General features: G+C 40.0%; 2 protein-coding genes across 3 annotated transcripts; both read right to left on the minus strand.

Annotated features, from left to right (window-relative positions):
- Positions 1-7,120: 7,120 nt before the first annotated feature.
- Positions 7,121-25,717, minus strand: RBM43 (RNA binding motif protein 43). The gene is made up of 4 exons (XM_005601484.4): positions 25,170-25,717; positions 13,897-14,107; positions 11,269-11,357; positions 7,121-10,258 (listed from the first exon to the last, which is right to left on the minus strand). The coding sequence occupies exons 1-4, from the start codon at positions 25,170-25,172 to the stop codon at positions 9,500-9,502; spliced, it is 1,062 nt and encodes a 353-aa protein (XP_005601541.1). The 5' UTR covers positions 25,173-25,717; the 3' UTR covers positions 7,121-9,499.
- Positions 25,718-27,432: 1,715 nt separating this feature from the next.
- Positions 27,433-50,171, minus strand: NMI (N-myc and STAT interactor). 2 transcript variants are annotated; one of them, XM_005601393.4, is made up of 8 exons: positions 49,900-50,171; positions 44,246-44,335; positions 43,361-43,456; positions 40,891-41,053; positions 37,868-37,974; positions 37,594-37,780; positions 35,207-35,313; positions 27,433-34,451 (listed from the first exon to the last, which is right to left on the minus strand). In XM_005601393.4, exons 2-8 carry the CDS (start codon positions 44,327-44,329, stop codon positions 34,266-34,268), a joined length of 930 nt encoding a protein of 309 aa, XP_005601450.2. In that variant the 5' UTR covers positions 44,330-44,335; positions 49,900-50,171; the 3' UTR covers positions 27,433-34,265.
- Positions 50,172-72,089: the final 21,918 nt, after the last annotated feature.

The following is a 72,089-nucleotide window of genomic DNA, read 5'->3' on the forward strand; positions in this document are numbered from 1 at the left end:
AAAAGTTAAGGTCCAGTGACAAAAATCTAATATAGTTTGGATTCAGCATGAACTCAGCCTGCAGCCCAGCTCGAACCTGACTTGACCGTGGACTGTGCTGTTCTACACTTCGCTCTCCAGCGAAGCCTCAGCTTTTATTCTAGCAACGATAGAAACAGGACCGACAGATAACTGTTTTTAGTGTTTACATCACTCTCCATCAGGGTGACCTTGGCTACAACTGGACAGCTCGAATCTTGGGAAATGCACCAGTGTCAGATTGTTTTATTTTTGCAATTATACTTAGGGAGGATGAGAGCAGGAAAGTAGATATTCCCGCTATAAATCATTCAGAGGCCAGAAGGAGGAGTTTTCTCCGTATCTGGGTCCAAGGGAAAGACCACAGGAGAAGGGTCTGGTGGAAGGCTGCCTGGAAGAGGCGAGGGTGAGTTGCCCCGTGCCATCTCTGGATTACCCTCCCACCCTGTGCCACACCCCCCACCACCCTACCCCAGCTAGTGGCAGTGACAAGGAAGACAGAGCCCCCTTGTGGGTACCAGCACACTGGAGAACAGCAAGAAGGGCAGGGCCGACCTTTTGGAAACTAAGAGAGTCTGGTAACTTCCACAAGGTCTTACAGAAGGACAATTTCTGACTACTCTTCCTTAGCATCAGGGGCACATCTTAAAGAAATGGCTGCATACATAGTCGATTTTCATTATCGTTTTTGTTCCATCCTATAAAGTTGCCATGAACACTGAATTAGCTAATAATACTGAGCCATCACTCCTAGGGGAAATACAAGGTTAGTTTCCTACAAGCCTCTGGTCACAACATTTTTGCCAACCCATCACTACATAACCTTGTTTTATGTGTGTGTCTGCTTAAAGATGCCTTATTTAATATCAACTGTGGATTCATTAACATTGAAGTCACGTCCAACCACGCTGTAACTTACGCCTGAATGAAGATTACCACCACATGTACGCTCTCTGTAAAGCTCATCATAGCCTTCTCACACTCAGGAACACTAGACAGCACTTCAGCACTATGCTTGGGAGCCATTTTAAATGGGCGTATCACCCAAAAAAAGCACAGAAATGTGAAAAACATGGCACTAAATATCGCAAAAAGGACACGTTTACAGTGAGAGAGCTGAAGTAAGAAAGAGCGTCACCTTGTTCTACCTCAGCTGGGAACATGCCTGTCAGGCAACTCCAATTTTTTGACCTTTTGTCTGGGAACAGGGGTTACAAATAAGTTTTATCAAGTAGGTGAATTCGCAAACAGAATCCATGCCTAACAATAATGCCTGTTTAGGTAGAAGGAGAGAGCTCTGTCCCTAAAGATGCATATCCCTGGGAGCTGGCCTACCTTGGCATGTAACAATACCGCTGAGTTTAACACCAGGCCAAGTCTTCTGACTTCACCTGCAGAAACTACCACCAGGTCAGTGATGGGTACAGGTCTTGATGACCTTGACGACAAGGATCGCACTTGTGAAAGAATTTCAATCTAAAATGGAACCAGAGGATATGAAACGGCGAATCTCACCCATGCACCCTCAGAAGGACGGAACTTAAGAACTGAGAGACTAATATCCCTAAATGCCTAATCGACAGAAGACAGAGACTTATCTCTTGACTAACGAACATCTTCAAAGAATCTCTCCCCATCCTCAAGCCGGTGAACTTAACAGCTTATACTCTGGCTGGACTTCCCCCTCTTTGTGCCCCTTGCTCAAAACACAACCCATCCCAAACCCTCAAGCGACTCCCCTGTAGCTTGCTACAGTATGCATTTCCCTAATTGCCATTCCTCTGCCATTCCTGAATAAACTCAATTTCTGGTCATTTGAGCTTGCCACAGTTTCCCTCTTTATTTAGGTTCACACACTGAAATGACAGGCCACTGGAGATAACTTGTTAACCAGGATGAGTTCCCATGGCAAATTAGGAAGGCTTACCAGGTCTCTTTCCTTCAAGCCTGACCCTTCTGCTGAGTAAGCATCCCTGCGATTTTTAGAGTTAGAGAGAGGACCCCAGAGAAGGAAGAAAGGCCTTCTCACAATGGAGAAAAAATAAGGATTGGAGCATTCATTTAAATATTTGAAAAGAAGGTAATCTCATCTGATACTCCAATGTGATAAAACAGAATAGATCATGTGGCTGACCCCACACCATAGTGGTTAAGTTTGGTGCGTCCTGCTTTGGCAACTGGGTTCACAGGCTTGGATCCCAAGCATGGATCTACACCACTAGTCAGCCAGGCTGTGATGGCAACCTACATAGGAAGTGGAGGAAGACTGGCACAGATGTTAGCTTAGGGCTAATCTTCCTCAGCGGGAAAAAAAAAAAACCAGAATAGATCAGTTAAAAGGGTTTAAAGCAATTTCTTGACTGTATGGCATGGTTTATGACATACTACTAACTGCAGAGGTACACACCACCAACCCCCTGCCCCTGCAAAAAAAATAAAGGGGGAATTTGAAAACTATGAGAATCTACTCTAAACTGGCCCAAGGTATGCTGGAGGCAGAAAGCTAGTAGAGTCAAGTGTCCATTAACATCATAAAGCCAGAGATCAGCCCCTGTAGGGGATCAAGAGGTGGCATCACCTATTGTCATCAGCCTGGACAGAAATCACTCCCTCTTCTCCCAGGCACAAAAAACATCAAGACATCATTCTGACATTCCCTCCCAGAATTATGCTGTGAAACAATGAAGCCTGCTGCAGGGAGACCTCTGTACAAATGAGGAGACCGCTTTGGAGGGTATTCTTTTTTGTAAGTTACGCTTTGTAACATCAAGCAGTGTCTTCCTTACCACGTTCCTCCTATTATAGATAAAGGCCTGAGGCAAAAGCAAATATAAGGAATACTTTTTAAACCATCTTTCTCTATTTACTCTAATCTATGGCACGGTCCCTCCCACGACTGACAAGAATGATAAGAATGGCTACCATTTGCCATAAGGAGCCAAGCCCCAGATGAGGACTTCATCTTATTATCACAAAACCTTAAGGCGTCTTAGTTACTATTCCCATTTTATAGATGTGGAACCTGGAGGTCCAAAGTCACAAGTCGGTAAGTAGCGTTGCTAAAATTCAGTCTTAGATCTATCAAGCTACAAAACCCATGCTCTCAATCTCTACGCTGTATGACTGCCACATAGGCAGTGTTCTTCTGACACACAGTGCTGCCTATAAGTGAATGATGCTTACTAGCTTTAGGAAAAAAAAAAAAAAGGAAAAGAAACTAATTCATATCTGAAAATTACACATAAAAAAACAGAAAATATTCGTTAATATATGCTGGAATACTAATCTTTGATGAGCATGAATAGGCTATCAGAAAACACATGCTGTACATGGATAAAAATGAGAACGCAAGATTAAATGTTGCAATGAAATTTCAGGGTAGGACAATTACCACCAGCCAGACAGTTTAAGCCTCCCAAATACCGCTAATCGTTCTAGACATATTAATCTGTTAGTGGCACATCTCCTGAATTGAGGGCATGGGGGTGGGTAGAGCCAAGCCAGTTGGGAGAATATTGCAACAACTCAGGTACGAGCTAATTACACTAGTGGCACAGAGAATGGGAAAGAGGAACAAATACAAGGGTTGGTATGGAGACAGAATCCAAAATGCTTGGTGATTTATAGAATGAGGCAAGGAAATTGTGGGGTTTTCAGTCTAGGAGGCATCTTGCCAAGGAGAAAGAAGGGGGTAAACTGTTTACTTTGGTTAATATTTTTTATAAATGTTAAACTGTTAACCCTAAACATCAATCTTCATCAGGAGCAAGTTGTTCCTCCCAACTCACATACGCATCCCACGAAACTGCTACGCTTTCTACATTTTATCCTTTTATGCCCCTCATGAAATCACTTATTCATTTAAAAAAATTTCTCCCATAACCAAAAAGCCTTTTTTATATTCTGTACCCCTCTTCCCACCCACTCCTAAAAGTCCCTCTTCTTTAAGTTAGTACTCTTACAATATCTGAATCAGTAAAACATTTGTTGGGTTAATTTTCTCCAATATTAAATTTCATAAAAAATCAAAAAGAGGCTTATTCTACTTCTATTGTTTTTCTCAGAATTGCTAGAAATATGTTAACTGCAGGACAGTCTTAACACACTAACACATGCTATGTAGTATTTTCTACTGATTAAACATTTTAATATCTCAAGCATTAATGGGTAGACAGCTAATAGACATTGAGAAGTCCCCAGTGACCTCCTATAGCTGACAATACCCAGACACCAGAAGAGACAGACCCAGCAAATCTTCATAATTATGAAATTAAGTCACAAGGGACATTTTGTTTACTGGTGAAACCTAGTCAGGAGAGAGGCAAATGGAGAGAACCACCCAGGCACTGCCAGGTGCCACGCCTTCCTGCCAGGAGCAATTATTGGCCAACCTGCTTGAGAAGAATATAAAAGCGTGGGATACCTTGCTGCTTGAGTTTGTCCTGAATTTCCTACCTTGGAGGAAATAATACAAGTAAGAAATGAGGACACATTCTAAACAGGGGGTAAGAGATGAATGTTAGTCTAATGATGTTGGCAGGTGGGAAGACTGTACAAAAAGACAGAAAATTCCTGGACCGATGAACACACATTTATAAGATGCTTATTTCAGTACAAAACCCTGTATTAAATTCTGTGGGGTGTACAACAATTGTTCCTACCTTTCATAAGTATTTGTGGAATGCCTAGTATGTGCCAGGCACTCCTTTATAAACAAGGGATAAATAAGTAGAAAGAGACAAATTCTTGCCCTCAAGGAAACCACACAGTAGGAAAGGGAGAAAGAAACCAACAAACAAATTCTACCGTGAAATGCTGTCACAAGAGAGGGTAGAGAGAACACAGCAAGGGCCACACACAGAACCAGCTGCGAGGATCAGAGGCTCCAAGGATTTTTTTGAAAGAAAGCCATGTGTATTGGTTGTCTAGAGCCGCCATAACAAATTACACAAAGTTGATGGCTTAAAACAGCAGAAATTAATCTCTCGCAGTTCTGGAGCCTAGAAGTCTAAAGTCAAGGTCTTGGCAGAATCCTGCTCCACCTGAAGGCTCTGGGGAAGAATTCTTCCTTGCCTCTTCCAGTCCCTGGTGGTCCCCCGCCACCCTTGGCATTCCTTGTCTTGCAGCTGCGTCACCCCACCCTCTGCCTCTGTTGTCACGTGACCTTTTCCCCTGCCTCCTCTGAGTCTCTGTGTCCTCTTCCTTTCTTATCAGGATGCTAGTCATTGGGTTAAGGCCTTACTCCAATCCAGTATGACCTCACCTTAATTAATCACATCTGCAAAGACCATATTTTCAAATAAGGTCACATTCTGAGGTTCCAGGTAGATGTGAATTTTGAGGGGATACTATTTAACCCACTAAGCCAGGCAAGAAATGATATAGGCCTGACGGAAGGTCATGGCCACACAAACAGAGAAAAGAGGAAAGAGAAGTCCTGAATGACCCCTTGTCTTCTAGCTTGAGTAACACGTTGATGCCAGTGCTGAGATGAGGCATTCCAAGCAGAGGGAGCTTTTCTTGGGGTGTTGGTATTGCCAAGTTCTTAGAATAATAACTACTGTTTTTCAACATCTATTACTTAACATGATTTCCAAAACTCACAATAACACTATGAAATACTATTTTCAGGTTACAGCTGAGAACACTGAGGCCAGAAGGGTGAGGAACCCTTCCAGAATCATTCAGTTTTGAAGAGGAGTCAGTGGAGAATATGGAAGAGAGCCCATTCAAGTTGAAAGGGTTTTTATTTTCCTCGCCCGGTATTTACACCAGGAAATGGTACTGGAGTAATGAAATCCAGTCGGGATAGCTCAGTTCCTTAAATTATATACTGTGTTTTGGAAATGTCATGCATTGTCACTAAGATGGTTTACATGGAGAAGTTCACAGAGCAAATTACACGTTCCCTTCCCTGTACCTTTGCATGTGTGAGTCTCCGATTGAAGAATCAAGGAATCTCACCCATGAAATAGGAGTTGTAAACACTAAGCTGTCAAAATTCAGCCATCCCTGAACTTGGTGTTCATCTACCAAACCAACTGCTGTCTTCTCTCCCTCCTTATCCCTTCCCAGGGCAAACACCATCCATCGGCTCTCAGCCTCTGGGCAGCTGCTTCTGACCCTTGTCAAAGAAAAGTTCTCAAAACACAGAAATAAGGCAAAAAATAAATATCTGCCTTCTTAATACCATGCTAGACATGCTCCATAAGCCCACTCGTGGGCCATCTCTTTTGGGGAATAGAACTTGGTTTTACTTAATATCACAATTAATTAGGGGAATGACATTTTACAACTCTGTAAAGTTAGAAGTTTAACTTCCAAAAAAAACTGGAAGTGTGGATTATTTTCTTTTCTGTCTAGCAGAGAAAATAACCCCCCAAATCACTGTTTCATAGTACTACAGGGCATAGATCAGTTTTGTTCCTAGTTTAACAATGTTTATTAATATACTTTTCCCTACTGACTTTTTAATTCCAATTCTTATGTTCTTTTTGAACAGTTTTCTCATTCTGCTAGTTTACTTGTCAATAATAAGGTAAATAAAACTTTGACGCATGCTTTCTTTTTCTGTGAGAATTATGCCAATAATTTTAGAAATGACTAACATACCCTAGGGAAGAATTGACCCCCGCCCCCAACTCTACCCCAAGTATTTCTTTAGCGGCACTATAGTGATGGCCTGTTTGCCTACCTTCTCTGCCAGACTAGGCAGTGGCTTCAAAGTAGTCAGTGAACATTTCTATCTTACGTCCCAATGTTGCCTCTACAACCCAGCAAAATGGCCATCCCAGAAGATGAGCTGTACAAAAGTTCCTGAATGAGTGTCATACCCAAATGCCTAGGAGCCCTTCCTCCCACTCTTCTCCTTTGTCATGACCTTAAACTCCTACATCTTCTTTTTCAACTTGATAATGGCTCTCTTCACCACCTGCAGCCTCTTTGAAAAGTATCACCTCATTATCTAATTAAATGATAGGTTTTCCTCCTTATGGCAGACACACACCAGGGTTTAGGCCTGACAGCAGGATGGAATTCACACCACCTGCCTGGGCAGCAGTAACCTTCAAAAATAAATTTTAATAAAAATCACTACTACCACTTTGAAAAAAAGTCAGTTTTTATTAAGGATAGAAATTGGTTACACAACTAGCATATTGTAAGAAAAGTGCCATTAAACAAACTCTACAATGGACAGCAATATGTAAAAACACCTGAAGTACATAATCTTCTCAAGCAGAAGATGCTGTAACCACACCTGTAAATCAATTAGTAATCAATGTTTATCAGATCATGGAATGAGCCTCACTATTCTGCCTCAGCTCCTTGTTCAAAGACTATCCTATTGGTATTAAATTTGTGAGAATAATGAAAACTTTGGCAGATATCAAATATAACTCTACCAGTTATCAATTTATTGACTCAGCTTTAAACTCATCCTGTGCGTCTACTCTTTAAGAATGGATCTAGGCTCTTTAAATATTTTTCCTTAGTAGCTGACAGGCTGTTGAGCTTTCTCAGTAGAGGGCGCTGGAGAGACACTAAAAGAGGAAAGAGTCTTGTTCCTGCTTCAGTGTTCAAGTGGCAGGCTACTGGGAAGCCAGCTCCACAGCACAGGAAGCTCCCCCCAGTACCCAGTTTCTGCAGCATGAGCAGCTTCTCCAATGTCCAGCCCCCAGCACACAAGGCCTCCCCAGCACTGAGCACCCGGAGCACATGGTGGCAGCAGCACCCAGCCACCTGCAGCTCCTCCCAGCTACCCCCTCAGGTATTTTGAAATGGAGTGCCCCGGTGAGATGCCCCTGGGCTGGGATTCCTCCAGTACCCTAGGGGATGGATTTCCAGCAAGATCCCCTGGCACACGCCCTCCAGCAAGGTCTGGATCTCAGCCCTGGGGAAGAGGAGAGGGCAGACTCTTCCTTGAGTGCTCTATCTGAACTGCTTCTTATATCTGTTACTCCCAAATTTTTTAGGGTTCTCTTTATTTCTTACTAGTCAATCCCTCATTATTCCCTATCCCCGTTACAGTTAACAATTCTTTGTATTAAACTTTTCCCGTTTAAATTACTATGCACCTTCTCTCTCCTGATTAAACCCAGACTGAGACAAACTCCTAGAAGCAAAACAAAAATGAGCACCTTTTTAACTTAAAGGTACCTTATTAGGTGCTTGATAGAAACAGCAGCTTCCCATGACAAAAAGTGTTACTCGTACAGAAATGAAACGTCATATTTAAAGAAATGGAAATTATTTATTTTTGGAATGGAAATATTTGAGATTTAGATGACTAAGAAAAATGAAAGCACAGAGAGATTTTCCTTATGCTTTTCTATTGATATATACAGTTCTAATCATCATAATCACATTTGTTTACTTCGACCTGAGCAAGATGTATACACTAAGTGGGGGTGGGGGAGGTCTCTACAGTGCCCCAGATACCCAAAATTGGCTTAATCCAAAGTTAAATTCAGGGGAGTCATAGACAACTAAATGGCTTACAAGCTGTGGCTTCCCTTCTTCAGTAAAGAATTTTCAAATCCTCTGTCATCTTTAAGGAAACATTGCTCAATTGTTTAAACAGAACTGGGGAGACTAATTCTATAAAAGGGAGCACAGTGCAGAAACTACGAGCATGGGCAAGTTAATTACATCTCTGGGCTCAGCTTCCTCATCTGTGAAAAGGGGATAAAGACAGCACCCACCTCATAGAGTTCACATCAGGACTGAATGAGTAAAGATACATACGGCACTGAAAATCATCCCTGGCGAATAAGGGTTTGCTAGTATTCTTGTCATCCGTGATCTTCCTCCTCCAATGCTGTTACTCTAACAATACAATTATCAAATAAAAAGGGAATAAAAAAAGATGCTACACTTTCTTCATAATTAAAACAGAAGAATCAACATTTTATGTAAGCCCTTACTTAGGCTAAATATCCTGAAGTAAAAATGTCCTGTGTATCCAGAACCAATGGAATTTACTCAAGTAATGATTGCCCGCATCAGAAATATTCTCCATCTGGTGGCTTCTCAGGTGAATTTTACCAGCATGCTTATTCTATTTGGAGTAAGTGCAAACTTTGTGAATGTTAAGAAATTGCCAATGGCCTAATAATCATCTGAACTTCTCATATGCTAGAATTAAGGCCACTTCTTTTTCTAAGAATCTGGGGTTGCAGAGAAAGTGAGATTTCTTCACAGTTTAGTGAGACTTTTTTCAAAGTTTTATACCTTAGATATTATCTTTGTAGTCAGATAGACTGGGTTTTACCCCAGTCCCATTCCTTGCCAGCTGGATAACCTCAAACAACCTCTCCAAATCCTAGTTTCTTCCCCGTATAACATAAGGATAGCAATGCCTACGATGAAGGATGGTTGTAAGGATTAAACAAGATAAGGCGTACAAAGCTAGTGTCATACATGGCATTGTCATGGCTAAGTCAAGGAAAACAGCAGCCATAATCATACTATTGCTGAGATTTCATTTCCTAACCCTTTGCCTTAGTAATTTCATGACCTCTTTTTTAAACGAGTAAGTGTCAGAAGAAGATCCTATAATGTCAATGTGTGTCTTACAAGAATTAATCAGAACCTGAGGGTACTTCGAACTCAGTTGTTCACATGCCACGTTAATATTTCTTTTCTCTCTAGCTTCCTTTCCTTCCAAATTAATTGTCTCTTTTCTAAGCTCAAAGTGAAGAACATGTGAAAGTTCCTCAATGAGCTTTTTCACATTTGTTTCATTGTTTGGAAGAGAAACAGCATAAGCATTTTGTATACAGATTGTGGTAAGTTCACCATCCACTCTTTCCTGACATAAAACATGAAAACTTTTCAGGATGCTTTCATAGCTTTTGCATTTCTTTTTCAGATAAAGGAAAACATCTGTGTCGAGAATGAGCGTTTCTCCACTTCTGCTAGTCTTAGGTACTGAGGGCCTGAGTGGCTCCACAGAATTACTTCTCTGGAGACTCCTTCTGGGGCTCTGTCTATCCCACTTTCTCCCCTCAGTGATAAAATTCCTGTTTTTTTCCAAAAGAGAACTTGCTTTTGATAGCAAAGATTCTCTGAGCCTCTTCATAGCCAGAAATGATCCTCGCACGGAGATTGTTCCACTGGGTCCCAAACAACTGAAGCATAAAGTTGGGATTTTCCTCTTCAGGTCCATGACCAGACTTTCTAGAACGATTTGACTTCGAAAAACAGAAAGATCAAGGATAGCATTTACAGAGCTGAAGACCTAAAATCAAACAGAGACAAATTAAAACAGCACTGCTTGGTGGAGGAGATGACATAAACACATTCTTTTTCTGGCACTTTCTCTGTCTCCTCAGCAGTGGCCCTAAACTTGGCCCCAACCGACCAACCAGACTGTCTTCTTGCACCAGAGCAGCTCATCAAAGGGACCCCACAAGCCCATCAAGGCCACAGTGTTCAATTTGAGATTCACAGTCCTTCACTGTGTTTCCCAAAACAGCGGTGGCCAAATATTTCGTAGAGGCAGAATGCTTTTTTGAAACAAAGTCTTAAGCAGCACCGGCAGATAAACACTGCCCTGGTTCTGCTCTGTGGAGAGGGGCCCCCTAGAGAGCCCTCCAAGTTTGAAGTTCATCAGATGGCTGCACAGAACCTGGGTTTATTACCAAATAAAGTATTAAACCAAAGTTTTGAATTTAAACCTTTGCCTCTTATTTCCACTTTTCCTGCCTCTTCAAAGTTCCTTTTTTTCTCTTTTTTTCTTTTTTTTTGAGGAAGATTAGCCCTGAGCTAACATCTGCTGCCAATCCTCCTCTTTTTGCTGAGGAAGACTGGCCCTGAGCTAACATCTGTGCACATCTTCCTCTACTTTATATGTAGGACGCCTACCACAGCCCTGGGCCGCCAAAGCAGAATGTGCGAACTTAACCACTGCGCCACTGGGCCGGCCCCCAAAGTTCCCTTTTAATGTTCACCCTAATTGGATTTTTTTTCCCCAAAAATAAGTCTTTATGTAGATACATCATCCATGACAGCATAAAAGCTCACTGTCACTTTAAAAGCATAGAGTAGGACATGCAGAAACATGAAACATAGGCCAGGCAATAACCAAAAGATGTTAAGCGCAGCTTTGGCCTCTAACACTGACTCAGGTTAGGGAGTTTGCCTTTTCTGTCCTAGAAGTCATGGTACTTTGTGTCTCCTATGCAGGGAACACTTTGCAGAAGAAATGGGATCCAGGACCATCCGCACCCGTTCAGCATCACATCTTACCTTTTCACTAAGATGAGAGACTTTGAGTGGAGTGGGTATAACCTTCTTTTCTAGATAGTGGTTCTTTTTTCTGATGACATTCTCTGCAACTAAGTGGAAACACTGCCATCAGAAATGTTTGTGGCATGACACACTAATAATCATTTTAATTAATAATAATAGAGATGTTCAACTCTCTATATAGGAATTCTCTATTTATTTTCTACACATAGAATTCTATATATATTCTAGATGATTTCTATAGATATATATATGAATAGAAAACAAGAACCTAAAGGTAAATCCCCCACTCTGTTACCTATGGCCCTGAGGAGACTTCACCTTCTTGAATCCAGAATACCACAGTGTCTTGGTTGCCCTCTAATTACTGGCTGACTGCTCCGTCTCTTTTGCTAATTCTCCTTCTCTTCCCATTCTCTAGATGATGCCAGGCCCCAGGCCTCAGGCCTTATACCTCTTTGCCAACCTACACTCACCCAGTGGGTGATCTCAACAATTTCCACGGTTTTAGGTACCATCTCCGCACGTATCACTTCCCAATTCTATCTTCAGCTTCAACCTTTCTCCCTTCTGCCTGTGGAAATTTCTACTTCATTATCGTAACAGGCGTCTCCGTGACCTCTGGGAAAATTCAATTTTTAATAACTGTCCCCCTCGCAAAAGTACTCTTCCTCCAGTGTTCCCCATCTCAGAAAATGACACCTAATTCATCAGCAAATCCTGAGTACCCACCGGTTCTCAATCACCTGCCCTGCTGCCACCCTAGTCAAAACCAGCCACAACTAGTGGCTCCTCTTCTCCCCACGGCTGCTGGTCTGGCCATCTAAGAAAAGGTGGTCACATTTTGCCAGTCCTCTGCTCGAAAGCCTTCAATGGCTTCCCATCTCACCCAGAAAAAAACCCACACACCTTGCCTTGACCTATGAGCTAATTACATAAGCTGGCCCCAGCTACCCGTCTAGCCGCACCTCCTAATTCTCTCCCCCTTGTTCCTTCCAGCCTCACAGGCCTCCTTGCTGTTCTTTAAAACATTCAGCGTGCTACCTCCTCAGAGAATTTTTCCCCATCCTTCCCTTGGCCTAGAATGTTCTTCCTCCTTATCTGCATGAATCACTCCCTCACTTCATTCAGATCTCTGCTCAAATGTCCCTAAACAGAGTATTTCACTACCCACTCTATCTAAAGTAGCGCCCTCTATCACATTCTATCCCTTTATTCTTCTTTATATTTTTTCATAGCATTCATATATTAACATACAAATAAATATAAATACACATAAATAAGTTTATAAATAATATATGAATATGCAAGTAAATGAAGCACCCAACATATTATATTACCATTTATTTGCTTGTTTATTATCTGTCCACCTCCACAGATATATGCTTCATGAAAGAAAACATTTTATCTATTTCATTCCTTGCTATATCCTCAAGGCCTAGAATGGTGCCTGGCAAATAATAGGTGCTCAATAAATATTTGTGAATAAATGAATGAATGAGTCCTCTTTTTCTCTGAGTTACCACTTCAATGTATAATATATTAACTTCCAAAAACACTAGGATCCCCTTAAAGAAATAATAAGGAACCTTTCCCGCCATCCCTTACCTGAACATTCCCATTGAGAAGAAATGACTTAACTAACGGTGATAAATAAAGGTACTGATAATCCATGTCTTGGATCTCTCTCTGGACCCTGCCTTCCTTCAAGCAGAGCAATGTTTCTTCTCTTACTCCCAAGTGGTACTTTCACCTCCAAGATGCTGGCATGGAGACTCATCTTTCTCTGGCTATTTATTCTGCCAGCCACTAAGCTGTAAAGAAGGCTGCCCCCTTCCAGGAAGCTGGAGGAGTGATTATGCTCTGCAGACCCAACTTCCTCACCTATGTCAGGGATGGGGATGGGGAACAGAATGGCTCAATCTGATCTCAGATCCAAACCACATTTCTCCAGTCCAATTTTACCAGTAATAAAGCAGATACTGTATTAGAATATCCATTTGTTTGTTTGAACAAAGAGAAGCAACTGGTATAATTATACGGTCATATGTCATTTAACGACAGGGATACGTTCTGAGAAACTCGTTGTTAGGTAATTTCATCGCTGTGCGAACATCATAGAGTGTACTTACAGAAACCTAGATGGTATAGCCTACTACACACCCAGGCTAGATGGAACTAACCTTATGGGACCACCGTTGGATATGGGGTCTGTTGTTGACCGAAATATCATTATGCAGTGTCATGTGCATGACCATATTGCTGGAAGCCACCTCAAAATTCCCAAAGTAGTTATCTTGTTTGTGAGATTATAGATCATTTTTGTGGGCTTTTTTTTTCTAGGTTTTCTACAGTAAAATGTATCACTTTTATCCCAAGATGTAAACAAACTCCAAATACAAAAAGAAAGTCTTCAAGAATTTGTCATCACTAGCAACTCTATCATGAGCCATTTTCACATATACTCTTGCTAATGCAATACTGTGCCACTTTTACATTCAGAATAGAATAACTTCCTTTAACGCTATTTTAAACTTTACCAATCCCATGAATCATTTTAATGAAATTTGATTTTTAATTTCATTGCAGAAGTATTTCTAAGATTACAAAAATCTGATTTAGAAATACCTTTTTTCTCTCTGAATGTTACATATGCCACGCCCTTGGTTCTTGTTGGATATATCACACCTTCAACAACTCCACCCTCATTCTTAACATCTTGGAAGTGACTCTTCACTAATATGGCCAGTAATTCATCACTAAAAAGGGCAACTGGAAGACCAGCAACTACAACCGTTCTTTCAGAAGCTTTGGATTCCTTGACATTCAAAACTGATGCCTGCAAGAGAAATAGTAGGTTACTCTTTAAATATATAAGATTCTACTTAATATAGGCAACATCACACACCAGTGAGAGAGGTTATTTTATTCAATAAAGGTGCCAGTACAGCTGACTAGATATTTGAAAAAAAATACTAAGGATAGATCCTTGCCTCACACCATATTCCAATATAAACTCTACATGAGTTTGAGAATTAAATATAGAAAAGTGAACCCTTCATTTTTTTAATAAATGGAAAACATTGGTTAACATTTGTCTGATTTTAGAAATGCCTAAAAGTAATGGAAGTCACCAAGGAAAAGATCAAGAGATAAATTTCTTCAATTAAAATTTTTTAAAAAGTCAAGCTAACCAAGAAATATGGTAGTTTGGAGATGGCACTGTATGTTTTCTTGATTGTAGAGTCCAAAGTACATAAGTCAATCAGAAACACATTCCCTACTTTTTTTGCCAGAATCAGGAAAAAGTCACCATAAAAAAATCAAACCCTGTCAATTACAATGGAGCTGCAGTGGAGTAAATCCTGCCTTCCAGCACATCTCTGAGATGGAATTCAACCACTGAGAGTACATGCTATCGCAGACTCTGCCACCTCACTGGACACAGACTATCAAACGCAAGAAGATCCTTCCCTGGGCTCACTCTCTTTGAACTTTCTCGTATTATCCAGTTAAGGGGCTTCTATTTAAATGCTTTTATTTGTTCCCAGGTCCCATTTAGGAAAATGGACCTATAAGCCTCTCCCAATGCTTATATAGTTAGTCCAGCCTGATTCTACTAGAGCTTAGAGCTCAGACATAATCTACCCTAAATTACCCCCAGGGAGGACAAGATGTCTCATAGGCCCAAGTAATGGTTCATAGACCACAAAGATGTTTTGGGCTTTCAGTTCAGAGGACTCTATACTCGAAAAAAAGAAGAAAGGTCAAGAAGACAATATAAGCACACACACTGTATCCTGTCCATCCCAAGAGCAGCTTAAGATAGAAGTAAAAGGAGGAAAAAAGAGAACAAACTCAGTTAAGGGAAGCAATCAGCAAAGGAGAGATTTCAACAAATTTCTGGAAGACCAAAAACACACAGAAGTATGTGGAAGGATGAGACAAAGGGCAGGAGCTAACCCAGAATAGGAAAGGGGATCGTAGGGAGAAGGTGACAACCTTTGTGGAAAAATCTCAGAAATAAAAAAAGGCACCCATAATAGAAAGATTAGTTGTAAGGCTAATAGCAAAACAGCTGCTCCAGTTGTCGCTCCACAATCCCTACCCCCAATGCACACACACACACTTGAACACACACCACACATACTACAATGAAGGCAGCTGGGCCACAACCTCAGGGAAAAAACTTGAGGATTACTTTACTTTAAAAAAATAACTGGAGCTGGACCTGACAGCCTCATGGGTAAAGTTTGGCGCACTCTGCTTCAGCAGCCCAGGTTCAGTTCCAAGGCATGGAACCACACCACTCATCTGTCAGTAGCCATGCTGTGGTGGTGGCTTACACAGAAGAACTAAGACTTACAACTAGAATACACAACTACGTACTGGGGCTTTGGGGAAGAAGAAAAAGAGAGAGAGTGGGGAAGATTGGCAACAGATGCTAGCTCAGAGCAAATCTTTCCCAACAACAATAACAACAAAAGAACTGAATGAGCACTCTAGAGAGAATCTGACCTGCTAGTATGGGTGCTGGCACCCCAGAGCAAGTCCCCCCACCTTTTCTGGCATTCAAAGGGGATCCAGCCTAAAGATCAATAGCAGACTGAAGCGTGGCATGATTTGAAGTAAATTCTGGAATACCAGAAAAAAAGAGAATCCATTTGACCCAGCTGCTAGAAACATTTTCCTATAAGTAGAAAAAGAAAAATACACACGACATTGGACCAAACAAAGAAAAAAATCTCAGCACACTGGGAGGCCCTGCTGTAAACAGTGTGTACTGCTTGCCAAAGAATGTAAAGACTCTCATTAGTTTTAACTTTTAGACTAATTCTGTTAAGTCTTCAAAATTCCAAAGACTAAAATATAATTACAGAATAAAATGGAAACATTCAACTCTGTCAATGTAAGAATAAAAGCAGAAAAGACGTTGAGAAAAAGATAGAATAATCTCCTCTTATATTACAGAGAATCATATAATCCTATCAAAATTTTAAGTATGATATGGAAGTTACAAAAATAATCCATAAAATTTAAAATAGTATTAAAACTTTCAAATTTGGAAGGTGAGAGAAGAAGTTAGAGGTTACTTGAGTGAAATCCTCATTTAGCATAGTAGGAACTCAATAGAAAATGACTGAAGTCAATGATGACTCCCTCCAGGATACGTATCCTCTCAGCAGCTCTTTGGTATTTCACCTGTAGCTATTAAAATAAAGTGGCAAATGTACCCGTCTGATGAAACAGTGCTTTTAAGCTCACAGTCTACAATGGCATTTCTTAGAATATATAGTATCTTTTTAATGAGTTAATCAATAACAAACTCAGTACACCTGACAATATGCTAAGTACCACAGATGACACACATAAACCAATAAAGTATACCCCTTGCCCTAAAATTCAGTTCCACCACAAAAACTTACTGAGCATTTACTATGTGTGGAGCACTTGGATAGGCTGTGGGATTACCAACATAAAAAAAAAAAAAAACCTACCTTATAGATAAGACATAAATAAATATGTCACATACACAAATTCTGAGACACAGAAATAAATCATTTCAACTGAGCTTGGTAGGCACAGAAAGAGGGAGACCTAATTCTCTACAAGAGGAAACAGACCAACATCCAACAATTTGAGAAGGTTATAAAACCATTCACAAACCAGATCTTGTCAAGATGGCGCCGTGAGGAGACATTGAACTCGCCTCCTCCCATGAACACAACTAGGTTACAACAATTTTGGGAAGAATCACCCTGGATTGAAAACTGAAAACTGCATAAAAAGAACCCCCACGACAAGGGACAGTCCTGACGAAGGCAGAAGAGGCAGTAACTCCGGCCAGAGAGGAAAAAAGCCACCTTTGGGAGCAGCGGAGCTTCTCAGCTGGCCAGGCGGGAGCCAACCTAGGGTATGCAGCCCTCCCTGGAGGAGTGAGGTCCAGAGCGGGGGCAATACTGCTATAACCATCCTTCAGACTCAGCCCAACTGAGAGGGGGGTCTTACTGTCTGGCTTTGCTGGCTAATAACTGCAGCAAGGACATCCCAGAAAAGCTATCGTCCAAAAGCCGAAAAGATCCGGGTCTTAAAGGGCCCACGCACAAACTCAGTCATTGCAGCAACCTAAAATCACCAGAGAGAAGGATGACTGTCCTTTGGTGAACCGAGACTCACCTGGTGGGCTCTGGGGGCATCTTGGTGAGAGGAGGATCCTCTCCGGAGACTGAGACATTGGTGGGGGCCATTGTTCTGAGCTGGTGCAGGCGTGCTGATATGGACACCGGGTGGGGGCCATTGAAGTGCATTCCTTGGGCTGCTAGCCCAGGGGTCTGCCACACCCACTAGAGCACGGATTTAATTCAGTTCAGCCAGGGCAGGCAACCCGCCCTAGGGACCGGCCCCACCTAACAGCAAGCCCTCAGGCTACTTTTCAGCCTGCATTGACTGAGTGCCTTGATCCTCTACAGGCAGGCAAGGGTGTCTGCCTCTGTGGGGCAGGGCTTGTGTGAGGGCCAGGTGAACTGTGGGGGGCATTGGGGCAGAAGTGGGGTCCTCTGCAGTGTGGCATTGGGGTATGCTCCAGGGGGCTGAGAAGTGTGCACGGACCAGGACTGGGTTGACTGTGTATGTGGTCTGGTGGGGGGTGAGGCTTATCAGTGGCAGAAGACTTGTGCTTCACAAATAGCCATAAAAAGGATCAGCCCCTCCTTCCAAAGCCTGAAACAATTGAGTGCCCCCATACCACTCAGCTGCACTCCTAACAGAACTGACAACAGCCTTGTTGGCCTCAGGCCTATCACAACTGTAGCCCCTGAGCCTAGCAACCAGCTACACTGGGTACCAACCCAATTAAGAGGACAACTGCAATAAGAGTGTGCTGATAGACTTTGTAGCCAACAGTGCTGAGGTCCCCCCCAGACCGGATTTACAAACAGCTAGCCAGGGAAGGAAAGATCAGACTCCCTGGGTATCTGCAGTGGGAGCAACCCTGCCACAGCAGAAGGACACAAGTAGTCCACAAAGGGGTCACTCCTGGTTCTTATGGACTGCTGACGAGAGGGAAGCACACTCCTGGGCCTCATAAGGCATCTCATACATAAGGCCACTTCTCCAAGATCAGGAGACATAGCCGACTCACCTAGTACAAAGAAAATAGCACAGAGAAGGAGGCATAATGAGGAGGCAAAGGAATACTTTCCAAGCAAGGGAATAATACAAAACCCCAGAAAAAGAACTAAGTGAAACAGAAAATAGCGACCTACTGGACAAAGAATTCAAACAAAATATAATGAGGATGCTCACAAATATGCGGAGAAGAATGGATGAATACAGTGAGCACATCAGCAAAGAACTGGAAGACATAAAAAAAAATCAGAAATGAAGAATACAATACTCGAAATGAGAAACTCACTACAGGGACTCAATAGCAGAGTAGAGGAAGCAGAAGAACGGATCAGCAAGCTGGATGAAAGACTAGAGGAAATCACCCAAGCAGAACAGAAAAGAGAAAAAAGAATTAGACAGAATGAGAACAGTGTAAGGGAACTCTGGGACAATATCAAGCGTGCTAACATTCGGATTATAGGGGTCCCAGAAGGAGAAGAGAGAGACAAAGGGGCAGAAAATTTATTTGTCAAAATAATAGACGAAAATTTTCCTCACCTTAGGAAGGAAACAGACATCCAAGTTCAGGAAGCACAGAGAGCTCGAATCAAGAGAAGCCCAAAGAGGCCCACACCAAGACATATTATATCAAAATGTCTAAAATTAAAGACAGAGAGAATCCTAAAAGCAGCAAGAGAAAGGCCACAAGTGACATATAAAGAGAAGCCCATCAGGCTGTCAGCAGACTTCTCAGCCGAGACCCTATAGGTGAGAAGAGAATGGCACAACATATTTAAAGTGCTAAAAGGAAAAAACCTGCAACCAAGAATACTCTATCCATCAAGGCTGTCATTCAGATTGGAAGGAGAGATAAAGAGCTTCCCAGACAAGCAAAAATTAAAGAGTTTATCACCAAGAAACGAGTTCTGCAAGAAATGCTGAAGGGACTTATTTAAGTGGGAAAGCAATGACCACAAATAGAGATTAAAAAAAAAATTATCAGAAAACCCAAAACAACAACAAAAAACAGGCAATAAAATCACTTGTAAGGTAAAAGTATAGTAAAGGCAGCAGATCAACTACCTCTGAAGATAATATGAAGGTTAAAAGACAAATGTACTAAAATCACCTGTTTCAATGATAAGAGGGTAATGGATAGACACACGCTAAACTAAAGACTATACACGATGTGAAAAACATATAATGTGGGAGGAGGGGAGTGAAAAAGCAGAGCTTTTAGAAAGAGGTCAAGCTAAAGAGTCTATCTACTCAATATAGACTGTTATATGCATAGTATATTAAATAGGATCCTCATGGTAACCACAAACCAGAAACCTGTAACAAGCAGGAAAAAAAGTAAGACAAAAGAAATCAAACATATTACTAAAGATAGCCATCAAACCACAAGGGAAGAGAGCAAGAGAAAAAGAAAGGAACTGAGAAGAACTACTAAAACACCCAAAAAAGAGAAAAAGTGACAAAATGGCAATAAATACATATTTATCAATAGCTATTTTAAATGTCAATAGACTAAATGCTCCAATCAAATGCCACAGGGTGGCCAACTGGATAAAAAAACAAGATCCATTTATATGCTGCATACAAGAGACACACTTCAGACCTACAGACACAAACTGAAAGTGAAAGGATGGAAAAAGATATTCCATGCAAATGGCAAAGAAAAGAAAGCAGGGGTAGCAATACTTATATCAGACAAAATAGACTTTAAATCAAAAACTGTAATAAGAGACAAAGACGGGCACTACATAATGATAAAGGGAACAATCCAACAAGAAAATATAACACTTGTAAATATCTACGCACCCAACATAGGAGCACCTAAATATATAAAGCAATTACTACAAGACGTAAGAGGAGAAATAGACAGTAACACAATAATAGTAGGGGACTTTAACACTCCACTTACACCAAAGGATAGATCATCCAAACAGAAGATCAATAAGGAAACACTCGCCTTAAAGGACACATTAGACCAGATGGACTTAGTAGATATATACAGAACATTCCATCGAAAAACCACAGAATACACATTCTTTTCACATGCCCATGGAACATTCTCCAGGATTGATCACATATTAGGCCACAAAACAAGCCTCAATAAATTTAAGAAGATCGAAATAATACCATGCATCTTTTCTGACCACAAAGGTATGAAACTGGAAATCAACTACAGAAAGAAAACCAGAAAAGCCACAAAAATGTGGAGATTGAACAAAATGCTACTGAACAATGATTGGGTCAATGAAGAAATCAAAGAAGAAATCAAAAAATTCCTGTAGACAAATGAAAATGAAAACACGACATGCCAAAATCTGTGGAATACAGCAAACGTGGTTCTACAAGGGAAGTTTATAGCAATTCAGGCCTACCTCAACAAAGAAGAAAAATCCCAAATAGACAATCTAAAAGCGCACCTAAAAGTACTGGAAAAAGAACAACAAACAAAGCCCAAAATCAGCAGAAGGAAGGAAATAATAAAAATCAGAGCAGAAATAAATGAAATAAAGACTAAAAAAAATAGAAAAAATTAATGAAACCAACAGCTGGTTCTTTGAAAAGATAAACAAAATTGACAAACCCTTAGCTACTAGACTCACCAAGAAAAAAAGAGAGAAGGCTCAAATAAATAAAATCAGAAATGAAAGAGGAGAGATTACAACGGACACCTCAGAAATACAAAAGAGAATAAGAGAATACTACGAAAAGCTATATGCCAACAAATTGGATAATCTAGAAGAACTGGATAAATTCTTAGAAGCATACAACCTTCCAAAACTGGACCAAGAGGATGTAGAAAATTTGAATAGACCGATCACCAGTAAGGAGATCGAAACAGCAATCAAAACCTCCCAAAAAATCAAAGTCCAGGACCAGATGGCTTCCCTGGTGAATTCTACCAAACATTCAAAGAAGACTTAATACCTATTCTTCTCAAACTCTTCCAAAAGATGAAAGAGGAGGGGAGGCTTCCTAACTCCTTGTACAAAGCAAACATTATCCTGATACCAAAACCAGACAAGGACAACACAAAAAGACAAAATTACAGGCCAATATCACTGATGAACATCGATGCAAAAATCTTCAACAAAATACTAGCAAATCAAATACAACAATACATTAAAAAGATCATACATCATAATCAAGTGGGTTTCATTCTGGGGATGCAGGGATAGTTCAACATCCGCAAATCTATCAACGTGATACACCATATTAACAAAATGAAGAATAAAAATCACATGATCATGTCAATAGATGCAGAGAAAGCATTTGACAAGATACAGCATCCATTTATGATAAAAACTCTAAATAAAATGGGTATAGAAGGAAAATATCTCAACATAATAAAGGCCATATATGACAAACCCACAGCAAATATCATTCTCAATGGAGAAAAACTGAAAGCTATGCCTCTAAGAACAGGAACCAGACAAGGATGCCCACTGTCACCACTCTTATTTAACATAGTATTGGAAGTCCTACCCAGAGCAATCAGGCAAGAAAAAGAAATAAAAGGGATCCACACTGGAAAAGAGGAAGTGAAACTGTCACTCTTTGCAGATGACATGCTTTTATATCTAGAAAACCCTAAAGAGTCCACTAAAAAACTTTTAGAAATAGTAAAGGAATACAGTCAAGTTGCAGGATACAAAATCAATGTACAAAAATCGGTTGTGTTTCTATACACTAACAATGAAGTAGCAGAAAGAGAAATTAAGAATACAATCCCATTTACAATTGCAACAAAAAGAATAAAATACCTAGGAATAAACTTAACCAGAGAGGTGAAAGATCTGTACACCGAAAACTATAAAACATTGTTGAAAGAAATTGAAGAAGATACAAAGAAATGGAAAGATATTCCATGCTCTTGGATTGGAAGAATTAACATCGTTAAAATGTCCATGCTTCCTAAAGCAATCTATAGATTCAACATAATCCCTATCAAAGTTCCAACAGCATTTTTCACAGAAGTAGAACAAAGAATCCTAAAATTTATATGGAACAACAAAAGACCCCGAATAGGCAAAGGATTCCTGAGAAAAAAGAACAAAGCTGGAGGTATCACACTCCCCGATTTCAAAATATACTACAAAGCCATAGTAACCAAAACAGCATGGTACTGGCACAAAAACAGACACACAGATCAATGGAACAAAATTGAGAGCCCAGAAGTAAACCCACACGTTTATGGACTGCTGGGGGCAGTGCAAACTGGTGCAGCCACTATGGAAAGCAGTATGGAGTATCCTCAGAAAATTAAGGGTAGATCTACCATATGATCCAGCTACCCCACTGCTGGGTATTTATCCAAAGAACCTGAAAACACAAAGACATAAAGATACTTGCACCCCTATGTTCATTGCGGCATTATACACAATAGCCGAGACTTGGAAGCAACCTAGGTGCCCATCAAGGGACGAATGGATAAAGAAGATGTGGTATCTATGCACGATGGACTACTACTCAGCCATAAGAAATGACGAGATCCGGCCATTTGTGACAACATGGATGGACCTTGAGAGTATTATGCTGAGTGAAATAAGTCAGAGGGAGAAAGTCAAATACCATATGATCTCACTCATAAGTAGAAGATAAAAACGACAAAAAAAAAAAAAACACAGCATTGGTGATTGGACTGGTGGTTACCATTGGGGAAGGGAGGAGGGGGGAGGGCAAAAGGGGTGATTAGGGTCACATGTGAGGGGATGCACTATAATTAGTGTTCGGGTGGTGAACATGATGTAATGTATACAGAATTCGAAATATGATGTACATCCAAAAAAATAAAAATTAAAAAAAAAAACTTTTTTAAATAAATAAATAAAATCATTCACAATAAAGCACTAAAATGTACAATAAATGCCATCTGGGATTATGAAGTGAGATCAGTTCTGGCTAAAGCAGTCAAAGACTTCTACGAAAGAGAAGCCTTGAAGGCTGAGGTCAAATTTTAATTAATGGTCAAATTTAATTAAAAATGCAAAAGAGTTCACAGCCAGAACAAAGGGACAGAGGGGTGGGGGATGAAAATGGCTCATGTTGAGACAGATAAAACAAAGGGAGTGTCTCCTGAAGGTGAAACCCATAATAATCTATGTACTATTTGTTATGCAAGGTATTTGTAATGGAGGAAAAGTTTCTTAAAATATTCAGGGACAACTTGATTGCATAGGAAACAGTAAAAATATATAGAAGTGTTCCTCCATCCTAGCCCCAAGTAGTAAGGTATAATTATCCCAAAATAGTTCTTCCTAGAAGAGGAAAAAGCGACGAAAGGGATTTTTCAGATTTTCAGGGAATTTTATTTCCAAAGAGATGCATCTTGATTTACTATACAACAGCTGGCTCTCACAGTCCACGCCAGCCTCAACGGGTAAACGGCTGCTGAATTAGCTTCATTTCTGCTCTTCATCATAGAAAAACCTTCAATCAATTTAAATTCAGAAAATCTTACTCCACCTCTAGCCTCATCAATACTAAAACCGTATTTCTTTATTCAACTGTCTACATTTAACTTATCTTTTAAATCAAAGGAACTTCTCCTTGAGCCACTATTTTTAGGAAGGAGAATGTAAGAAAATTATACCAGTAAAGGTACAGTCTTGTTTTGTAAGAAGTCACTAATTTTTATGAATCAGCTAAGGAATTATTTCAACACCTGCAATATTCTTCTTTAACTTTCTTTCCTAAGTTTAAGACAGTGTGGCAAACACATATACTTTTATTGAGGTTAATAATGAACAATGATGGCTATTAATCTCTTCTATCCACGATTAAGAAGAAAAAGAGATGTTTTCTGGAATCACCACATTGAGATACAGGATTTTGAAACAAAAGCTGGATTTGGGCCAAGAGGTATTAAAGTGATGGCATTTTCCCTGTAAATGGTATATTTCATGAGACTTTCGACCAGTGAATCAGAAAACAAAAAGATATAAGGAAAAAAATGCGTTTACTTTTGTAAGTACGGCACTAGCGACAAATAATTACATTCACTCACTGTGTTCGCTTCTATTTCTTTTCTTAAAATCAGTTATTCTCACTGACGTTGCCTTTACTGCCACCAGGTAAACAAAATCGCATCTGCATCTCACAACGGCTCTTGCATTTCTGAGACCCTAGCATTTGTGAGCAGAAATTCCAGGCCCTGCCACTGCCTTCAGACACTTGCTGGAAAGAACACGGAAGACTAACTCTTGAATTTGCAAACTGTTCTCGCTAGCCAGCACAGATGGTGAAAACACAGAGCCCTTTGTATCTGGAGAGAAAACTAAGGCCACAAAAGAGAAGAGTCTCCACTAAGGCAGACAAGACGTGAGGATGCCGCCCTAACTTGCGTCCTTGGCTCGAAGCCTTCTTATTGGCCCTTTTCGAAAGGAAACTGGGGCCTCCATTTACTCTGCTCTTGTTCCCCAAGGCGTGGACAACTGTTAAGCACTAACACAGCCTGCAAAGCGACCCCTCGACCAAACCGCTGCGTCCCTGACGACGGGGCACCGGGTCGGGGGCGGCCGCGCGCCTCTCTCGCCCGCCTGCTGTGAATTTCAGCGCGCACAGCGCCCACCCTGCAGGGCGCAGAGGCAGGGCGAGGGGCGCGGGCCGGATGACCTCCGGGGTGGCGCCTCTCCTCCAGCCGCGGGCCCCTCCGCGCGCCGCTCGGGTCAGCCCTGCACCCGCGCCAGCCCCCACCCGGCTCCGCGTCCTTCGGGGGGACCGTGGCGAGGGGACCGGGACGACCCTGCCCTGCAAAATCCAAAGCAAAAGCAACTTGCCATGGCGGAGGAGAAGTGCGCCCTCGGCGGCCGTCAGCGCCCGACTCTAGCGGAGTGCGGGCGACCGGGTGAGGGCTTTGCAGGCAGGTTTTGGTTTCGGTTTTTTTGTTTCCGCTCGCTAGGAGACGAGGCGAGAAAAGGGCGGCCCCTCCACGCCACCCGGCTGTACTTCGGCGTCATGGCCTCGGGGCTGGGAGCTGGGACCCGGGACAGCTGCTGCCCTCGCCAGCCGGGCCGCCCTCGGAGGTTTCGCGACTTCTGAAAGAGCACTGGAGAGAGGCCGAGGAAGCCCCTGGTGTGATTCGGGGGTTCCCCGGGTGCTGGGTCTGCCCTGTGCTCAGGAGAATCTGGGTAGCCCTTCCTACACCCTCATTTGCTCCCCCGTCGTTTTCTCACCACACCACACTCCTTTCTCCTTGTCACCTGCCCGGCCCAGCCTAGGGTCAGTCGCCGGCCGCGGCCAGGTGCGCAGGATGAAAAGCGCACGGTCCCTGCCAACAGAGAGCTCACCACCCCGTCCACCTTATACTCAGACTCCTGATTCTGACACCTGCGGGGACACAGGGAATCTACATACATAGTTTCAAAGTCAAAGACAGCTTGAGGACGTAAGGCAAATGGCTGGCAAATATGAGTAAAGAAATACAAATTGAAATCATAATGGCATCCCTTTTCCACGGTTAGATGGGCAAAAATCTAAGTGTGATAATATCCAGTGTTAGGCAGGGTGTGAGGAAGCATGAATATTGCTGCAGGCGTAGGTGGGTGCAGATATTCCTAAGGAATTGGTCCCTTTCAAAATGTAAAGTGCAAAAAAGCATACAAAATGCACATATTCTTAGACTTAGCAATTCCACTTTCAGAACTGAAGCTATAGTGCACAGTTGGAGCTAAGATGTTGTACTGAAATTTTAATTGTGCATTGCTTGTAATAAACATAATAATTTTTTTAAAAACTGGAATCCACCCAGTTAATCCATGAATTTGTTGTTAGTACAATCCGGTTGATTCCATCTCCCAGCAACCCTGTGCTCAGCAGAGCTGAACCTGCTGGGTCTGGCTGGGTCCTTCTTCCTAGTCTGTTTTATTCTGGAAGCTCCGCTGAAACTTGTCCACCACGGGTGACCCTGCTGATATTCAAAATACTGGTGGCATAGCTTTGAGACAGGTGATGTGGTTCCCTGACCAAGAAACAAACCCAGGAGGCAGCGGTGAGAGCACAGAATCTTAACCACTGGAGCACCAGGCTAGCATGAATAATCCAGAATCCATGAATAGACCTATTTATTATATGGCCGATGACACATCTATAAGGCTTAAGACTATGAATATTTTAAAACAGAGCAAGGTAGATCTATGTGTAATTGCCCAATTTATATTTTATCTTCAGATTCCTATACCTAAAAGCCCACTTGACTAATAAACATGTGAAATTTAACAAGAGCAAGCAGAACTCTCCTTCCTCCCTTTCTTCCTCCTCAGTACACAGTAGCACTACCCACCTGAGAGCTCAAGCTCCTGGCTCCTGCTTGTCTTCCTTGATTTCTCTTTTCCATAGCTCTGTCAGTACATCCCATAAACTACACACTCCCCCCAACTCCATCTCCACCACCCAGATCAAGTCTGCGTTCTGCCTTATTCCCCTACAATTCATTCTGGATATGATATTTTTAAAACATAAATCAGGACTGATCTCTGTTTAAACATTTCATCATATTCCTGTTGCACTTTAAATTCAATTTATATTCCTCACCAGGAAACCAAAATGGCCTTGATCTGCTTTCTCTGACAAATCCCCTAGCACTGTCCTCACTCCCCTGGTTCTGATGAGGTGGCCGAGCCATCCAGCCTGGGGGCTTTTCCTGGCCTTGGTTCTGTGTCCAGGCCTGGTCAGTTCCTCCCTGATCTTCACTTAGCTGTCTCCATGTCGGCAATGGAATCTCCACTCAAATGCGCCCTTCAGAGACTGTTTCTGATCACCCAGTCTAAATTTGTTCCTCCCCTCCCCCACAGTGAATCATTATTCCAGCACCCCATTACTCCACCTTAATAGCACTCACCCCATTCTAAGAATATCTTCATATATTTATTTTTTCTTGCTGTTTCTCACATGATAGACAGTAGTACTGCTCACCAGTATGCCTTGTTCTTCTCAATTCAGGCAGGCACATGGGAGGATTGCCCTTCCTCGCTCTTTGATGTTAGACATGGCCACAGGATTCATTCAGCCAGTGAAATGTGAGGAGAATTGACAAGTCTCATATCTGGGTGGAAGCATTTTATTGCCAGCACAAGAGTCTCCGACATGCATCACTGAGGCAACACAGAGAACACCGTTGCACTAGGGAATCACGTGGCCCCACAGCAAAATTTACATGAATGAGAAATAAAACTTTGATGTTTTAAGCCACTGAATTTTTTTCAGCAGTATCACCTAGCAATCCCTGACTGATATATCCCACTAGAATAAAAGAACAGCCTGAAAATTTTACAAACCACACATCTGATAAGGGATTTGTATCCAGAGTATACAAAGAACTTTTACAACTCAAAAGTAAGAATTCAACCCAATTAAAAAATGGACAAAAAAGTTGAATAGACATTTTATCAAAGAAGATACATAAATGGATAATATGCACATGAAAATGTGCTCAACATCATTAGTCATTAAAGCAATGCAAATTAAAACCACAGTGAGCTACCACCCCACACTGACCGAAATGGCTGTACTGTAATCAAAAAGACAGATAACAGCAAATGTCAAGAATGTGGAGAAAAGAGAACTCTCAAACATTGTTCACAGGAAAGTGAGATGTTATAGCCACCTTTTAAAACAGTTTAGCAGTTTCTCAAAAAGCTAAGCATAAATTTACCATAGGACCCAGAAACTTCACTCTTAGATAATTACCCAGGAGAAATGCAAACATATGTTCAAACGTTGACTTAAACGGGAATGTTCTTAACTACATTATACATAATAGCCTCAAGGTGGAAATAACCCAAATAGCCATCAATTGCTTAGAAAATAAACAAAATGCAGTCTATATATACAATGTAATACTATTCAGCAATAAAAAGGAATGGAATACTGATACATGCTGAAGGATGAAGTTCAAAAACACCGCGTTAAATGAGAGAAACAAGACACAAAAGGCCACATATTGTATAACTCCGTTTAACCAAAAAGACAAACATATGAAGAGACAAGGTAGAAAAGTGGTGCCTCGGTATCCTTATCTCCAAGGACAAAGGGACACCAAGAGGAATCTGAACCAACAGGTCTTGCTAAGTCTCCTCCACTTTACTACACTTGGCTTATACTCTTTTTTCTAGTATTTTCTGCTTTCGGTGACTCTCCACTCTTCATCTAACCCGAGCATGAAAACATTCAGGTTTAACCATTTCTTCAGGTCTTCATTTCCTTACGAAGGCTCCCATGTCGCGTGAAATTTATATTAAATAAATTGATATGCTTCTTTCCTGTTAATCTGTCTGTCAGTTTAATTTCCAGATTCAGCCAGGAACTCTAAGAGGGTTGAGGAAAACTTTTTCCACCCCTACAGTGCCAAAATGTCTTTGAGAAAGCATCACTCCAAATGTGGCCAAAATAATTCTAGCGGTTTATTACTAAGACTGCATCCAAGAAAATGTTTACTCTCTTGTAGCCCCAGTTATAAAGCCTCCCATCTCATTGTACTTTTTTCTATCTCACAGCTAAAGTACAATCAAATTGGCCAACACTTTCCTGAATGTTTTTAATTTGTGATACCAAAAAACATAAATAAATCCCTTTACTGGATGGCTCACCTGTATTTTGATAATTATTTATTTTCATAAGCTGTGGCATAAACTTATGAAGATTTCTAAAAACAGGATTAAAAGGAAATAATTTCTAAAGGACTAATACTCAGTGCTGAGAGGGAGCAGTGAGACAGTCCTTTATTGCACTGTTAATAAACGTACAGACCAATGCCTGCCTTTCTGGAAAGCAATTGTAGCCATATGTATCAAGATCCTTAAAAGAACTTTTATTTGACAGGGTTCAAAACAGGCCTCCCCAAGATGTACCACTTCTGCACATAGAATTTTTTTTTTTTTGAGGAAGATTAGCCCTGAGCTAACATCTGCCACCAATCCTCCTCTTTTTGCTGAGGAAGACTGGCCCTGAGCTAACATCCATGCCCATCTTGCTCTACTTTATATGTGGGATGCCTACCACAGCAAGGTTTGCCAAGTGGTACCGTGTCCGCACCCAGGAACCGGGCCAGCAACCCTGGGCCGCCGAAGTAGAACGTGCGAAGTTAACTGCTGCGCCACCGCCCGGCCCCTCACACGTGGAATATTTTGAGCTAAAGGCAATCAAGACCTTGCAGGCTCAAGAGAAACTTTTACCTCTCCCTTAAAAGAATTTAAACTGGGGGCCTTACCCATAATAAGAATCGTTACCAGAAATAAATTTTTATGACCTATCTGTATGGCAGAGCAAACTTCTAATTACTGAACTTCTGCTCTTCTGATCATCCTGTGAATTATTCTTCTCCCCTTTGAAGCCTCAGGCCCGTATCCCACTTGTTAGCTCAAGATGGCATGTATACCTCATTTTACCTTTTTGTCTCTGACCCTCTCATGTACGTGGGGTTTCCATAGGTAAAAAATAAATTTGATTTTTCATGTTAGTCTGTGTCAATTTAATTCTTAGACCATCCAGAAGAACCTAGAAGGGTAGAGGAAAATTTCTTCCTCTCCCACGTATCCTTCAACCTATCAACCTAGTAACTATCATCTTGAAGTAAGGTCAGATCTACAGAAAAAGATTTGTATACCATGATACACAAGGGTTTCTGTATATCGTAACACTTATAAGTGTGAAAAAAATTGGAAACGACCTTAATGTCCAACAACAGGGAGATAATAAGTAACATAGAGTATGCTCACAAGATGGAATGTGATATAGGTGAAAGAAAGACTGGGCAGGAGGACATAAAGGTTTCCCATTATCTCTGGGGGTGAATTTTTAGTGATTTTTTATCTTCATTATATTTTATATATTTTTCAACAATGAGCATCTTTTCTTTATTAATACTAACTGGATATCATTAATGTTATTCACAGTACAGTTGTGGCTTTCCACCTTCTAAGCATATAGTAGGATTGGACATTCAGGCCCCTTTATGGCTGGGTGGGGTGGGACCATATACTTAGTTCTGGTTGAGTTGTAAATGAAAGGGACCTTTCTGGATGAAGAATTTAATTGGCAGTTCAAGATCCTTCAAAGCTCTTTTTCTCCAGCATGGCAGGCAGCAATAAAGATGGTGGCTGCTGTGAACCTGGGTCTCTGAGTGTCTACCACGAGCACTCTTTTTGCTGACTCATCATGGAGGTGTAGCATGAGCAAGGGGTAAACTTTTGTTGTTTTAGGTCACTGAAATTTAGAGACAATTTGTCACATCAATATCACGTAGTCTATCCTGATTGATACAGAAATTGGTATTCTTAAGTGAAGTATTACTATAGCCAAAAGAGAAAAAAAAGACAATCCACAGCACAATCTAAAATACATGGCTTTAGCTTAGGGGCCAAGTGGCAGGTAATCAGAAAATAGTTATCAGAGATTAGGATCGTGATCCATATTATGTAGCAGGAAAACATTTGGTAAAAGCGTCACACATGATAGCTTGGAAGGAAGATAATGTACCTAAATAGCTTGTAGTTTTTATAAAAAAAGGAGTGTGAAAACAAAATTAGTAGCATCTGTCATTATTGGGTGCATTTGACAAATATAAGAAAGAAATGAGCTTAGAAAAGAATTGGCCAGTTTGAAAGCAGGAATGAAAGGGAATAGAGAAAGTCCAGAAATACAGGAACTTGTAGGGTTGAAAATAATATTTCTCATTCTGAAATGATAAAACTGAGAAGACCTCTGAGTAACAAAGGCTGAGTAAAACACTGCTTCATGGTGAGGATTAAATCAATGCGCAAATCAAGGTTGAAGTCTCTGAACAGATTAAGATTTCTAAGAGGAAAAACACCAACTAAGGTTGTGGCATTCAGTAAAACCTCTCAACTGGACAAACTGGCTCAGGGAAAAGAAACTAAAAGTGGCCCAATAGACTCAAAGAACCCACAATTAAGTGGAGAGAGAGAGAAGAATGGAGCCAAGCAAGCACAGAATTATAGCAACTCTAAAAAGTAAGTCTAGAAAAAACCTGTGGGTGTGGCTATTAGCACATGTAAGCCAACCAGAATAAAATGGCTAAGAAGGCCATTAAGTTTTTGAATTATACCAGCTAACTAGACACTAGCCAGAGTAAAGAGACTGTGATTGGTCAAAACTTTAAAAAACTTTGGTCCCAAACATTGACCATAGGTAGTATACATAGTGAGGAAGCTTTTCAGCCTTTAGGAAGGGTATATTTCAAATGTCCCTTCTAGATATAGCCAAGGAGAATAAAAAAAGAAGAATGTCCTGGAGCTATGAGGACAATGAGCAAGAGAAGAATTTCCAGGGAGTGGAGTCATGGTCTAATCAAAATTCCACACTCAGGAGGAATGGAGCACACCTCTGCTCAATGGAATTTCAGAATGGCTTTAGCCCAGTGACTGCTATGTGTCTCCCATTCTTTCCCTCTCCAAATGTGAGAGAGTTTATTGCAGTTATCTTGTTCCAGGTCCACTACTGTTTATTTGGGGGGGAGGGGGGTTCTGGATAAAGAAGAATAACATTCATACTTGATATAGAAACTACCACAAATCACCTAGTGTTCAAGTAGTTTTGAGTTTGATGCCACAATTGGGTGGAATTTTTGTGTTTTCTCCCTTGGAGATGGGATGAGTGTGACTGTATTTTGTATGTGAAAAAGAGTGATCAAATATTGATGATCAGTAGGACAGGACAGACTACACTCATTTCTATTCTGGCTCAACTATTTCTGGTTCTCCTCATTTTCTCAAGACAGAATTTTCTAGTCCCTTTAAGTTCCAACGAGGCCATGTGACTATTTCTGGCCAATGAAATGTGAGAGGAAATGACATAGGTCACTTCTGGGTCACAGTATTTAACTGCTGGTGCAACATTCCCCAGACTTTACTTTTCCCCGACTCCATGATTCTGGAAGCATGTCTTGTGATGGGGCCTTAAGTGATTAGGACAAAGTCGCCTGCCAACGTGTGTTGGACATCCAGCATGAGTGAGAATTAAACTGTTATTTTGTTAGGCCTCTGAGATTTGGGAGATTGTTTGTTATCACAACGTAACCCAGCCTGTCTTGACTGATAAATTAACAAACAACAAGAAAGACTTGTGATTCCACATATCTGTCTTTCCAGACATATATTGACAATGTCTTTTCACACATTAAGTGAAGCTATCTCATCCTAGACACACGATTTAAGGCTTCTTCTTCACTTAATATGCAATATGTTAAATAGTCAATACAGTATCTTTTGGCAAATTTTCAAAGTCTACTTTCCCCCTGTAAAATCTCTAGAACTCTAGAAATAAGCAGGAGAGCCAATGTTTGAGATCCAGCCCGATTGCACAGGGGGAAAACGAACGCAAAGGAAAAGTATAATTTTCTAAGATAAGTAACATTTACCAAAAACCATTGTGAAAATTTAGAATTGAATGAAATTATCTATTTTACTACCTGAGGAAGACCCCCTAAAAAAATAAAAGTGACTGTTTCAAAACTTGTCCTAAATAGGAAAAAATTCTTTCTGATTGGCAGTCTGCCACAGACTAAAAATGACACCCTCTGTGCTACTGAGGCTGTACCAATCAAAATTAAATAACGTTCTTTAAGTTTTTCTTCTTAATATTTTGGGGAACTTGAAATAATCTTACTATTTCCAAAGAGCAACTGACAAGAGAGTTTTTTTTCTAAAACAGTAACTATTAAGATTTATTATAAATTGCCCAGTTTTTAGACACCATCTCTCATTTCGAAAAGAAATGTGAGAGTAATGAGTACAGTACTTCTGATGGCAGCATAACAACTTGAAAACCTAAAAATAAAATATCAGAAGCCAAACCAAGCTTTCTTTTCAGCTTTTCCCTTTGTTTATTTTAGATAGCAGGCAGCATCAGATAGGTTTAAGTTTAGAATCTTTTTTAAAAGCATTTCATCTCTGCCAACATTTTCATGTGAATTTAATTCTTCTGCTGGCTCGTCGCAAAACATACCGTCTTAGAATGAAAGTGGTCCAAATGCTCTTTACCAAAGAGAATTTTACCTTCTCTGAATAGCAACCTTGAATTTTACCATTTAAAGTTGCTGCAAGTTAAAGGCAGTGGAATGCTAATAAATGGGGTCTCTTAAGACTAAATTTTAAGCCCCTAAAGGGCAGGTACTGTGTTTTGCCCTTCAGGCATCCCCAGCATCTGGCACGATGAGTGATGAACCACTAGCTTTTCATTTACCTCTTTCTTTATTCCAAGGTTTTCAATCCCTTAAACTGATTCTTTCGATTATAAAGGTAAAACAAAGAAAATTCTGGTCTTTACAAGTTCTATTTGGAGAGGAGATGTCTTGGAAGGAATCAGGGGACACCCGGCACTCTGGATGAAGTTCAAGAAAAAAGACCACAGTAGGCTCTGAAAAATACCTTTGGAGCTGTGGAGCGAAATGCAGTGCAAAGTGGGAAATGATCGCTCTTGAAGGCCCTCGAAAATTCAGTAAAATCTACGGAAATCAAACTACTGGATACAGCATTTCTTTTGGGAAATGTTGAGTCAAGTTTGCATATTGGTGGACCTGGGGCCAAAACAGAATTGGCCCACACGACCATGACAGAATGAGCCAACATGGCTGGCAACAACTGGATTACTTAGGCTTGATTTCAACAGACGTGGCACCAACCCACATAATTTATTAACAAAACTCTTTTTAATTCAGTGCACTTATTGCATTTGTGAACATGCAGCACAGTTTGAAAGAAAGAAGAATTCAAAAACGTGGAAACATATTTTGTATCTAAAAATAAATGATAGTAAAGAATTAAAGTTTTCATTTTTTTAAGGAAAAGGATACTCATTTTTGTCAAACAGTGACAGTGATTTGGGCTCAGAAGCTCCAATTTTGCTATGATCTCATGAGTCTATTCTTCAAAGTATGCTATGTAAGGTTGACCTAGAGAACATTTGACCACATCGACTTCACCACCTCCATTCTTCTCCCGTTGAAAGTGAATGCTAACTAAATCCTCCACAGTTTCTTCATCCATCATATCAAGGCCTTCCATTCCCGTCAGAAGCACTGTCCTCTTAGATATTCCTGAAAATACCTAAGACGGAAAATTAAAAAGATAAACAGAAAATTTTCTAACAACTTTGAATTGCAAAACTTCACATTGATAAGCTCTGCTTAATATTTTGGATTTTATCTTAAGAGAGACAAGGAGCCTCAGGAAGATTTTTCAAGCAGAATATCAGAATCGGATCTGAGTTTCAGAAAGAGGACTCTAGTGGCATTATGACAAATAGAGAAAAGAAGGGCAACTCTATGAATAGAAAGACCAGTGAGAGAGGTAGATAGAAGTGGAAGCGACAAGACTGAGTCACCAAAGGAATGCTGGAGGTGAAGTAAGATGAAGAGTGAAGCATGAGTTCTAGCTTTCAGGGTGGTGGACTAGAGAGATGGTGGTACCACTTAACACCTGAGTGGCAACAGAAAAAGACAGCAGGTTTGGAGTAAAGGTAACACGTTCAGAGAAAATGAGCTGGAAGAATTACTTTTAATGTCCAATGATAGTAGACACATGAGGAAATGTGGCTGTCTCCACATACAAAACCAAAGATTGTGCCATCATCTGAGTAATTTCAGCTTGAAAAAGTGTATGTTAAATAAGGTACAGTTTTGCATTAAAATATTCTTTAAAAAGACAAAACTCATTCCGCACCAAGCAGAGATGAAGAAACTGTTTTGCTATCCCTTACTAATAAGATTCAAACAGTAACACAGTCATAACTTTTTCTTTATTTTTCATGGGGTGGGGTCAAGCAGTAAGTTCCCAAAATGAAAAGAAAGAGACGACTTTACCTGAAACTTTTTCAAGTGTTTTTCTATGTACGGAGAAACAGTAACTCTATGGCAGCTATGATCTGTATAAAGAGGATAGTCTTTCTTCTTCAAAATCTCGTCAGCAACTAGAAGGAAATTTTTGAAAAGTTATTTTCTTTTTTTTTATATCATAGATGTTTTTAACCAGAGTTAAAACTTTCTTCAAACAGAACAATATCACAGTAAATAATGAATTGAGTGATTAATTTTTAAGAAATGCTACAGTCCACTTTAAAAACTTCTCAGTACATCATTTTGAAAACTATAAGACCAAACAATAAGGAGGTCTAAATAGATCCTTCTGTCTTCAACCATCCACTAGAGTCAATCAACGCACACAGGGCTGCAGTGTCCTCAGACAGATGGACCTTGAGCTACAGAAAATGCAATCACCATCTGCAGAAAGTAACCCCCATCCCAACAAGACTGGTATTTCCCAGTTTCTCAAGAAGTAGAAACAAAAACTATGGGGGCTGGCCCCGTGGCCGAGTAGTTAAGTTCGAGCTCTCCGCTTTGGCAGCCCAGGGTTTCACGAGTTCAAATCCTAGGCACGGACATGGCACTGCTCATCAAGCCATGCTGAGGTAGCGTCCCACATGCCACAACTGGAAGGAACCACAACTAAAAAAATATACACAACTATGTACCAGGGGGCTTTGGGAGAAAAAGGAAAAATAAAATCTTAAAAAAAAAAAAAAACTATGATTCGAATACTACGTATATATTTTAGAGTATATATATGTATATATACACACACATATATAGTAAGTTACTGTAGTGTATATATATATACATATATATACATACTATAGTAATATAGTAATACATGTAATATAAGTAGGTACTGAAATAATAGAGAAGAACATTAATTTAGTAAAAATTGAGACATTTCCTTAAACTTCCATTTCTGCTTCTATGTAGTTAGTTATGATTAGTTAGTATTAATTATTAACTAATATTAGCATTAACTAATAATATAGTTAGTATTATTTAATAATATAAATAAATATGTACAATATTAATATATAAAATTACTTAGTTATTCTGAAACTAATACATGATTTGCAGTAAACTGATATAATGATGTTAACCAAAGTGGGGGCAGGGGTCGACTGTCATCTAAGTGAAGCAAATAACAAAATTTCATCAGGTTTCTCTAACACAAAGAATAATAAGATTTATTTTTAGCAGAATATAGGAGAAAAAGGTAATGTGTCAAGATTGCATAACAGGAAGAGTCCTTGAGAATATCCAATCACTTTGTTTTTTCTCCTCCCACCAGCCCACCTTGGACTGGCAACACGGTACAGTGGTTAAGAGCGTAGGCCCTCGCTGGTGAGGACGTGCAGAAATTGAAAGACTGGTACATTGCTGGTGGGAATGCAAAATGGTACACAGCCACTGTGGGAATCAGCATAGCACTTCCTCAAAACATTAAACATAGAATTACCGTATGATCCAGCAATTCCAGGAAGACCTAGCTAGACACTCAACTAACCATAACTGACTACACAGTCGTAGAAAGAGAAGTGTAAGGAATGTCTCAATTTTACTATACTAATGCTCTTCTCTATTATTTCAATTGTCTTCAAAAAGCGTGTATTACTTTGTTATGGAAAATCCTAATCGGCAATGTTTTTTAATGGTATAGAAAGATTTCTATTCTATGTGCAAACCCAGGAGAAGCCCTAAGAATTAGATTAACTAGAGAAGAAATTTTTACTTTGGGAATCACTTGAACATATTAACAAAAGCAGCTGCAGGGTATTCTATTTTTAATCATAAGAATGTAAACCTCCCTAAGATGATCTGATAAAAGTCCAAATCTGCCTAAAAGAGGAAGAGATGTCTGTCTAGCTGTTTTTTCCATTCACCTCTTGTCCTCCCTGGAATGGATTCTTCCACCTGAGAGACCCTGTCAGTCATAATAGGTGGATGGAAGAGACAGTTTTATACACATATTTCTAAGTTTCTCTGCCACACACCCACTGTGTGATCTTTCGTAAGTTACTTACCCTCCCTGGGCCTCAGTTTCCTTATCCATAATGCGAGTATACACCTACCTCAGGAGTCCTGCTGTGTATCAGAGGAGACATACTACATTTACAACACCTGGCTCCACGCCTGGCATGTGATGAGCATGCACTAAGATTTATGTACTTGCTATGTGTAATATTATCATTCTCACTAGCATTCACAGAAATTACTTTCAGGACTCTACCATTTTATAAGGTTAAAAAAAATCCTCTATTATTATGCTGTCTAATAAATTCCAAACAAAAGAAGTAGAAAGGGAATACTTTCAGAAATGGCAGACCATAAATTAAATGGTAGAGCATTGCTTAATTTCCCAAATGTGTGAGTACCTCCAGTTTCCACAAACGTGATGACAGCACTTCCAGACCGCTTATCGTACTTCACGCATTCCACCTCTCCTCCTCCGTGTCGGGACTTACAAAAGCTCAGTTCTAGCTTGTCTCTCATCTGATTGTCAGGCAATTCATCAGGAATTTCAGTAACATTGATCTTCACTTTAGATACTTCTGCACAAACCTGGGAAACCGTTTCATATTCAGAAAGATGGATGAGAAAAGTGTCCATGTTTAACAGAATTCTGAAAAGCTTTGGTCACCATGTTACCTGGAATCGGACTCCTGATGTTAATGGAACCGGCTTGGCCATAACCTCGACATTTACATCCTCTATCTGCACATGATGTTTCTTCATTTTGATCACATTTTGGGCAACTGAAAAATAATACAGGAAGTATTAATTTCCAATATTTCAATAAATTTTTACACTTTTGCTTTAAGAATAAATTATCCTGAATTTTTCAAATTTTCTTTAATGTTAAAGATTCTAATTTTTAAATTTTTCTTAGGATTTCCAAGTGAAAATGGTCTTGCCACCAAAGTAAGATACATTAGTCAAAATACATCAGCAAAAATTACAGTATGGAAATTACCAAGTTCTAGATTCATCTCTTAAGAGAGAGCCCGATAATCTTCAAAAATTCATAAATTATTTCAGCACAGCCACACACCCTTCCTTTCCACTGTTGACAGAATTACCGGAGAATTCCCTTAGTACATTAAAGCACAGCCAGAAATTTCTTCCATGTTGTGTAAGCTGGGAACACTTTTGCGGATCAGTCAATTAGTTGCGGATCTGGCAATTAATCTTACTTATCATTTGTCGCTCCTCCTTAATATGTTGCAAGTATCACAGAAATAACTATTCATTTTTGTTTCTGTCTTTCCCAAGGATTATATATTAAAGACCACATAGGCTTGAATATCAAAGAGTGAATCGTGTTTTTTTTTGCCATATTTAATGAGCAATTCTACTTTCGCTAAAATGCTCTTGAGACCATTCATTAAAAAGTTGATAGCATTGCTATACCAATCACAAAACCATCAAGTCCAATTTATCCATGCAAATGGGAGAGGCTCAGTAATATAATTATGCCAAAAGTCATTAGAACTCCAAACAGCAACTATATGTCAGTTTAAAATGCATGTGGGTGTGTGTTTATTTTAAATTGTGTGACACAAAAGTTTATCACACTGCAGTTGTTAATATTTGGAGCCACTTACTCTAATTTTTTTAAGACAAGAGATTCCCACTCCAAGTCTTACAAATCTCACATGTGTTTATGACAACCAGTTATCACACCACAGCTGGCAGAAGAGAAAACCGGAGCTAAGAAGGCAGGGCGTTGTCATATGGGAATTCAGACTCATCGTACCGTGATATGACTATAACGTGAATTATGACTTTTTTTTGTTAATGACAACAGGCAACAATAACAGAAAATATTAATGAAGTAATACTCAGATGATGCTGTCTCCCTTCCAATGCCCCCCCAACCTCCAACATCTGGTTATCTGACACAGCTGAGAGAGACCACTTGTATTTCAACTTTTGTGACTCTGATTGTCAAAAGCCAACTCCTATTTAACTGTGTAGAAACCCAAAGTTCTCCCCAGAGAGTAGGACCTTGGAGCCATGCCAAGGGTGGAAGCAGATGTATGCGTTTCTGAAGAGGATCCTAGTCCCGGCATTCCCAGAAAATTCCTGCACAGAATTCCTACCTCCCAAATCTCCACTTACATCTTTTAGTTATATCCCAATTACCAATGCTAACTGCCACTTGATTCTTTGTCTCCTCTTCCACTTTTAGCTGCAGGTGTAGACGAGTGTGGACCCTGAGTGAATGAACAGTATGCGCATATACTGACGTGCTAGAATACCTTTCTTTTTTTTTTTAACTTCTTTTTTTTTTTTAAAGATTGGCACCTGAGCTAACAACTGTTGCCAATCTTCCTTTTTTATGTTTTTTTTCTGCTTTATCTCCCCAAAACCCCCCGTACATAGTTGTATATCTTAGTTGCAGGTCCTTCTAGTTGTGGGATGTGGGACGCCACTTCAACGTGGCCTGATGAGCAGTGCCATGTCCACGCCCAGGATCTGAACCCTGGGCCACCACAGCAGAGTGCGTGAACTTAACCACTCGGCCATGGAGCCAGCCCGTAGAATGCCTTTCTTTTTAACATTCATTTTCAGGATATAGTGATGAACCAGGCATCAGGAGATATGGGTTATAATCATAGATTCTCAGAATCTGAGCACTGGAAGGGCTTGTGAAGGAACCCTCTAGTCCCACCCCACAACTTGACAATTACAGGAACAAAGGCCCAGGGTGATGGCCTGCTCAGAGGAAAGTTGGTCCAGTAGAAAGTACGTGGGCGCTTGGGGTTTGGCCCTCAGCTCTGCAATTTATTACTCTATGAACCTTAAACAAGTTCTTTATCTTCTTGAAGCTTATGTTTCCTTATCTGGATAATTCCTAACATGTAGCAATATAATAGCTAACATTTATTGTTTATTATGTGTCAGACACTATGCTAAGTATTTTACCAACATTTCTCATTTAATACTCAGAGCAGCCCCACGAGGTAAGTACTACCACAAAGCCTGTCATAAAAATGTAAGATTTATTAAAAAAACCCAACCCAAATCATACCTCCCAAAGAGGCAAAGCTGTCACTCAAAGCCAGATCCTCCTCATTAAGGCGCTCCCAGCTTCAAGAGGGTCCTAGACCCTGGTGGGCTTAGCAAATATCAGGTCCCATCCCAAGTCTCTGAATCCTTGGCTCTTCCATTCACTGAGCATGTGCCCTTAGATCAATTATTTAAACACCTGAGAATCTGTTTTCTTGGCTATAAAATGTAAATAGTAACTCTCCTATCCTATTGCTTTGATGGAGTTGAGTAAGTATAAAATGAGATGATGTCTGGGAGAACTCTCTGAGAAGTGTGTAGAGCTCTACCACCTGAAAACATTATTACCAGTATTGTCACTTGGAGGTAGCAGGTGGACTAGAAAGACGCTGGTACCGGACATCACAGCACCTGGGGCTAGCGTCCCGGAGTCATCATGTTCTCAATGAGTGACCACATTCAGGACACGTAACATCCCAGAGTCAGTTTTTCACCTGAACGATGGGGATAATCATACCTGTCTTGGTGTGTCATTATGAGGAGGAGATGAAATGTTATGTAAAAATTGCAAAGCAAAAGGCAAAGTTCTATGAAAGCTCTTTGAGAGTCCAAGTGCTTTCCAAAGGTAACATGGTCACATTCTTGAGCATGAGTCATACCTTCTTCTTTTTCAAAGGTGATGAGCACTTGTCCTTTTTGTAGCTCATAATGAGCTTGCAAGTTCATTTGAAAGGAACAGGAGACATTTAAAAGCTGGCTGTCATCCTCGGGAGTCTCTGCAGATGTGAATTTCACCTTAGTGGCAGGAATATCCTCTTTAATCTAATTCAAACGGAAATGTTTGATTAAAATCAAGACAAGAAATAACTTAGGTCCTTCCAGTGATAATGGGATGTGATTGCCCAATAATTCATTCTCCACTGATTTCAGAATACTGTGTGGTCTTACGTAATATCTTTATTAATATCTTTATTTAACATCTTTAGTAATTGCTTCCTCCCAGGTAAGTACTTAGCAATGTAATCAGATGCTGATCTTTTAATATTATTTCACGCATGAAATTTTAAGAATATAATCTCCCACTTTTTCTAATCAATGTTTAAACTGGTCAGTGTTGTGTGGTGCTCGATTCTAAAGCCTACGCCATTTTTGTGGATAAGCACCTTTTAAACAACTGGGCCAATAATAGGCTATATTACAAGGGAATCACTAGACAGTGTTTATTCTCACCGCAAAGAGGTACGAAATACTCAGGTGTATACTACAGTTATTTTGCTAGCAAATCCAGATCATTTAATCCAAAAAAGAAAGACTCCTGAATTCCATGATTTAAAATTTATGAAATTTACATTCCCCCTTCTCCAACACCTGCCCAGCAACTTTTTAACCATTACCACAACTTAAGTTTATAAAAATGTGAAGGGACACTAGCGAGAAAATTCATAATCAGAAGGATAAAGTTAAGGGGTTATACTTAGCTGCTTAAAATCGTTGGGATTAACAGACATGTACAACTACACATACATGCACAAATGAGTGAGGTGTTTGCATTTCTATTCTCCATGGTTATTTTACATGCCGACAGAGAAAGTGTTATCACAAAGGGAATAGAAATATTCGAAGAGTCATTTGATCTAATCTTACATTTATTCTATATCTCTACATGTAACGTAAGTAGAATTTCTGATTACCATAAGTCCAATTTCAAAGCAATCTGCAATGTCTGAGAAAAGGGAGAGTGTTTCCCAGTAACGTGGAAGCATCCAGTGCATCTGGAGAAGTCGAAAGCTTTTGGAGTGAGGGTACCCAGTGCTAGTCCTGAGGACACTGTGGCAGAGAACACGCCACTCATGCTCTCTGGGCCACAGTCTCAGTCCCCTGTAAAGGGGGTCAGCTGAGCTGGCTGGGTTCTCAAAGCCCTGTGAGTTGTAAGACTAAATGATTCCAGCTCCTGTCTGAGAAATCACCAGAATCTCAACAGAACCTTCTCTAAGTCTCATAAACAAAGGAAACCTCACTTCCTGATATTCAGTAAGCTACCACCCATTTCAGAAACAAAAAGTAACAATGTTTTAAGCATTCAAATTGTTTAAAGAAGGTATTTTTTTTAACACTATGAGTTGTTATGAAGAAAAAAGGGGTGAAAGTTATGTGTAATTCAAATACAGGGAAATTTAGGAGAGAACTTAAATGGTGAAGATAAACATCCGTTGTTTTTTTTTTTTTTTTTTTTTGGTGAGGAGGATTGGCCCCAAGCTAACATCTGTTGCCAATCTTCCTCTTTTTGCTTGAGAAAGGCTGGCCTGAGTTAACATCGGTGCCAATCTTCCTCCACTTTGTATGTGGGATGCTGCCACGGCACAGCTTGATGAGTGGTATGTAGGTCCACTCCTGGGATCTGAACCTGTGAACCCCAGGCTGCCAAAGCAGAGCACACAAACTTAACCACTACACCACTGGGCCATCCCCCAGTTTTTCTTAACTGTGAACTCATTTAAATCACTTGGATGAGGAGACCAATAAAGGAACTTAGTGAGAAGACCAAGAATTTGACCCAAAAGTGATTGATAATGAACTTTTTTTTTGTTTTTGTATTAACACATACATAAATATTAAAAAGTGCATTATCGTAAGTATACAGAAGGATGAAATTTTACAAAGTGATCACAAACACGTGACCAGCACCTGACCAACAAACAGAGGATGACCAACACCCCAGAAGCCCTCTTGGGTTCCCTTCCACTTCCTACCTGCCTCCAAGGGTAACCACTATGCTAACTTCTAACACACAGCGTTTGTGCTTTATTTAAATGGTAGCATATGGTAGGCCCTCTTTTATCTTTTTTTGGCTCAACATTGTGTTTGTGAAATTCACCCACGTTGTTGCATATAGTTGTAGTCTGTTCATGCTCATTGCTGTTTAGTATTCCATTGTGTGAATACACCCCAATTTATTCATTCATTCTACTCTGGAGGGACAATTGGGATGTTCTCAGTGTGGGGCTCTTATAAAGAGTGGTGCCATGGATGACCATAACGTTTTAGAACTGAATTTTGTATAATTAAATTGCTTTTGCTAAAAAATGGTGTCCACTGAAAATGTGATACATAAAATAAGTAAAGAAGTACCTGGGAGCTCTTGGTGGTCACTTGTAACTCAGCTTCGAGCTTTTGGATCTCCTCCTTTAGCTGAATATTTTCCTTTGCAATTTCAGCAATCAACCTCTAAAAAAACATCAAACAGCATTAACAAATTAAACAGCGCCTGACCTCATTTTCCCAAATGAATTAAAGAGGCTAAATTTCTCTCACCCTGAGTAAGGCACAGAAACATATTTGATAATCTCAGAATAAATATGATCACACGAATAATACATTTGCTGAATGTCTTACATCATCACCTGTCAATTCTCCTACCACTCCCAAGTGTTGTTATCTTCATTATAAAACAAGGAAACCACCTTTCACCCTAGACCAAAGGTCACAGGAATTTCTATAGGAGAGCAAGAACTGAGACCCAGATCCTCTGAATCTTACTTCAGTGCTCTATCAATTCCTTTCCTAGCTATTTGTGACTACAATATGACTTTTAAATTGCACTGTAATTGTGGACAGATGTTACTCTGGTACTATTAAAAAATTTGCTATGATTCCCACAGTACAGCTGCCTTGACACGCCAGATAGATGGCCTTGGGTAAGTGGTTTAAGCTATCGGGAGCCTCCACTCCCTCCCGGGTCTGACCAGATCCTTGCTGACAAAGCTCTTAACTTCTAGGTGAAAATCAAAGAAAAAAGGGAGAAGGGGAAAAAGTAGCTAATGTTGTCAGCCTTGTAAGAGACAGGAGAGAAATATGATTCTTCTTGTAAGACCTGAATAGTGGAAGTACAAACATTTTGAAAACCCTAGTATCTTCCCAAATTCAAGGTAATGTTAGACAAAGACATACAAAACATGCAAAACTAACAGGTATAAATTAATTTTTAATAATACCCAGTAATTTTTTTCTTTTTACCTCATTTTGTTCATCTTTCATAAATTTTTCATCCAGCCAATCCTCCTGAAGAACTTGTTTTCTGTTATCTTCATCAGCCGCCATGATTTCCTGATTATCATAAAAAAATTAATATTTTTAAAATAGTGTATACTCACAAATTCAAGAAGAAAGAAATAACAAATTTTACCATTTTCCAGAAGAAACATCTCTTCTTTTTCCTAGCATCAAAGTGTTTATTATCATGTAGCTTATATCCAAATAAAGGCTATATTTCAAATAACTATCACACCTATAAATATACGAGTGTTCTAAAACTTCTTTGCTTTTCAGCATAATAATAGAAAATAATGAGTATTGACATGCCTTTGTAGTTCACATCTCAATCAAAACATGATGCTTCATTTTAAAACACTACTATGTTGGTCTTCTGGCCTTTTTAAAAGGTTTTGATTTAAACGTTTAATTCTCCCTATTGCACTCCCCAAAAGGCCTCCAAAACACCCTTCGTTTATATGTACACAAATTCTTTCCTGGAGTTTTCACAAACCCTCCGCCTGATTCCATATATTTGGATGGAAAAAAATTACATCTTTACTTCTAATCACCTCTGCTTGAAACTTAGCATTCTCTTCAAACATGAAGATGGCCAACAAGCCACACCGTGTTTGCAGCACCTCCGATAAGAATCACCAAGACAGCATAGGTATTTTCATAAAATATTATAACCTTTGCAGATAGCCTGGAATATCATTTGTGTTTAACCCTGCTTCAAAATTATGGTAGTTATTAAACTCACTACCAAGTCTTGTGATCTACTGTGATATATTGATATATATTACTAATCAATTTGCTTTTTTTTTTTTTTTTTTAAGATTTTATTTTTTCCTTTTTCTCTCCAAAGCCCCCCAGTACATAGTTGTGTATTCTTCGTTGTGGGTTCTTCTAGTTGTGGCATGTGGGACGCTGCCTCAGCGTGGTCTGATGAGCAGTGCCATGTCCGCGCCCAGGATTCGAACTAACGAAACACTGGGCCGCCTGCAGCGGAGCGCACGAACTTAACCACTCGGCCACGGGGCCAGCCCCGATCAATTTGCTTTTTTAATATTCTGATAATCATATAATTCAGTATAATTCAGTATAATTGGTTTCCTTTATAATTCTATGCTTTCTTTTTCTTTTTTTTTTAGGAAGATTAGCCCTGAGCTAACTGCTGCCGCCAATCCTCCTCTTTTTGCTGAGGAAGGCAGGCCCTGAGCTAACATCCTTGCCCATCGTCCTCTACTTTATATATGGGATGCCTACCACAGCATGGCGTGCCAAGCGGTGCCATGTCCACACCTGGGATCTGAACCAGCAAACTCCAGAATGCCAAAGTGGAATGTGTGCAGTTAACTGCTGTGCCACCTGGCTGGCCCCTGTGTATTTTGTTTTATACATTTAAAGAACGTTTTATTTGTTTTCAGAAAGGTCCATAGGCTTTACCAGACTGGGAAAAAGTCCATGGCACGAAAAAAGTCAGGATTCCTTGTCTGTATAGGAATTGACTGAGATGGAGACGTCCCAGATCATAAATGAGACAGGGAATATCACGATTATTTTTATGTTTTTGGAAACATGTTAATAACCAGTCTGTAATATAATCTTCCAAGATTGCAAGTGGTTAAATTCTCACTATTTCTGTAGGAGAAGAAGTAAAGACATTTATTCCTCTTTAAAAATAAAATAGAAGACTAGCAAAAAATTAGTCACGTCTTAGTTTACCCAGTGTGAACACAAGCAGTGTCAAAAAAAAGAAGGGGTCAAGTAGCACTTAGACCTTGGTTTCTAATCTATTCTCCAATAAAAGGAACCAGGGCTCCTTGGATAATTCTATGTCTGGGGCAGGAAATACACAAGATGAGCCTGGACCTTCCAGTGGCCAAAGGTACAAAAAGGGGATTTATCAAGTAAGTAAATATCTGGACAATAACAGGAACCAGGTTTTTCATTGCCTGGGATAGTAATGTAAATATGGAAAGGGAGAAAACCAGAATGAATGCTGTGGATTTGAACTGGAAATATTGGTATAATCTCATGATTTCCTATAGATAGATTGATAGATACAGAGATATAAATACAGATATAATTGCATGTGTATGTGTGTGTGTGCGTGCACACACATACACATACTATATATATCTATCTGTAAATATATTCCCTAACTCTGTCTGCTGACAGGACCCGAAGCAAAGACAATAGCGATGAGCACATCTAGCACCCAGAAATTGGTTTCTAATACCATTCTCCACTACAAGGAACCAAGGCTGTTCAGAGAAATGGCTGATTTCAGGACCGGAACTGGAAAAGTATAAGACAGGCATCTCATGGTGCCAGAAAGCAAGGAAGTGCTCAAAGAATGATGAGGACATGTCAAAAGGGCAGAGAATCCAGCTTAAGGAATTTTTCACTGGCCAAATCTGGGAATAAATTAAGCGTAAAAATAAATAATGACGGTAATAATTAAATCCACTGAGTAAAATAGAAAACTATGAGTCCATACTGACATAAATAAATAAATAAATATATAAATAAATAAATTGAAATTTTGATGAGGAAAGGATCATTTAGTTAGTTTCAAAATATTCCCCACAAAGTATTTATTAATTTCAAAGGGGAAATGAGTAACTTCACAGTGAAGAAGCCAGGCAGATGCCACCATAATGAAATAATTAAAGTAAATGAGATAAATCAAATCATCTGCCATCTGATAGGCTGCACTGAGAACACAGTACGACTTCTATGATATTCCCACCAAAAATACATAATCTGAATCTAAGAATCAGGAAACATTAGACACACTGGCTTGTTCCCGTCAAAAGTGTCAAGTTCATGAAAGCCAAGGAAAGACTGAGAAACTGTTCCAGACAGAAGGAGAGGAAAGAGACATCACAGCTCAATGCAATGCATGATTCTGAACTGGGTCCTCTCGTTAAACAGGATATTATTGGGACAACTGGCAAACTTGAATTGGATCCAAGGATTGGATGGCAGCAATGTATTGATATTAATTTCCTGATTTTGATCACTATCTTGGGGTTATGTAGAGAAAAATACCTTTTTTGTAAGAAAGATATACTCAAGAATTCCACAGTAATGGGTCATGAAGTTGGAAACTTGTTCCCAAAAAATTCAGGAAAATGAAAAGCCGTTTGTATGGTACTTGTAACTTTTCTGTAAGTTTGAGATGGTTTCAAAATATATATATTAGTAGCTCCCTATTGCATCAACAACTGCAGAATCCTTACGATGGCATTCGGCCTTCATCGAGGTCTTACACGATCTAACTCCAACTTATTTTCTGGTCTTATTTAGACAAATTCTACACTAAGTCCTCTAACCACACTGAACACTCGAAGGGTCCCTCGTCTCCCTCCTGTCCCTCGTTATGTCACATTCTTCCTCCTTTTTCAACCTTGATTTCCACCTTACGAAATCTTATTTTTCTTCAAGGTCCACCCCAAATTTTCCCCAAGTTCTTGAAGCCTTTCTGATTCTCCCAAAGCACGTTAGTTCTCCCTCTTTTACCTCTTTTGAGGAGCTTTATTTGTGTACCTCTGTCATTTTCCTGTGTACCTGTGACTAGATATGGTCATCACCTTGAGGCCAGAGACTATGTCCACCCCTCCTTGCATCCACTCAAAACACAATACAAGCAGACACACTGAAAACACTCAATATTTATAGAATTGTGCACTATCTTTTCTTTCCTTTTTAAAGATTGGCCCCTGAGCTAACAACTGTTGTTAATCTTTTTTTTTTTTTCCTGCTTTTTCTCCCCAAATCCCCCCAGTACATAGTTGTGTATTTTAGTTGTAGATCCTTCTAGTTGCACCGTATGGGACGCTGCCTCAGCGTGGCCCAACGAGTGGTGCCATGTCAGCGTCCAGGTGAACTGGTGAAACCCTGGGACACCGAAGCGGTGTGCGCGAACTCAACCACTCCACCACGGGGCCAGCCCCTGTGCAGCATCTTGACTTAAGTATCTGTGCTGCTCAAGACATCCATGCATATGATGTCCTCTTATCACATTTTCGGAATGCAAAAACTGCAACATTATTTAATTGCTTTTTTAAAAGTCAGTATTCTTAAGAGCTTGTAATAAAGGCTCTCTATATATTTAACTCATATACACGGTCTACTACATGACACCCCAGAACTTTTTTTGGCATATTTAGCTCTCGATACTGTCCCTGTTTGCATGAGTGGGATGTACAGTAATAGGCTTTCTTTTATGCAATCAGATCGTAGGCAGAACAATAACCCTCTCAGAGATGCCCACGTCCTAATCCCCAGATTCTGCGAGTATGTTATGTTACACTGCAAAAGAGCTAATCAGCTGACTTTAAAACACAGAGATCAGGGGCTGGCCCTGTGGCCAAGTGGTTAAGTTCGCGCGCTCCGCTGCAGGCGGTCCAGTGTTTGTTGGTTAGAATCCTGGGCGCGGACATGGCACTGTTCATCAAACCACGCTGGGGCAGCGTCCCACATGCCACAACTAGAAGGACCCACAACTAAGAATATACAACTATGTACTGGAGGGCTTTGGGGAGAAAAAAGGAAAAATAATAAAATCTTTAAAATATGGAGATCATCCTGAACTTTCCATGGGCCCAAATGTAATCACCAGGGTCCTTAAAAGTGAAAGAGGAAGACAGAAGAGCAGAGTCAGAGTGAGATGTGACAACAGAGTAAAGGTCAGAGAAATGCAACACTGCTGGCTTTGAAGACTGAAAAAGGGCACCACTGAGTCAAGGAAGGGGGGCAGCGTATAGAAGTTGAAAAAGACGAGAAAACAGCTTCACCCCAGGGGCCTCCACAAAGGAAGAAGCCCTGCACACACCTTGATTTCAGCCCAGAGAGCCAGGTCGGACTTCTAACCTACAGAATTTTAAGATAATAAACTTGTGGTTTTTAAGCCACTAAATCCGTGGTAATTTGTTAGGACAGTGAATGAAAAAAACAATACAAATCACCACCATCCATCCACCACCTCTTTTCCTAATATCCTCATGTCACGGTGGTGCCAGGCCCGATAGAACAGAATCTTCCCATATCTGGCAGCAAAAAGAAAGGCAATGAGGGGAAGAAAGGGAGGAAGGAGGTGGTAATTAATAAAATGGTGATACACATATATAGTTTTTTAAACACTTATGCATATTATATAGACAGGGAAAGATAATATTCTCCTTTGGATGTCTCCTTCAAGAAAATCCCTGAACATTCTGAAACGTGAGGAACGACTGCCAAATCCTGCGCCTGCCAGGAGTAAATCTCCTTAAAGAATCAGTTTTCCTAAGAGCTATCTCGAGAGACACCAGAACATGGGCAAACAGCCGTTTTAAGTTTCAGTTTCCAGAAGGAAGCACAACAAACCAAGAAGACTGGGTAAGAGGCCTGGACGGCACAGAGAAGGCATCGGGGATCCGGGGGCAGGCGCGCCTGCTCCGCGTCTTGTCGCCGCAGCGACTTGGGCTGCGGGGGGCGCGGGAGGCGCCGTCGGGCGCTCGTGGCCGGGCACTGCGCCGCGCCGTCCCTGGCACCACGGAATCCGCCTCCCGCACCCACCCAAGGCCTCTCTAGCCCGGGGCTCCTAGGAGTAGGGACGGCGGCCGGGGAACGGGAGCCTCACTCACCTGCCGCAGCCGGGGCCCGGCGCGCCCGCCTTTCCCGGAAGCCTCGTGGGGCGGCGCCGGGTCCCCGAGGCTGGTGCTGCCTTATCCAGAAGCGCCTCGGGAGATCCGAGGTGCCGTTCAGAGTGGGTGACGCTCGGATGAACAGCTTAGTTCCTTAAAAAAAGAAGAAGAAGAAGAAAAGGAAAAAGAAACTGTGCTCAAATAGTGGTTAGTGAGAAAAACTCACCACCCCTCGGAATACCAAACCCGGTGTCTCCAATGACGGACAATCTATAACTATTTTCACTTTCGATTTTTAAACCGTGGTTGTTCCGTTTTCGTTTTGCTGGAATGTATCCCAAAAGTATTCCTGAAGTGTCCATAAACACTAATTCAGGACGAGTGTTAAAAAACACTCTTTTGTGTGTGTGTGTATATTACTGGGCATACAGTTGGAAAGTTGATTGAAACAAAATAAGGTCAAAACATAAGTCTCTTTTCAGGTTGTAACTTTCTTTGTAATTTATTGATGTTCACAGCCTTCGTCTACAAAGTTTTACAGCCAACACAAGACCAACTTTTCTGTGTGTCTTTTGCAACATCCTCTGGACCAGGAGGTTGGCAAAGCTGTGGTGGCCAGTTGGCTTCTATGACCTATGTCCCTTGAAAATTTTCTTACAGTCTTTTGTTTTGTTGTGAAGCTCGTAAATAAACACATCACTAGGTGTGATCTTTTCCTTTGAAAATAAAAAATCTGGCTCATTTCCAGAACTGCAGTGTTTCTTAATCCTACCCCAAGAACCGCCCCACAGCTGCACTTGCTCATAAATAAAGGTCAAGGAGGAGAAGAAGCAAAATTATTTCCAGGCAGAAACACTAGTTTATAGTGCAGTATACTCACATATAGTAACTGATAAGCAGTCTAAAATAACAGATTAACAAAAGTCAAATTCCTTTAGCTCAATAATATTGATAGGAATCAGTTTAAAATGAACTAAATGAAAAAAAACAAGTGGTGCGTGATAAGGACTTTTGTTGGAAAGTACAAAAACTCCATCTGTTCCAACTTGAGAATTACTTTTGTTCTACCTTAGAACTTCAGAGAGCGTGAACTCTAAAGGTTGTTTAGTTCAACCTCGTTTCTTCTTTTATCTTATTTTTGTTTTTTGTAAGAAGATGCTAAGCAGCAGGACTATGGCCAGAACAGGGCTGGTCTGATATTGACTCAGATCCTGTTAAAGGGCAAAGGGTGCAGGTGGTAGGGAAGCCTTTTGGCCACCTACGTACCAAAGCCAAACTGTGTGTAACAGTCTGAATTCAACTCAGCTTCAAGTCCAGTACTCTGCCAAGTGCTGTGGTTCTAAAGACAACTAGTCAGCTCTTGGACATATTATTATTAACAGTCGCAATTGCTAACGTCTACTGAGAACTCTTGGGCATTCAATATCCTTTTTATTTTGCCAACAACGATATGAAGTATAGGTATTCTTCTCATTTTGCAGATGAGGAAACTAAGGCTTAAAGAGGTGACCCAAAATCATGCAGTTATTATGTGATGACTTTGATGTCATACTCCACTCTCAACCATAAAATCAGTGTCTCCACACCGTGTTTTATGGTGCTCAAAGAAGAAGGAATTCTATGGCCAGCCATGATTAGGATATGGTGCATACTGCATTCACTTTTGGAGACTCAGAGTGCACATCAGCACGTTAAGAATTTTGAGAAGTATTGCAGGAAAAATTAAAGCACATGTGAACAAGTTTGACTTGAAACTTTGAATTTATCAGACTAATTTGACCACTAAATCTTTTTTTCAAGGAGCTATTAAAATCTTGAAGAGTTTCTAATGGGGTAATTTGAGTAATGCTTTACTAATGATGAAGTTCAGAACATGATACCCCCAAATATGGTACCTTGGCGTATTGAATATTTTAAGCTGAAGGGGTTTGAGAAAACAGAAGCAAGAAAGTTACTCTGATCTTGCCCCTTCCACCGTCCTTCTCTGAAAGAGGTCCTAAAACCCTCCTGGGAGAGACGGTCTCCCTATGCCTGGAGGAAAGGAGCATCCATATCCTGGAAGACAAAGGGATGCCGAGAAGGAACCTAACACATCTCCCCTGGTTCACTGCACTTACCCCATTCTCCTTAACCTATCATATTCCTCCACGACTGCCCACTCTTCTTCAAAACTAGCATGAAACACTCACGTCTAACTGTTTCATTGGGTCTTCATTTCCTTATGAAGGTTCCCATGTCATGTAAAATTTATGGTAAATAAATCTGTATGCTTTTCTCCTGTAAATCTGTCTTTGTCAGTTTGATTTTCAGACCTAGCCAGGAACCCTAAGAGGGTCAAGGAAAACTTTTTCTTCCCCCGCACTAAATTATACAATCTCCTAATATAATAGTTATTATTTATTGAGTGTCTATAATGCATTCAATAAGTATTATGTCCCACGAGATACCTTGGACATCTCATGTAAATCCACACTACAATGATAACGAGATATATATTATGTTACACATTTATCTCCCCACCAGATGGCAATCAACTCCTCCCGGACTTCCCTATAAATTCACACACATACACACATCAGTGTTCCATACAATGCAGTGTGTGCTATGAAAAGGTAGGATTCCAGGCGTAGCAAAATACAAAGGAGAAGGTAGTCCCCTCTATCTCAGGAGATGAGAAGAAGTTTCTGCCACAGAAGAGGTAAAAATTAAGTGGATTCTTCAAGTTAGAGGAGGTAGACTGAGACAGAAGTTCAGGCGAAAAATCCCAAGGGCGTGAAACAACCTGGGAGGCACCAAGAGTTTAGTGGGTGTGCAAACCGCGAGGAAACTGTCTGATATCCATTATATTATGCTGTTCTTTTTAGAAAAGGTCTTGTACACCAAGCTTTTGCTACTGTTGCCAAGATTTTGGTGTTCCAGTTTGCATTTCATCCTTGGGGAAGCTGGAACACTTAGAATGTACCCAGCATGGTGCAAGACCCTGGGGGATACCAGGAAATTAAGTAACATCATCTTGTTTTCAAGAGGTTTGCAACTGGAGTATGTAAAAGTAAAAGAATGTTGCGAAGAGAGTAGATCTTAAATGTTCTTACCACAAAAAAGAAATGGAAATTATGTGACGTGATGAGGGTGTTAGTTAAGGTTTTGGTGGAATTATTTTTGCAATATATAACTGTATCAAATCAACACTATTTTACAATATGTAAGTGTATTAAATCAACGCTATTTGCAAAATATAAGTGTATCACATCAACGTGTTGTACACCTTAAACTCACACAATGTCGTATGTCAATTATATCTCAACAAAGCTGGAAAAAATAAATAAAATAGGAGACAACAGATTAAAAAACAAAGTAAAGGAAATTAAGCATCCCATCCCTTCCTCTCTGTCAGGCAGGCAGTGCTACATAGTTAAGAACATGGTTTTGACGTCAGATGTCAGTTTCAATACCGATTTCAAGTTACTGACGTTTCCCTGCTTCAGTTTTCTCATTTGTAACATGAGGCTGTTGTGAATGAGATCCTGCTACATGTCAACCACTAAGCACAGTGCCTTAGCCATAGTAAGTGCTCCAAAAATGGGAGCATTTCACATTGGTGAAAACTTTTTTTCCATCTTTTTCTTGCACATTTCTTCTGCTTTGTCCTCCTACCTGGAGAAGTACTTTTAAGACGAAGACAATTTTTTATTCCTTTCCTGTGATCTTCAGTTACTAGTACAGTGACTATACCTAGTACATGCCATATAAATACTTATTTCTAACTATTGGTTAGATACATGGGTAAGAGTCAAGTTCTCTGGGCCCAATGTTAGAACCCTTTTGTATAAGTTTTCATGTTAGTGTGTATGAATGTTTGTATAAGTGAGTAAAATATTGTGATGGATCAAATATTTGGAAATAGAAGTTAATCCAAGGAAAATAATAATAAAATGAAAGAATAAATAACGTTTTCTTTTGGAATCATGCCTGAGCCACTGATTTCTCATGTTAATATAATTGATCAATCAAAAAATTCCGTTTTGTTAAAGTATTTAGAGAATGAAGTTACTGTCTTCGCTAATGCTGAAAAGAGAAACAATTAAATGTTTTGCTCATGAATTAGAGACTAAAAAATAAACGTTGAGAGGCCAGCCCGGTGGTGGACTGGGTAAAGTTCTGCACAGTCTGCTTCGGGGGCCCAGATTCGCAGGTTTGGATCCCAAACATGGACCTGGCCTGTGGAGGCATCTCACACAGAAAATAGAGGAAGACTGACACAGATGTTAGCTCAGGGCTAATCTCCCTCAGGCAAAAAAAGAGGAAGATTGGCAATGGATGTTAGCTCAGGGCGAATCTTCCTCACCAAAAAACTCCCTCAAAAAACCAAAAACATGGATCCTTAATATCCAAGCCTGTAAGCTACTAAGCAGTAAACTTCAATATTATATTAAGGAACTCATTTTAAGGAAATATCAGCATACTGATGGTGTTTTCCTACATTGCTTATCTAATACAAAGTGAATACTGCTCTGACAGAACTCTCTTAGGAAGAACTGACAGTAGGATAAACTCAAGTTGTTTGGCCTGAACATAAAATCACAGGGGAGAAAATGCTCAAAGAACCTTGAGATTCTGAATGCTTAAAGAGAACATAGCCTTGAAATGTTAGCAAAAATCGCAATATTAAATTCTGATTGCGTTATCAAGAAAAATCTCAAGTGAGAAAGAATCGGGCAAAGCATCCAAAAACATCAACGTACCTTCTCAGGAAGCTCAGCTGTTAAGAGAGCATGCATAAACATAGTGAAAACAGCTAACGAAATATTAGAAGGAATTTATTTTGCTTGGCTATCTTTGTTTTTTGATTTGGGAATTTGTAGTTTGTTTTTAGCTGAGGGGCTATATGAGGAGTTCTGAAAATTGCCAAGAAGCAAGATTTGGGTTGGTGCTTGATTATTTCCCTGTTTTGAATAGTTTTCTACAGGAAACGTCAAGTCGTTGAAACAAAGAAGTTCACAGATCTATTCAGAGTAAGTATTAAATACTTACTTACCAGGCAAAAGAGCTCAACTTTTTGTTCGAAGTTAAAGTTGTTTTCTGTGTGGTCTTTGTGAATGTAGTTATATGTAGGGACGTAATTTCCACTAAGATATATCTCAGTGTAGTATATGAGTTCTGTTGATTTCACTTGAAATGTGTGCCACAGTTACAAAAAAGGGAAAATGTGTCTGTGGCCAAGAGGACATCCCATAGACCAGTGCTTCTCGAACTTTCACGCCCCTCCGAATCACCTGGGATCTTGTTAACATGCAGATCCTGACTCCAGAGGTTTAGGGTGGAGGTTCTGCATTTTGAACATTGCTAGGTGATGCTGACGGTGCTGGTCCTTGGACTATACTTTGAGCAGCAAGGCTGTGGCCTAACCGGGTCACTAAAAAGCAGAGAGTGAGCAGAAATGCCATTCCATTGGAAGGGCACTGTGTACTGTGCAGCTCTGCCTGCCCTGGCTCAGTCAGGAGCATAGGGCCCTCTTCCTCTTCCCAGCCTGGGGGATAGGGTCATGGATGGAGGAAAGGCATTTCTCCGTGTCCCTCCTAGAAAGAACAACAGCTGTTCCCATCTTCCATGCCATGTCCTTCCAAGAACAATGGCTCCTTGTCTGCAGCTAGGCTGCCGTTACAGCTACTCTGAAATGGAAAGGAAGGAATAAACTATGAGAGTGAACGGGTCAAAATGATGCAAACAAGTGGAAAGAGGAAGTAAGGAGAAGCCAGAAAAAAGAAAAGGACTAGTATATCTGGAAACCTTGAAAGGAATATTCTTTCCTCTTTCATTAATTATTCATTTCAATTTATTCTAAATAGTTTGCCCTAGTGTACGATGTAACAAGATAGAATGACCTCACATACAGGGCTCATTTTAATAACATAATATCCTCAGTTTGATGATGTTGGATACATAAAACCAGAGGTAATTCATCCCACTAAGTGCTTAAATGACTCCAGAGAAATTATAAATAAAAACAAGCCTCATCCCAAATAAAAATAAACAAAAAACATCCTTCAGATCTTATTGCTTGGTGACTTTACAAATTGGAATAAAAACATTATTGGCTTTAGGGAGGTTGACCTCAGCTGTTTTTCAACTATTTGAAGAACAAGAACTAACTAATTTTGGTGCCAATACTCAAAGCAAAGTTTTCTCAGGTGGGTGAACAACTGCTGGTAGGTTGGCTTGCCATACAAATTGCACCACCTCCAAATCACCAAGAGAAGCAGGCTAAGTCTCTGCTCTGCCCCTTACTGGCTCTGCTGTTCCCTGGAGTTGCGTGACACATTCTCGGGAGGGGATCTGGACTGCCAAGACTTGCTTGGTTGCTGACATAGAATTCGACAGAATAACTAAGAACAAGCCAGTTAAATGATAAGTCCAAGATTCATTGTCTCGCTCAACTATTTTTGTCTTATTATTTATGAACTTTACATAAGAAGGACGGGAGGTTGTTGAGTGGCATTTCTGTGATCTACTCTCCATCTTACTACTGAAGTTATCCCAAGCAGCAATGAAATTTTCCCTGCTCTTCCTACAGGTGCCTTCTGTGGCCACTAACCTGATCTGTCCTCCTCCTACGGACAAGATAACTGGATGGCCCAGGTTTCTTAAGACTCAGTTTCAAATATTTTACCCAGTTTCATTCATGTGCCACAGCCAAAGTCTCTTTTCTTCCATACTCTCTTGCATTAAAATTCATAGTAGATTGGGAGCCGGCCCAGTGGTACAGCAGTTAAGTCCGCACATTCCACTTTGGTGGCCCGGGGTTCACCCCTTCGGATCCTGGGCTGGGACCTATGCACCGCTTGTCAGGCCATGCTGTGGCAGGCATCCCACATATGAAAAAAAAAGTAGAGGAAGATGGGCACAGATGTTAGCTCAGGGCTAATCTTCCTCAAAAATAAAAAATTCATAGTAGATTGTTTCATTTCCACAAGATTTTTCATGATGGCTAATTTACATCTGAAATTTACCCTGCTAATGGTTCCCCTTGTCCTTACAACCTGTACACTCCTGCCAGATTATTCTTCTCAATTCTTTCATTATGTCATTCCACGCCATAGGCGCTTGCAGACGACGCTAACATATACAGCCCACACTCCAGACTGCAAGACCAGCCCTCCTTCCCAAGCTCCCAATCCCAAACTCTCCACGACAGGTTGACTACCGCTTGTGTTTTTTACTTTATCATCCGTAACTTCTTTCCTCTGTATCCAACTAAATTAGTCAGCTATCCAACTCTAGAACAGTCCTATCAAGAAACTGGGCTTCTTCTCCCTCTTACCATTTCCCTTTCCTGAGCTGTTTTCCGTCTCCTTTCTATTATTTCGGTCATACAGTTGTACCAGTGAACGTCCAACAAACACATATCACACTTTAAATGCAGTGATGATATTCAAAATATTAACAAGTGGTCAATATGGGCATTGAACCATCAGAAAGGTCTATCCAGAGTGCTAGAGAACCCTTTCTAGGCCAGGCATTAATCCTACAGTTACTGGATGCTAGGAGGGTTGGGGGGCAGGAGTTGAGCATTCCTGGTGAGGGACAGGTGTGGCCAGGGCAGTGCAGGCACTGGGGTGGGCATGGGGAAGACTGCAACCAACTGGCACAAAAATATTTCATTATTTGACATCTGATATGAACACCCAGAGCGTACTGGCTGAACACCAGTGTCAGGCTTTGCTGATGCATGTATAGGCTCCTTAAGCTCCTTGTCCAACAACCCTAGGAGCAGTGACCCTTGCTCCCTCTAAATTACTGTAGCATGTTTTGCCCGTAGCACTGGCTGGGCACATTTACAGCTTTAGATTGTTGTCTTTTTGGGGACTATTGTGCAATTCATCCCAAGAAGATGGTAATCTTTTCCACAACAAGAGTTGTACTGTATCATTTTCTCTGCCTAAATGTCAAATATAGTGCCATTCTTAGGTGGTCACCTATCCTATATTTACTAATGAAAATTGATTGATTGAATAACAGGGAACCATATACATCATCATGTAGTCACTCCAAATCACTTAGAGAGTGGAGGGAGTGACAGACATCTCTAGAGTCTGATGAGAGTTAGGGACTCTCTTCCCAGAAACATCCACAGCCACGCAAAATTGTGCATACAATTTCAGGTGTCTCACTTCCCCCTAAGCCATTCGTAGATTGCTGGGAGTCCATGGAACCCAGGTGAAGGATCATGGTTTAAATGGAATTTTACAGAGCTGGAACACTAACCTAAAAAATTAGCTTTATTTTTTTGCTTCTTACAGGTATATTTATTCATGCCATGAAGAAAGTGGCTCTTATACAAGCCTACAGAGATGTTCCATGTCCCCATGTAACAGAGTTCGCTTAACTTTACAGCCAGCCTGGCATTCCCCCTGATGTGCACTCCAAGCAAAGCTGGTTAATAACGACCATGAGCAGGCCCAGGACTTGAAGCGTTCAAAGCTTTACTTCTTTTATCAGCACTCTTGATTTCATAAATGATGGAAGCCCATCAACCCCATTCCTACTCAAATCTCCTGGTATACATGAATATAGTAGGGCTTCATGGATGATCCAAACATTTTTAATAAGGCTTTGAAGCATCTCTGTGCAGGGTGAACGGCTCAGGCTACACCAAAGCGCCACAGCCAACCACGAAAGACTGCATTTTGATGTTACCCTGGTACTCCAGTGAGGGAGATACTGTAGGAGAGCTCAGCCTTTTTCACCCCTTGGATCATAGTACCTACGTGCCTATCTCCTTGCCTCTACCTGGGGAGCAGAAGAGTAGCAGGGCCACATGCTTGCTGTAGTGGTCCTGTCTCCTCTGGGAATGTTGTACTGCTGACTGAGGGTTTCAGCTAATGTGCACTTATTACCAGTTAGACTCATAGATGTCAAATAACAATGCCAGTAACAATCAGGAGTGCAACCATCTTTGACTGGTTGAGCTAATTAACAAGTATCACATGCCAAAGTATGAAGAGTGTGATTCGTGTCTAACCGGGGGGAAAAGGGACATATAAAAATGCAAGATCAACTTTGTGTTAGATGAAACTTTGTTCATCAGGGGAAGCAAACTTTGTACATAAACTAAAGCGTAGACATGAGGCATAAAACAGTGAGATCATCATCACTACAACTCTGTGCGAAATTGACTCCCACTGAGTTACACGCCATGACTCAAAGAGATGGGACTTCCATCTACTCTCCAAGGTGGTAAACTAGACTTCTTGTAATAAACTGCATTCTGGAAGAAAGAAGATAACTTATTTAAAAGAGAAGCTCCTTGTTATGGTAGAGACATGAAAGCCTAGAAAAAGTACACTTTCTCATATTTCATACAAATTAGCTTCACTTCTTGGGAAAAAGTAGAAAATCTTTTATATACGATTAGTCTTTGGATTGATTTCTACGGTCTGGAACTTCTTCTTGGAGCACACTACTACTACAAAGACATTAAATATGGATAGTGGGGACCGACCCCGTGGCCGAGTGGTTAAGTTTGCGCGCTCCACTTTGGTGGCACAGGGTTTCACTGGTTCGGATCCTGGGTGTGGACATGGCACCGCTCATCAGGCCACGCTGAGGTGGCATCCCACATAGCACAGTCAGAGGCACTCACAACTAGACTATATCACTATGTACTAGGGGGCTGGGGAGAAGAAGAAAAAAAAGAAGAAGAAGATTGGCAACAGATGTTAGCTCAGGTGCCAATCTTTAAAAAAAATATGGATAGTGAAGAGAACTTCAGAAGAAAAGAATATGGAAAAAATAGTTCAATAAATGCTAATTAAAATTAAAGCCAGCCAATGCTTTTCTGGTCACAGACCAAAGTAATACTACTGGGAGACGCATAAAAGTTGCTGTTTTCCAAGAAATCTTTGGTGAAATTACATCAGTTCTCTGGAAACACGTAGAAGAAAGGGTGTGCAATTGAGGAGTCTGTGACTCAACGGCAGCCCTATTTTTCATCTGCCTTGACATCTGTAGGAACAGATGAAACTGTCTGAAAGGAGAAAATTAATTCTACGTCATTCTGTGCGGTTTCCGTGTGCTGCACCCCGTGCAGGCAGATTCTTACTGAAGACACCGTGACATGAGATTCAGGGTGAGCTCACAGTGTTCAGGGAAAGAGCATTAGGAGGAGCAATTTCCCTGGTCCTCTCCGGCAGCCAATTTAAACACCTGCTCAAAACCAAGCTACCAGGAGCAGGGAGGTGGGGTTGGGGGGAGGGGAAATAAAGAGCTACTTAACCATCTTTAGCTGTTAAGAAACAGCAGCTATATGGCAATCCCTGTGTGTGAGTGAAATACACAACTTCTTTCCAACAGCCTAGCTTGGTTATTGAGAGCAAAGGCTATGTTGTATTACACCCACTGTTTTAGCACTCGTGTCCACTGTCTCCACCAAATGGACATCTGGCCATCATGGGAAGGTTGACTATCAGACCAACTAATGTGGCACATTCTACACAGGAGTGACCTGTGAATATTTGTTGAATAAAGTAATATAAACCAACTTATGGCCTTGACCTCGCTCTTTTCATATTTACATCACAGCCCTGGCCCTACGATGCTCTGCTCCCTGGGAGAACAGCAGCTATGTCTGGGCATAAAAAACACTTCCAAGAATTCTAGGCTGTCAAAGAAAACCTGGAAATGTTGGGAAACTTTCAAGTAGGACAGTGGTAGCTTTTCCAGGCCCAAAAAGCAGGATGAGGCCTTCATAGAACAATGGGTTACAAGATTATCATTCAAAAATTTTTAGTGAGATGAATGGATAAACAAAATGTGGTGTATACATACAATGGAATATTATTTAACTTCAAAAAGCAAGTAAATTCTGACACATGCTACAACATGGAAGAAGCTTGAGGACATTAAAAATTATTATTATAAGTGAAATAAGCCAGTCAAAAATGAACAAATATTGTATGATTCCACTTATATGAGGTACCTAGAGTAGGCAAATTTATAGAGACAGAAAGTAGAATCATGGTTGCCAAGGGCTGGGGGATGGAAGGAACGGAGAGTGGTTGTTTAGTGGGTCCAGAGTTTCAGTTTAGGAAGATGAAAAGTGTTCTGGAGATGGATGGCAGTGATGGTTACACAACAATGTGAATGTACTTAATACCACTAAACTGTACAGTTAGTAATGGTTAATGGTAAATTCTGCTTACGTGTATTTTACCACAATTCAAACTAAAAATAAAAATTTTAATGAGTCCTATTTGCGTGTGAGTCTTTGCGTAACACTGTAAAATGATGTAGGTAAAATTAGTCACTGCTTTTATGAAAATTTACTGTTTTCAGATTGACGAGAAAAGAGAAGACAAACTTGTGTAGCCGGCATTGAACTTCCACTCATATGGGAAGTCAAGAAAGAGGAGGCTCACAAAGTTGAGAAAACTTGATCATTCTGTGTAAAAGTAAAAAGGAAGAGGAAAATAAAAAGGAGGAAGGAGGAAGAAGAAGAGGAAGAAAAAGATTCCTGACCTTGTCACTCTTCTTTTATGCAAATCTTCTCCCACAAGGTTCTCCTGACACACACTTACATACCCAGCTTTGGATCTAAAATATAAAGGCAACCAGGTTGAAATCTAACTTTCCAACCTAACTTTCCAGAACTCCCTTACATTAGTCATTTCAGTCATTTAATTCCATTTAGCCTTGCAAATTTCTGTCTCCTCTCTTAATCCACAGAATCTCGGAGTGGAAGGACTGAGAGGTCATCTAGTCCAACTGTCGGTCAGATCCTTGACTCCTCTCTACACAGTTGTGCCTTAAGTTGGGCTGACATCTTAGCTAGTTGATCTTTCACTCTTTTTTTTTTTTTTCCAGTTGGGCCCATAGAATAATGTTACAAAAAACTACTTAGGGAAAAGAGAAGAAAAAGAAATACAGACACTCTAATTTAAAGTAAAAGTTAAGTTTGTCTCACTTATTAATTATATTTTAAAACAATATTTAAATCCAATTGCAAAACATTAAGTTTAGAATGCTCCCTTTTGTCCATTCCCAAATATGTGTGTGTGTGTGTGCGTATACATAGAACAAAAGTCCGTACATAAATATAGAAAGTTTCTTTGCAGGTAAAGGGTGCTCTTTATTTTCTACCTTTATTTGTATTTTCTCTAATTTTTATTCAATTAAGGTTTATTATTTCTTCAATAAAGAAAGTATTTATAAACTATGTTTATTCACATAAGTGAACAGAATTGAGGTGGCAATTAGTTATGAAATGATACAAAATTTACAACAAAACAAAAAACGTGAATTAATTTTGAAATGCACTTGGGAGAACTGGGTTTAATCAAAACAATGAAGTGAAGGAATTGATAAATGACTTCATGTTTCCAAGGAAAGAGAAATTGGTATTAATAGGATCAAAGCCAAAACATAACACATAAATTTGACATTGATGAGGATGCAGAGCACAAAGGGCTGAGGTCCCAAAAGACAATTATCCTCTTTCTCTGCTTGAGCCTCCGCCCAGCTCCATTCATTTGATACATGTTGAACCTTAGGGTTTATTGTATGTCAACCATGGTGCTAAGCGTTGAGTGGGAGTTCAAAGATGACTAAGACTTGATCCTTGCCCTCAAGGCACTCTCACTTTCCCCATTTGGCTAGAAACGATAGGCTGCCTGATGCTTCTCTTGGACGGTGTTTTCAAAAATACTTTAGTTAGCCATGTCCCATTGTCTCTCCACATCTCACAGTGACTGATGTACCTAAAGGGAAGCCCAGGAGGACTTTTTGTGTTGGCATCTTCAGCTTCTGATATTGCTGGCATGAGTAGATTCTATGCACCTCCTGCTTGTCTGTTTTGGTGTCTTTGTCCTGGGCGTGTTAAGTATTGGTAGCCAGGGCACTCCCTTCCTCAAAGAAATTCTCAGTATTTCCATGGACAGCCTCCATCAAGGGCACACTCTTCTCCACCTTTAAATTCTGTTCAGTACCCGTAGCGAGCTCTTTGAGTCCCCTTCTACACCCTTTTCTCTCTTGACAAATACTTGGCTGGTAACAAAGATAAATAGAAGACTTAGACTCATCAAATTATCCTTGCTGGCTCTTATCCTCTCACTCCACTCATCAAATTCAACAGGAAATCTCCATAATCTTCCAAAGTCAGTACACTTCTTCCCCTTCTTCAATGCTACCACCACTGTCCATGCCACCATCCCATCACCTCTCCCTGGACAACTGCAGTAGCCTCCTTTCATGACTCCTTGTTTCCCCTCTTAACTCACCACAAGCTATTCTCTGAATAGACTCCAAAAGGAGCTTTTTAAAACATAAATTAAATCATGGCCTCTCCTGCTTAAAAGCCAATAGCTTCCTGTAGCACATAGACTAAACTCCATACTCTTGAAATAGCTTACATAACCACATAGTACTAGCCAAGCCACTGCCTGCATTTTCCCTCTCATTAAGCTTCATCGCCTTGGTCTCCTTTCTGTTCCTGGAGAACAGGCCAAGTTCATTCTTGCCCCAGAGTTTTGCTCTAGGCTTCCCATCTATCTGGCACACTTGGCTGCTGATTTTTGCGCGGCTGGCTCCTTCATGTTGTTCAGATCTAAGCTTAAATTTCACTTTCTCAGAGAGGCCTTTTCTGATCTTCTTTTATAGTAGCTACCCAATCTTTCTCTATCATATCATCCCACTGTGAGTCTATGCGAAGCACTTATCATTATCTGAAAATTTCCTTGTTTATAATTTATTGCTTTATCATCTGTCATTGCCACTAGAATGTAAGCTCCATGAGACCAGTGACTTTTTGTGTCTTGATCATTGCTGTGTTGGGATTGACACGTGGCACAAAGAGTAATTGAGCAAAAGTGAGGTCATCTTGTTATGCTAAATGGCCCCAGCCCCTCCTGTGTGTGACTACTCACTGGTTTGCACATACTCTTAAAAAGTTCACATGCTTTCCTAATTTATGGCCTCCCACTTACATATGTACGACCCAATAGCTTTATAAAACATTGTTCTATGAGTTTCTCTCCATGAACAGGCTGACCACAAGCAGAAAACATACCTACAAGGTATCCATCACAGATGGAAGAAGAATGGAACAGTAAAAGATCTTGGAGTCTATCATGCCTGAAGGAGACCCCTTCCTTACTGCCCATTTTCCCTATATAACTGCCTCAAGATTCTCTAATCCTTGAAGATGGGTTTTTGAGACATTAGTCATCCATCTTCCAATTTGCTGGCTAGTCTAATTAAACTTCCTTTCTCGATCCCTAACTCATTGTGATTAATTGGCTCAGATCACGGCAACCAGAGTGAGCCCATTGCTTGGTATCAAAGTAGGCATCAAACAAATAACTCCTGAATAAATTTGCTAAATGTGTGAAAGAAAAGAGTTGGTCGGCTTAATCTTGTTTCCACGACACAGGTTCATTCATTCATTCATTCAAAAAACTTTTATTGAATTTCTATTATGGACCAGGTACTATTTCAGAAAACAAATATGAATACAGCTAAATCCTTATCCTCCTGATACTTAGGTTTCCTCTACTCAAGAGGGGGGAATTTGGCCAAGAAAAGATTTATAAGCATTGTGTTAGACGTGTGAATGGGATGGTTGGGGATGGTCTCACAGGGAAGGTTAGGTTTCACCTGCTATCTTCAAGTGAATTAATCAGATGTATTTTGGAGAGAAGAGGCAAGAAGAGTTGAGAAATACAGAGTTGAGAAAAAGAATGCCACCTTCAGGCAGGGTAGAAAATATGGGCTATCATCAAATCATGGAGTTTAAACTTTACGTTGGGGGATTTTAAGAAGGCAGGTGTCATTGAAGAATTTTGAGAAAGAGAAGACACTCGCTGGCTTGCACATAAAAAGACCATTCTGGTAGCAGAGTAACAAATGAGGGGAGAAATGAATACAGAATACAGAATGGTCAGATGATGACAATCAGATGAAAGTAAGGGCTGAAAGAAAAGAGAGGAAAGGATAGATTCCAGCGATACTTAGGAAGCAGAATTCATAGGACTTGGTGATCATTTAGAGCTTGTCAGATTAGGAGTTCTGTGAGGATATGGAATTGATATACACAGTTGTATCCCCTAGCACAAAGTATCTGAGTTCATAATAAATGAAAGGATGAATGAATACAAAAGGAGAAATCTAAACTTACTCCAATTTTCTGGTGTGGACATCTGGTGTTACTGATACCATTACACGTATATGGGCACAAGAAGAGGAGTAGGTTTGAGAAGAGGAAGATAAATTCTTTTAGGAAATAGTGAATGTGTGGCACCTGGTAGCAAGTTGGGATGTCCGTATTTCCTCTGAATTCTGTTGCAAATAAAACAGTTCCTTTTTTATTTCATCTGTATTTTATAATACCATTTCATCCAAAGCTGAAAGAAGCCATTTGGCACCTTCAGTGTTCTCATTACCCGTCTCCAATTTACTAGGTACATTCTCTACTTTATAAGTTACAGCAGGTGACAGTGTCACTAATTTTTCCACTACTACATTATACCAGTTATACCAGCCCTTTTTGCAGCCTCAGTAGTCTCTGGAAGACCCTCACTGGTCTTCCAGCCTCCACTAACAGTCTCCTTGCCACCTTTCTAGCCTCTGCCCGCTGCCTGATCCCCAAATCAATGTCTTAGGTGTCTGTTGCAGCAGCACCCCAATTCCTGTTTCTTTATTGACTACTGACAACAAAACACCCTAAACCATCCTATTATTGTTTAGTGACTTTAAACAATAATAATTTATTATTTCTTCTAATTCTACTATTTGGCATTCTGGATGGTTCTGCTGGTCTGACTTGGACTCTGGATGCTGGTCACGTGACTCTGTTCAGGTGGAAGCCAGGCTGGCCCGGGAAGTCCAAGATGCTCTCACTACATTTCTGAGATCATAGTACTGGCTCTTATCAGGGGAACATTGTTTCTCCTACGTGAGGTCCCACATTCTCCAGTAGGCTAAACTGAATTTCTTCACATTATGATGGTATTGGCCAACCCAGGGTCCAGAGGATGGAGAAATAGACTCATTTGCTACATCTGTCATGATTGAGAAGTTGGTCACGGCAGCAAGGCCCAAAACAACAATGCCTCTGCTTAGTTTTATATCAGTAAAATACATAGTCTGTGTTCTGCCTCTTTGACCGAGAAACTTGTTCCTGTGGCAGTCTCATGAGATGCATCTGATTGGCATAATTTATATCACATATCTGCATACAGCAGCAAGGAAGCTGGAAATTATGTTTTTGTATTCTTCATCAAGATGGAAATATTGCTACTCTGGGCAACTATCAAAATACGAAGCAGGTATTCTAAAGATTCTCATTAGACACAAGTAACAGATGTCTGCTGTCTATCAAGTCCTTCAAGAAAGTCTAAAAACCTTTTACCAACTTAAGTGGTGATGTTGTGGAGAATAAAGAGAAAGAGTAGTAAGTGGAAGTGGGGTTTAGCACACAATTACCTCCTGATCAAGTAGAGGGAATAACGTACTAATGAAAATCTGCGCCCAGGAAGCCCAGAAAACAGCAGCAGAGTGCGGGGTGGTCCATGCCCAACTTGGAGCAGCACAGACAGTACAAGATTCCAGACTAACAACATACCAGAGAAAGGTGACCCATGTTAAAAAATAATTTTCGTAAAGGACACAGTCATAACTCTCAAGTAAATATAAAATGAACACATATCAAACATTTTATTTAACTCATTTTAATTAATCAGGAATCCAGTAAAATATAAAAAATGATAAAACTAAAAACACTTCAAAGGCTAATGCAAAGAGGAGACAGAGATTTAGGCAATTAGAAATGCTGAAATGAATTAATAGACACAAAACTGACCAATATCCACAGGACAATAATCAATTATATCTTCATTGGACAAAATTAATTTTTGTCTCTATAGACAAAAATAATTTGTATTACTGTCAGTTTTATTTAGTTTACAAAGTTGTGAAATGGCTCAAAGATAATAAAAGGCAAAGATATCTATAAAGTCAGATAACTCAGAGGGTAAACTAAACAATATCTAATAGTCCATTGAAAATGCCACTGGTAAACATTTGTCCACTTCAAAATCTTTCACAATTTTTCATCATGTTTTAAGGGGAGAGAAAAACTGACTTCTGAGCTACATAAGTCCTCATTTGTCCATCATCTACACAATTAAATATATTAAGCAAAAAACAGAATTCCATTTCAAATTAAAATTTAGAAAGTCTTGAGAGACACTCATTTCCTCTCTACTGGTGAAAACAAGATATTAAGCACAAAATCATAATTTTAAAAAACATATCAGAACCATGAAACTAATATAATGTTGCATGTCAATTATACCTCAATAATAAAAAAATACTCAGAGAAATAAGAACATCCCCCAAAACTCTAAGATAACTAAATTCCGGAAAGTGATAAGCCATCCTAGAAGATGTGAGATCCACAGTTGCTTTCATTACTAGCAGACCAGCGGGAGGAGGAAAAATCCATAGACTGGATTGATTCAGTCAACCAGACTAGCAGCCTGAAAAAGGAAGCAATATTGTCTACTTCAGTCTCTACTGTTCTTTTGCACAAAATGTTTGGCATATGATAAAAAATTACAGGACGCATAAAGAAGCAAGAAAAAGTGACCCAAGTTTAAGAAAGGATATAGTCAATAGAGCAAACACAAAGATGAAATTATAGACCAAAGACAGGAACTTTAAAGTAATTATGTTAAATATGTTCAATGATTTAGTGGATAAATTAGGCAATGTGCATGAATAGATGAAAATTTTCTCCAGAGAGATGGAACCTATAAAAAAGAACTTATTGGAAATGCTTGACATAAAAAAATGTAAAATATCAATTTGATGGGCTCAACAGTAGTCTGAACATAGCAGAGGAAAGGATCAACTTGAAGACAGGTGAAAACACAAGAGGACAAAAGAGTGAACAAAATGGAACAGTGGATCCAAGAGCTGTTGGACAACAACAAATGCTCTAACATACATGTAATTGGATCCCCATAAAGAAGAGAGAAAGAGAATGGGTCAGAAGAAGTATGTGAGAAGATAGTGGTCAAGAATTTCCTAAGGAGTCTCCAGGTTGGTGAAAATGTGGAGGTGCAGGGAGTAACTCTGCTGGAGAGATCATGGAAGCTCCACACATCTTCCCGCATGTTTTGCCCTATGCAACTCATTTTTCTGGTTGTTCCTGAGTCATATCCTTTTATAAGAAACTGGTAACCTAATTACATTGACAGTGATTGGCTATGGAGACAAAACTCCCCTAACTTGGCTGGGGAGATTGCTCTCAGCAGGCTTTGCACTCCTTGGCATTTCTTTCTTTGCACTTCCTGCCAGCATTCTTGGCTCAGATTTTGCATTAAACTACAAGGACAGCACCACCAGAAACACTTTAAGCAAAACAGGAATGCAGCTGCCAACCTCATTCAGACGTGTTTTCTGACCTATGAATGCAGAAGTTATTCCATGGGTTCCTTGCATCCATTCAGGCACCAAGCTCTGTCTACTTATGGAAACAACGATAGATCTTACACATATCTAGACTACTTGCTTTTAGGAGAATGCAGACACTGTTGTCATGAATAAAGTTTAAATTCATTTAAAATCCTTAAAAAATTTTTTTCTAAAACTAATTTTTAAAAAGACCCCACAGATCTAAGAAGCCCAGCAAAACATAACAGGATAAATATAAAGAAAACATATCTAAGAACATTACGGTCCAACTGCTGAAAACAAAAAATAACAAGAAAATCTTAAAAAAAAGAACAAAAACAAAAATTAGGACTAGCTCTGTGGCTTAGCAGTTAAGTTTGGCCCACTCCACTTTGGTGGCCCTGGTTCAGTTCCTAGGCACAGACCTACACCACTTATTGGTGGCCATGCTCTGGTGGTGATCCACATACAACATAGAGGAAGTTTGGCACAGATGTTAGCTCAGGGCAAATCTTCCTCAGCAAAAAGAGAAAGATTGTCAACGGATGTTAGCTCAGGGTGAATCTTCCTCAGCAAAAAAAAAGAAGAAAAAACTAGAAAAAAGATATATACAGGGGAACAAAAATGTAAATTATGACTGATTTCTTACCAAAAACAATAAAGGCTAGAAGACAAGGGAATAACATCTTTAAAATGCTGAGGGAAGGGAGGCTTTTAACCCAGAATTCAAAATATTAAAAAAAATACTTCCAAAATGAAGTTAGGAGCCAACCCTGATTGCCTAGAAGTTGAAGTTCTGCATGCTCCTCTTCAGCAGCCTGGGTTCGGTTCCCAGGCACAGATCCACACCACTCGTGGGTCAGTAGCTGTGTTGTGGCAGCAGCTCACATAGAAGAACCAGAAGAGCTTACAACTACACACAACTATGCACTAGGGCCTGGGGGCAGGGAGGGGTGAAAGAAAAAAAAAGGAGGAAGATTGGCAACTGATGTTAGCTTAGAGTGAATCTTCCCCTGAAAAGAAATGAAGTCAAAATAAAGACATTTTCTGGGGCTGGCCCTGTGGCCGAGTGGTTAAGTTCGCGCGCTCTGCTGCAGGCGGCCCAGTGTTTCGTTAGTTCGAATCCTGGGCGCGGACATGGCACTGCTCATTAGACCACGCTGAGGCAGCGTCCCACATGCCACAACTAGAAGAACCCACAACGAAGAATACACAACTATGTACCGGGGGTTCTTTGGGGAGAAAAAGGAAAAAATAAAATCTTAAAAAAAAATAAAATAAAATAAAGACATTTTCAGGCAGACAAAGGCTGTCTCCAATAGATCTGCACTACAGGAAATGCTATTAGAAATTCTTCAAGCTAAAGCTGAGGAAAATGTTATCAGATGGAATCCTGGATCTCCAAGATAGAATGGAAAGCACCGGAAACAGTAAATATCCAGGTAAATATAAGATGCTATTTTTTTTTTTGAGGGAGATTAACCCTGAGCTAACATCTGCTGCCAATCTTCCTCTTTTTGCTGAGGAAGACTGGCCTTGAGCTAACATCCATGCCCATCTTCCTCAACTTTATATGTGGGATGCCTGCCACAGCATGGCTTGCTGAGCAGTGCCATGTCCACACCCAGGATCCAAACCAGTGAACCACAGGCCACCGAAGCGCAACATGCGAACTTAACTGCTGCACCGCCAGGCCAGCCCCTATAAGATGCTATTTTAAATTAAGTATATTGTTACTATACATGCTATAAATTATATCTATGTTCCACAATACATTGCTATTCTTTTTGCATTAAATATATTTATTTTTTATATTATTATATTATTATTATATGTTTATATATTATATTATATTATATATTATATTATATAATAATATATAATATAATTATAAAATTTATAATATATAATAATATAATATATAATATAAATATTTAAATATAAAATATAATATAAAAATGTCAATAGATGAGACAGAATGAAATATTAAATAGTAATTGATATTGCCAAAAGAAGGCAAGAAAAAGAAACATAGAACAAGTGGAACAAATAAAAAATCCATGATGAAGTGGTAGACTTAAACCCAACTATATCAATAATTACATTAAGTTCAAGTGGACTAAACGCTCCAATTAAAAGGTAGAGATTGTTAGTCTGGGGGGGAAGGAAAGACTCAACTATATGATATTTAAAAAGAAAACACATTTTAAATAAAACATGTTGACAAAAAGACTACAAGAATGTTTACAGTGGTCTTATTTATGATAGCCAAAACAAAGAGAAAAGAACCCAAATATCTATTGCAATAGTTATCCACTACTGCATAGCAAATTATCCAAAAACTTAATAAATTAAAACATTTATTATCTCATAGTTTCTGTGGGTCAAGAATCTTAGCCAAAATAAGCACTCTCTTTTCTCACAAGGCTTCAATAAAGGTCTTGATTGGGGCTGCAGTCATCTCAAGGCTCGACTTGGGGAAGAATCCATTTCCAAGCTTACTCCCATGGTTGTTGGCAAGATTCAGTTCCTCACAGGCTGTTTGAATGGTAGCCTGAGTTCCTCATTGGCTGTTGGTTGGAGGTCTCCCTCAGTTCCCTGCCATGTGGATCTCTCCATAGGGTAGCTCACAACATGGCAGCTTGCTTCATCAGAGCAAGCGAGCAAGAGGAACGAGAGAGAGATGGAAGTCAAGTCTTTTATATCCAAATCTTGGAAGGAACATCCCATTACATTTGCTATATTCTATTTATTAGAAGAAAGTTATGAGGTCCAGCTCATGTTCAAAGGGAAGAGATTCCACAAGAGTATGATTACCAAGAGGTGAGGATCATTAGGAATGACAACAGAAGCTGCCTACTTCTATCCATCTATTCCCAGGAAAATAGACTTAAAAATTGTAATATTTTCATGCAATGGAATACTACTTAGTAATAAAAATGAACAAACCACTGATACACACAGAAACAAAGATGAATCTAAAAAATTTCACTCAATTATGTCGAGCGAAAGTAGCTGCAAAAGAATACACACTATATGATTCCATTTATATGAAGTCCAAAACAGGTAAAATTCATCAGTGATGACAGAAATCACAGCAATGCTTAACTCTGGATGTTTGAAGGGAATAGCCTGGAAAGGAGCATGAAGAAAAGTTCTCAGGTGCTTAAGTGTTCTATGTCTTGTTGTGTCAAAACTCGTTAAAAAGAACATGTAAGGTGCATTTTATGTAAATGATACCTCCATTTAAAAAAACAAAGAAAAAATAAAAATAAATCTTTAAAAACTAATCCAATCTCATTTCTTTAAAAAAAAAGTTGTAATATCACCATTCAGAACTCTTTTAGTCAATGTTAAATAAAACATATCAGTCTAATATCATTTTCTTCCAACCCAAAAACCTAGACATGGTGGAGTAATAAATGACAAAGATGCTGAATCATAAGAGAAAAGCTATTTTTTAAAATGCAGGGTTTGCATGATAGCATGTCTGACTAAAATGTAGGAGTGGAAGAAAGAATTCCATTTTCACTAGTAATAAAAATAAACCTAAGATTAGTCAGCTACCAAGTAGAACATAATGCTATTTTTCCACAACATTTTTATATTTTTTAAAAAATCAGAATTACATGGTACTCTGGAGATGTTTTTAGAAAGGATTCCAAAAGCAGAATGAGAATTTTTGTACTCTAAATCTTATAAGAATGACGTTTTGTTTTAATAAAATATGAAATTGCTCATAG

Source organism: Equus caballus, chromosome 18 (assembly GCF_041296265.1).
Source record: "Equus caballus isolate H_3958 breed thoroughbred chromosome 18, TB-T2T, whole genome shotgun sequence".
Taxonomy (NCBI): domain Eukaryota; kingdom Metazoa; phylum Chordata; class Mammalia; order Perissodactyla; family Equidae; genus Equus; species Equus caballus.

What these genes read in the sequence shown, in the direction of transcription:
- NMI (XM_005601393.4), bottom strand. Translation starts at nt 44,329, where the DNA reads ATGGCGGCTGATGAAGATAACAGAAAACAAGTTCTTCAGGAGGATTGG. An exon ending in TGAAAGATGAACAAAATGAG is followed by an intron (nt 43,457 to 44,245) that starts GTAAAAAGAAAA and finishes ATGTTTTTTTAG; the next exon opens with AGGTTGATTGCTGAAATTGC. An exon ending in CACCTTTGAAAAAGAAGAAG is followed by an intron (nt 37,975 to 40,890) that starts GTATGACTCATG and finishes ATTATTTTTCAG; the next exon opens with TTGCCCAAAATGTGATCAAA.
- RBM43 (XM_005601484.4), bottom strand. An exon ending in AACATTCAGAGAGAAAAAAG is followed by an intron (nt 11,358 to 13,896) that starts GTATTTCTAAAT and finishes GTTTCCACTTAG; the next exon opens with TTGCAGAGAATGTCATCAGA. An exon ending in TCTCTCATCTTAGTGAAAAG is followed by an intron (nt 10,259 to 11,268) that starts GTAAGATGTGAT and finishes GTTTGATTTTAG; the next exon opens with GTCTTCAGCTCTGTAAATGC.